The sequence below is a fragment of the Callospermophilus lateralis genome, chromosome 7, assembly GCF_048772815.1.
Source record: "Callospermophilus lateralis isolate mCalLat2 chromosome 7, mCalLat2.hap1, whole genome shotgun sequence".
Classification (NCBI taxonomy): Eukaryota; Metazoa; Chordata; class Mammalia; order Rodentia; family Sciuridae; genus Callospermophilus; species Callospermophilus lateralis.
Genome location: NC_135311.1, coordinates 16030294 through 16102382, shown reverse-complemented (window position 1 = coordinate 16102382; position 72089 = coordinate 16030294). Strand labels below are relative to the sequence as shown.

The following is a 72089-nucleotide window of genomic DNA, read 5'->3' as shown; positions in this document are numbered from 1 at the left end:
CTAACCTTATTGTTGTCTGTGGTTTAGCCTCTTAAGTCCCCTCTTGGTCATTCCATGTTGGTCAGCCCATTACTGTCTCATGGCTGAAGCATGGTACATTTAATGGATGTGTCCATTTTTTGACAAATAATATGTAAACTTGCTTAAGTCTACCTTGGTTGCTTCTTGTTCTTGGTAATTATCAATAAAGAAATTAGATTTTTTTTGTGTGTGTGTGTGTGTGTATGTATTATGCTGGGGATGGAATCTGAGACCTTATTTTCTCTCAACAAGTGCTCTACCACAGAGCTACATTTCCAGTCCAAGAAGTTACATACATTTGCATGCAGGATTTTGTATGGACATCCGCTTTCAACTCGATTAGACAAATACCAAGGATATGGTCATTAGATATATAGTAAGACAAGGGCTGGGTGTGTGGATCACTGGATGAGTGCCCCTGAGTTAATTCTCCAGTCCCCCCTCCCCCCAAGAAAAGATATGGTTAGACTACAGCTTAATAAGGAACTGCTACAGGTGGGCTGCACAGTGTTGTGACATCAGTAGCCATGGATGAGTGCTCCTCTTGTCATTTGGCTTTACCAGCAGTTGACATTGTCAGAATTTTGAATTTTAGCCATGCTTATGGATGTGTTAATTGCAATTTACTATGACCCATAATATTGAGCATCTTTTCCTGTCTTTTTTTCCTGCATCTATGAATCCCCGTTATTTAGTTTATGCTCAGATCTTTCATTAATTAAAAAAAATATTCAGGTAAAACTGATACATTGATACAATGAACTACACATATTGAGTGAACAATGCATTGAGTTTTGATATATTATTGTCTTTATGAAACATCGCCACAATTATGACAGTGAACACTGACATCACACTCAAACAGGTTCCTTGTGCCCCTGTGAAATACCTTTGTTTTGCCTCCTTCATTTAGAAAAAAAAAAAGAACACTAATAGGCCTTTTATTCTCATATGTAAATTATTAATTTAGAGTTCATACAAGTAGTCATATCCCTAGTCTGCATGTTGGGTGACATTGAAACATTCAGTTTGTCTCTTAGTCTTAATTAAATCATATGTAAAATTAGGATTCTGCATGGTGTGGTGGCTCAGATCTGCAATAACAGTGGTCTGGGAGGTTAAGGCAGGAGGATCACAAGTTCAAAGTGAACCTCATCAACTTATTGAGGGTAAAACAACTTAGGAAGACCCTATCTCAAAAATAAAAAATAAAAAGTTCTGCAGACACAGCTCAGTGGCTAAACACCCCTGGATAAATCCCCAATTTAAATAAAAGTAAAATAAAATAAAATAAGGATTCCTCCAAGCATGCTGTAAGACCTTGGAGAAAGGTAAGGATTAAAGTATATAAAGAACCTGGAATAGGCCCTGACACATACTAGGGTCCAAACTCCTGAAAGCCAGAATTACCATTCAAGGTTTGATTGAGGGTCCAGAGGACATGGGGGAGCCCGTAGCTTCCCAGTGGCTGTTTTCTTCAAGAGATGGTATCTCTAGCAACTAGGTAGACTTCTAGTGTCTTTTGTATTTGTTATGTTTTGTTTTGTTTTTTTCAAAGTTAAATTCTTCCAATAGTGATAATTTTATCTTTAAAATTTAGTGACCATCCCAATATTGCTGTGTAATCACCAGCTTTATTTTCTTTCTAAACTTTTATTGACTACAAAAGAAAACCATGAATCCATTAAGAAAACACTCCCCACCACCCTTTCAGCCCTTGTGACCACCACTTTCCTTTCCATCTGTGAGTTTACTAATTAACTGCTGATACTTCACATGAATGGAATTGTACTATATACGATTTGCTCTTTCTGGTTTTGTTTACTTAGTTTAATATTTTTGAGATTGATCTATGTTGTAGGATGTATCAGCATTGGTTGGTTTTTATGGCACACATAAAAACTAATTCTCAAGAAATAAAAATTTCTCAAAGATAGATAATGCAGGAAGAAAGAAAACAACCCCAGAATAAGGGTCTGAGATACAAAATAAGTGGAAATTGAAGAAATTCATGAGCATGCATTGAAGATAATGATGAGGGGATAGGGAGAAAGAACACACAAGCTTTTCGCTAGTCATAGAGGTTTTCTTGTTCAGAAAAAAGATGTTGATGCCCTATTATTATTATTATTATTATTATCTGTACAGGAAAATGAATCTGGAGAGGGTTGAACACTCAAGTGCATCACCAGCCTTTTTTCTTCCTTTTGTTTTTGCCTTGGGACAGGGTCTCACCAAGGTACCCAGAGTGGCCTCAGACCTGAACGCTGTGGCCTCACCTGCTGAGTGGCTTGGCTCACAGCTGTCCTCCACATGCTGCTTGTGACTGTGGAGCAATTATAGCACAGCTACTTAAGAGAAAAAGGAACCATATATCTCAAGTGGAACTTCATTAAGAGAATTTTTAAGAAATAAAATGCAGGACAAAGAAATATACATATTATAAAAGTCTAAGATACAAAACAACAAGAAACTGTAAAAATCCATGGGTGTAAATCAAGACTGTCATGCAGACATAGGGTAGAATTATACACAAGGCCTTAGTAGTGATATATATTACTTTTACTGATCTAAAATTGAATATATTATATTGATTGTTTCTCATTCAGAATGATAATTCTATAAAGTAGAGAAAATTGTCTTAATGAGAGGGGCAAAGTTGTCTTAGGCCAGTTTTGTCAGAAGTTAATTTTATTTCTCCATTTAAATTGCAAAACTTTTATTTCATTATTTATTTATTTATTTATTTATTTATTTATTTTTAACACCAAGAAAACATTTTAATTAAACTACAGAAACAATGGTTATAGTACAGAATATTCATAAGCAAAACGATACACCATGTTTTTAAGTACTTGCAAAGTTACAAACCATTTGCTTCCTTAACATTTTCCATATTTTAAGTTCATACATGAGGATGATCAGATTTACCATGGGGTGGGGGGGCAGGGGAATAAAGGTGTATTTATCATCAGCTAGATGTGCTCACTGTATGCTCCGTTATTTATATGCAAGGCCCGGGTGACTGGAAGTGCAGTTTTCAGGCATTTTAATAAACTGGACAGCCATTTGTTTCTGCACGACAAGGCATCTTTACACAGGAGCAATCAGGAGAAAACAGGAAACAGCCAAGCACTCTGCAGTGCAACACGCCACCTTAACAGCTAAGCAGCATTACTCAACTGCTACACAACTGCGCCTAGTGCACAAAAATACATAAGAGAAGAGATTAGAATTGTGTTTGGTAAACAATCCTTTAAAAAAAAAATCAAGTCTTTTCACCTGAAGTCTTTATACAAATTTGGATTCAGATTACCATTTAGGTCTGAAGGTAAATAACATATAAATAAATTTACACCAACTTTTGTAGGTTTTTAATTTTAAGGAATGAAGGCAATGTTGAGTCAATCTCTTGACAGCTTTAGGCTGTGTGTAATGGCTGCACACGTTTCCTTAAAAGTCAGGAGGCCACAAATTAGGTTACCAATCTGTTTAATTTCAAACAAAAAAAGTCAGCACTATATAAACAAAATGAAGTTTCACCTCAAATATCCAATCCAATAATGAAATCTGAAATCGTTCACCTCACTAAATTACAAGAAATTTGAATAACAGCAACAAAATGGCACATAAAATGAAGTTTGCCACCTGAGGCAAAGATTAAAACAAGTAAAATGTTAGACAAATGTTACACAATAACCTTTTCAACAGCCAGTCGCTTGTTCCCAGGACTCTTCGATGGACGGACGGACTGAGTATGTAGTCCTTTTTCCCCCAAGTCCTCTGTTATGCTGCTTTCGGATACATCGCGTGCTCAGGAGGACACGGGGCCCTCCTCCTCCGGAGACTTGGGCGGGCTCTTGGACCGCGAGCCGGACTTGGACTCCCTCTTGGACACTGGCGGCGGGCTTTGGGAGCGGGACCGGGACACCGACGACGACTTGGACTTGGACCTGCGGCCGAGCGGGACTTGGAGGTGGAGCGGCTGCGGGAGCGCGTGCGGGAGCGCGACTTGGAGCGGCTGTAGCGCTAGCGGCTGCGGGAGCGGAACCTGCGCGATCGGCGGCGGCGGCGGCGAGGGCTGCGGCGGCTGTGGTGCGAGTCGGGCGGGCGGCCGTAGCACGCCATCTGCACCCGCAGCTCGCGCCCGTCCAGCACGACGCCGTCCATGGCGTCCATGGCGTCCTCGGCGTCGCGCTTGTCGTGGAAGCGCACGAAGGTGAAGCCGCGGGACTCCTTGGTGTAGCGGTCCCGCGGGATGTACACGTCGCCCACGCGCCCGTACTTCTCCAAGACGCGCCTCAGCGAGTCGGGCGAGATGCGGTAGGTCAGGTTGTCCACCTTGAGGGAGGTCATGCCCTCCACATCGGGAGGCGGGCGTCCGTAGCTCATGGCTCCGAGGCGGCCCGGGGGCTCGCGAACTGGCGCCGAGACTCTAACGGCCTGGGAGGGCCCACGCGCTGCAGGCAGGCGGCGGTCTTCTCAGGTCCGGGGGCAACGCCGCGCCCTAGCAGCTGCTTTCCGCTTTCCTCCTCCACAGCCTGTCAAGGGGGAAGGAGATCATCTTTACCTATCCTAGACCAGACACCTTTGAGCACATACCCACCACAGGAACCAAGGAATTAGACTTCAGGGATGGCACCAAAAGACCTAAGGAACTGCTGTCTCCCAAATTAAAAAGTGAATTAAATTCCTCTAGAGGGACTTCTTGACAGGCAGCCTTTGAAAGGCTTTTTAAAAAACCTTGCCCTGCTGGGCACAGTGGCTCATGCCTGTAATCCCCTTGTCTCAGGAGGCTGAGGCAGGAGGATCAAGAGTTCAAAGTCAGCCTCAGCCAAAGTGAGGCCCTAAGCAACTCAGTGAGACCCTGTCTCTAAATAAAATATAAAACAAGGCTAGGGATGGGGCTCAGTGGTCAAGGGACCCTGAGTCCAATTCCCAATACCCCCCAAAACAAGACAACAACAACAAAAACAAACTCTGTTCCCTGTGATGAGCAGAATCACATCCTCTGGGACTGGAGCCCCCTGTGCTTCTTCATTGACAGCAAAGCAATAATGTACCTGCTTTTCCTTTTTGTCAAAACCACGTCATTCTTGTTCAATTGGCATGAGGGACAAGGTGCAGCCTTCAGTAACATACACCATTCCTGTGGGCATCAGTTTACAAATAATGTGGGTAAAATTTGGAAGTGTGATTCATGGATCATAAGGCAACTTTATTATGGAAAAAGAAAACCACAGCACTCCTGCCCAGAGACTGTATGTGGCATCCCAGCAACAATCAAGGGTCCTTCCTGTGCTCTGCCACCAAGCAGTATTTGTTACTATTGTTTTGTGTGAGTGTGTGCCATTCTGAGTGCTTATTGGGATCTTGTAGTTTTATTTTATTTTCCAGAGACATGTGTTGTTGAGCATCTTTTTAGACACCTTCCTGCTGTCTCTAGAGCTTATTTTGTGAAGGGTCTTTTCATGTTTCCTTTCTTCTCCATTTGTCATTTTCTGTAACTCCTGTGGCACAGGAGACCATCATTTTAATTTGTTGGATGTGTTTGTTAACTAAGGCATTAGTTATTGTGCATTTTGACTATTTTATTATTTAGGAGATATACATGTGCAGCATTTTCACAAGTTACCTGAACCAGTCCTCAATTTTCAGTTGCTTCTTAGGTCATAATTTTAAAGCCAAAATTACCAGATAGGAGTAATGATAATATGAGACAGTAAAATATAACACTGCAACATTTCCTACAGTTCATCTTTTGAAACATTCAATGGCATAAAATTCATCTATTTAGAAAATCAACTCTGATTTTTTCCTTTTTTCTGATTAAAACAATATTTCAAATCCATAATTTCCATGACACGTTATCAAGGCCAATAATTTTCCCTGTGTTTCTCTACAATTTGTATTTGACATTTTGACTTCATGTAAAACATGTTACTCAGAAAATAAAGAAACTGTTGCCACCCAAGGCAGCATACCCTTGAAAGACTGGAGAGGACAGAGGGCTGCTTAACAGAATTCATAACAAGAGCTCCTCCTCCTTCTTCAGATAAATTTCAAGGTGGTGCACACCTGTCATCCCAGCTACTTGGGAGGTTGAGGCAAGAGAACTACAAGTTTGAGGCCAGTCTAGTTTTGCAAGGTACTAAGCAACTTGTTTCAAGATAAAAAATAAAAAGGCCTGGGGATGTGGCTCCGTGGTTAATCACTGCTGGGTTCAATCCTTGGCCAAAACAAATAAACAAATGAAAAATGATTTGTGGACTGTTGTTATGCCTCAGTGGTAGAGCATTTGCCTAGCACATGTGAGGCGCTGAGTTTGATCCTCAGCACTACATTAAAGTAAATAAATTTGGGGCTGGGGATGCGGTAGCATGTTCACCTGGCATGCGTGCGGCCCAGGTTCGATCCTCAACACCACATACAAACAAAGATGTTGTGTCCACCGAAAACTAAAAAATAAATATTAAAAATTCTCTCTCTCTCTCTCTCTTTAAAAAAATTAAAGTAAATAAATGAAATAAAGAAAATGTCTCCATATACAACTAAAAATATTAAGAAAGGTAAAGTTTTGGATCTGATTCACTAAAATGCCATAAAAGTGTTAGAATATTCTAAAAATTATATTTTGGCATCTTTAGAATCACAGCATGTAAAATTCTTTTTATTTTAGAGAATTTTTTCACAGTAGTTTATAAGGTTACTGGAAACCTCATTTTAAAAACATATTTTTACATATGTATTTTTATGGAGTACCTTATGGTAAGTCAGTACATGTATATAAATTGTAGTAATCAGATCATAGTAATAAGGATTTTCATCTTTTCAGTTGATAATGGTTTTTAATATTGGGAATTTCATTTTAAAACACAATTTAGGTTGTTTTAACTAATAGTTCTGCTACTGGGTCAGAGAAGTACCTAAAGTGATTCCTCCATCCTGTTTTTGGTGCCCCTCATTGAACTCATTCCATGTGTCCTTTGCCTGCTCTTCCCATTCCATGCTGACCACCATTCCATTCTGTTCTACTATATTTACTTACTGCTTTCTACAAAAGAGTGGGAACATGTGCTGCTTGTCCTTCAGAACCAGGCATGTTTCTCTTAACATAAAGAAAGTCAAGGGCCACTTTTTGTTATGGTAAGATGCACATAACAAGAAATTTACCACTTTATCCTTTTTTTTTTATTCCAACTTCTTTGTTTTATTTGTTTGTTTTGCATTTACATGATAGTTGGTAGTATTTTGACATATTATAGATACCTGGGTTGCAACCTAAAACAATTTTGGTCCCATTCTCTGGTTGAATATTTTGATCCTTTCTAAGAGTGCAGATCATATTTATTCCCTCAAGAATTTATTTATTTTTGTTTCCAGCTGAATAATATTCCATGGTATGCCAAGGACATGTTTTGCTTTTACATTCATATGCTTTTGGGCATTGAGGCATTTCTGATGTGGGCCACCATTAATAATGCTACTTTGAGCACTAGTGTACATACGGTAACTTGAGTCCTTACATTCAGTACTTTTTAAAAGATCAATAAGAGGACAATTGATGAATCAGGGATTATTTGTGACAATAAATATGTCAATATTTATTGGGAAGAATACAGCTCACTTAAGCACTTATTAAGACCTGCTGTACACTGTCAATGTATTTTCAATGACTCACCCAGGCCAGGAAGGTCCCACTTCATAACAATCACTTGCTGACACCAAGCAGATATGTTGGGCCCTTGTGTTAACTCAAAAAGTAAAGAATTGACATTTCTATAAATTTGTTATTCATTTGTTTTAAAGTAACAGATTTAACCAAACATGCATATCTCCATATTAACTTCCTCCAGAGGGCATACATTCTAGGCTATAATTTACTGTTCATAAGCCAGTTTATTGGCATATTAGGAAAACTTATCTATCATCACTAGTTAAGTATGTGCTATCTTCACCCACAAAGATTTCAAAAAGTTAATGATTTGTTTTTCAGTGCAGATCAGCAGCATAGGACTGGTTGTGGCATAGCCATTGGCCACCATCATATGGATATAATAATAAACTGGGTCATTGTTCCCCGTAGTTCTTGAGGAGGAGAAGATGTTGTCCAAACAGTACATGAACACAAATAAACTCATGAGCAGCAGGATGGTCCAGGTGGCCCTCTGCACGGGGGATGCCTTTGAAGAAAGCCTGGTGTTGTGGAGGTGCTGGATGTGCCTCCTATGCCTGCACAGGAGGGCCACCATGTACCCACTCGAGAGGGCCATTAACCCTATGAGAAAGACATCCCGGAATACACCTAATACAGAAAATAAATGCCTGAAGAAGTAACTCATTTGAACAATTTTGCAGGGTTCAGTAATAAACACAATGACATTTGAGGTCACATTGGGAATGGCATTAGAGGACAAGGAGAAGTGAGCACTGAAGGACATGTAGAAAGCCCACAGGAAAACAAGGACACACAGGGTCTGCTGTGGGGATTTATGTTTGAACTTGGCCAAGCAGGAGCTTCTGGGGCTGAGGGTGATGGCCTGGAGGACACTCAGCAGGCAGGTGGCACAAATGGAGAAGCCCCTCAGAAACCTGTGCACGTAGATGACCGATTTACACTTGATGTCATCCCAAAAATCCTGAGAAAGAGCAACATCTGTAGCTATGTACCCCAAAATTGTCATCATCCCTATGTGGACTAGGGCCAAGAGACCAATGATCAGGTCAGTGGGCTTGAGCCTGTGCTGGAGGAGGAATGTGGAGATGTGGAAGAGAAGGAGGATGGAGTTGGCTGAGATCCCAAGGCCAACTTCGGAGAAAAATGCATTTCTTATGCCAATATAATCATAGAGTTTGTTGGAGATTTTCATCTTTTGAGCAATGAATCACATAGTATATATCTTAGGAGAAAATGAAGAAAAGACTTTATTTTGAATAGCATAACACCCATTAACCTCAGCCTCTCCTGTTACCATCAGGACATGTGTGGATTCACCCCAACACACTCTTTTCTCACTTCAGCATTCAAGTCTCTCTGACACTCTCCGGGTGCCATTTTCCTGTTATTACCAAATCATGTCTGGATTGTGTAATGATTTGGGGGCTGTCATCTTTCCTGTGCATTCAGAATTATAATGTGCTACTGAAAATATTTCTAGTTTATAATATCATCTTGAAGTTTTTGGCATAGTGCCTTAATTGTTTTCTATCTTTATCTTCTCAATTCAGCCTCAAGTCCATATTGAAAATTGTACAATTATTGATGCATTTAAATGGGAGGCTTGCATAATAATAGAGAATTCCAATTCTCTCAAGAAATGAATCTTGATGGAGTAGTTGTATGCCTGGTTATGTTATTGGAGTTTTATCTTTAGTCTGGTTTATTACCAGACCTAATATCTTTAATACATCAACCAAGCCAACATTAACAACTACACACTGTAAGACATGTTGTTTGAATATGCATTTAAAATCTACCATTTATTTCAAGTGTGATCTTGAGCAGTCTGTGATGCTTAACTCTTATCATCTCACCTATAAATTGGGCAGGCATATTACCTGAATTCAAGAGCTATTTTGTGTGCAAAAGGGTGAAGTACCAAATGTGGAAGTGTTTTTGACATATAATGACATTAAGAAATATTGACCATTATTTTTAATTATGTGATTACTCACAGGTGACTGGAAGGACATTTCAGTTTTTTTTTTTTTTAATAATAACTACCTCTGTTACTGCCTCAAAAGAGTTCCATAATTTTGGAACATTTTATCACTATCTGTAGAAAATTCTTTGATGATATTTTAAGACTGTTTTTGAAACACCAGTGTACCTATATGTCTTATATACATATTATTATTATCACCAGAATAATTGTCCTAAGTGTTCCATGTCCAGTTATCAATTATTATTAGAAATAATTTTTTTTTCTACTCAGTCATCTGGAATCAGGGTGGTAATTAAAGTCACAGTGAAAGTGATTCTGAGTCATTCCATTGTAAAATTTTCATTAAAGTACAAGAAGTTGAACTTAGTCTGAAAGAAGGAACTTCAAAAGAGTCTAATTTGTCATCTCCTAGAATTAAGAAATTTCAGTTCAGAGGCCAAGCATAAACTTGAGACAGAAAATTTGATGTTGATCTGCCAATGGAATATTTCCTATACAAGGCATGTTTGTATTTTATTTCAAGTGTCTGAAATTGTAGGTATATATTTCAAATCATTTCCAGTCATATTTTAAAAAGTAAATATCATTAGAAAATTATGCATGTGAGGCTAAATCATTTCATGACTCTTTAGAACATGTTAATGTATAAGTCAGTATACTAAACATGCGTGCAGTGGGACATGACTCTAAATCCAGCAGCTTGAGAAGCTGAGAAAGGACAATTTTAAGTTCAAAGCCAGCCTAAGCAGTGGTGAGGTGCTAAGCAAATCAGTAAGACCCTATCTCTAAATAAAACAAAAAATATGGCTGGAGATGTTGCTTAGTGGTTAAATTCACCTGAGTTCAATTCCCAGTACTAAGAAAAGAAAAATACTAAGAAACAACAAAAGGTAAACATTCATAAACATAGGATGCCATGTATAAATCCAAGGTTATGTGCATAATTGGTTAAAACTGGCATGCTCTTGTTTATTTTAATTTTTAATTGGAATATACCCTTTGTACTTGCATATGGGGCCCAGTATTATAATTCAACATATGTATATAGTGCTTTGGGATCAAAGTGTGTCAATTTCCATCTCCCCCAAAGTTCTCATTTTTATGTTGGAAACTTGCAAACACTTCTCTGGATACTTTAAGTTTTATATGTGACTATTAAGGACTATAATCACCCTATTGTGCTACAAGTCCTAAGCGACTTTTCTCTCTTAATTCTTTTTGGCTCTCCACAACCACCATCTATCTCATTTTCTAATCATAGATCTAGGAAGCTTTTCTCTTCACGGCTTCTGTGTGATCAACCTTTTCAGGTTCAATGCATGAGTTTCAGCATGCAATATTCGTGGAAAATGAAAACTCTCTACTACAATTAATAAAGGACAATATTTTCCCCAAGTAATGATCAGGTAAAGTGACAAAATTTTCTGCATTCACTCATTCAGTGTTTTGGGGTTGTTCTCATAATAAGTCCAGAAGAAAGATTAGAATATACAAATAAAATGTCCATATGTTTCCAAGCTTTTCTGAATTACATTTGATCATCAGTCCTACATTGTTTTATTTTGTGACATGAATGGATATACAAATGGCATATGCTCATTCTTATAAATTGATTTCATACAAGTCAAATAGTTTTGAGTATTTTTATGGTATAAGTTTAAATATATTTACATTAGCATGTGATAAATAACTTTTAAAATGTTTTAGGCCAGGGAGAGTAGTCTGAGACAGGAGATTTCCAAGTTAAAACCCATCCACAGTAGCTTAGCAAGGCCTTAAGCAACTAAGTGAGACCCTGCCTCAAGATAAAAAAATGATTGGGGTGTGGCTCAGTGTTTAACATTAATGTGAGTTCAATTACTGGTACAGAAAAAAATAAAATTTGCCTTCTTTCAACAACAATAAAAGAGTGTATTATAAAACAAAACAAAAAAATTGCATTATGTGACATACAGGATCTGCTTTAAAATTATTTAAACATTTGAACCTTATAAAAAACAAGAATGAAAACACTCATTGAATAAAATGTTTTAATCACCTGTGTTTCAATGCCATTGACTGACTTTAAGTTCAGTGTTACTGAGAAATCTGCAGTCCTCCAAACAGAAATAATGAAAAGCAGGAGTGTATAGTGCCATGAGTTTGCAATCATACTCAAAAATGCATGGATTTTTTTGTTCATTGCCTTAAAGCCAGTGGAAACTTGTTTTCTGAAAGTGAATTTCTGTATTAGTAACAGGAAAGCTTAGACTCTTTCCTGATGTCTGCATGAATTCAAGGGACACAATTTGCTGTAATCCTAAGCACAATTATTCTCTCTCCATGTAGTGCCCAGAGAAACCCCAGAAAAATGCTTTTCTAGTCATCCTGCTGTCTCCAGTTTTGAACCACAATCATATCAGCAAATGCTGCACATCAAGTCTATATGATTGAAATTATGTAAGTATATCACAGTGGTAATGTAAAGAATGTTCTATAGTATTGTCCACGCTGATGAACCATTGTTGTGGGAAAGCATCCTGGGGAATGAGAACCATTCATAAAGGGGAGCTAAGGAAAATCCTGTGGCACCAACCTTCCCTTCTATGGTCCATCTCAATAACACCTGGCACAGCACACCTTAGGTGATCAGGGGACAGAACACAAGCTTTTTGCCATCATTGGGGTGATTGGAGAACCCCTCATCAATAAGGGTCTTAAGGTTAATGCTGCCAATTTGGTATCTTGATGCCCTCTTGTATCAACACTAATATTGTACTTTATGCATTTGGGAAATCAAGCTGCCCCCAGACTCGACATTCTCTTGGGAAGGATGTATAAATCACAGTGACTATAACTTGAATTTCTGAAATAGGTCACCCTTGATGAATCCACATCTGGTAAGAGGAAGGAAAATCTAAGTAAGTAGATGAGTAGAGCACATTACACATTTTTAAAAAAGAAATGCCTACAAATTACAGAACTTTCACTTGTTAGTGCTCATAGTAAAGACTTGGGGACCCTCATGGTGAAGACTCCCTTTAACATCTAGATCATGAAAGCAGTCCTGTTAGACAATGTGCAGTCAACAATACCATGGGTGGCTCACGATACATACATCATCATACATGGTCCCTCAAACTAGTGAGAAATGCTTAGGTGGTGGATATGAGCTGGAGGTCAGGACAGAAGTGAGAGAATTACAGGAGAATACCCCTCTGCAAAACTCACTGCAAGTTTGCCTTCTTAGGACATTCCAATTCCAGGTGAAAAAGTGAAGGGAGCACACATCTGTTCTCTCCTCTGCAGTGTGAGCATCATCCTGCCTCTCTCTCAGGGGTGAGATGACAGAGGAATCCTTTTACTTACTCACCTCTAAAGATTGCATGAATTTTCATGATCACTCAGCTCCACTTCATTGTTGCAATCTTCCCCATCCTCCCTTCTATTCATTAAGGTAAAAATGGAAAAAAGGGGATGAAGCAGGTGAGATTAGTCCTGCTTCAAGCAATTGGGTTTGGAGCTGAGGTCAATGTAGGCAGCACTTTCTACCTTGTGGCACTTCTTGTGCTGGAAATCTATGAAGAGCACAAGGAGAGATGACTGGCACCTCAGGGAGGGCAAAACCATTGCCCAGCAGATGTTAGTCCTGTGAGCACATCTGCTGTGAGATACAGAGACTCTAGCAACATGATGAGCAAAACCCTGCACAAGGTTTTGGAAAAAGAATGTCAGCTCTTTGTGAGAAATAGATATGAGAACTATCAGTTTACTTGTGAATTGTCAGTGTTGTAAAGGACAGCCTGGGATTCACAATTAGAGCTATGGGGTTTATATTATCCCATTTTAACTTTCACCTGAGAAAAGTCACTAGAAGTGAAAGTGTTCTTTTAAACTAAAGAAACAATAATCCCCAGAGGTGCTTCTTCACAGACCCCAAGCTGTCTGTCACTACTAGAAAACCCAAGCAGTCCTGCAGAAGAGACCTTCTCCCAAATTGATGTAGTGATGGAAGATTCAAGTCCTGCTTTCCTGCTCTACAGCTTTGGTTTCCTGTCTGATTTTACCCTTTGAGTTTTAGTAACAAGAAAATGATATAGGTTGACATTTATCTACTCATGCTACAGATATGAAAAAGTGAGTTTTGGAAAAAAATCTAAAATGTAGGTACTGTTATCATGGTAGGGTGGGATTTGACTGACCTAAATGTTCCTCTAAACAAAATTAGATTCAAATGTTTCCAATCTAACAGAAATTGCAAAAGGTATTCCTCTTTAGTGACCAAATCATAAAGGACTCATGAACACAATTATTCTTCCTCCAAACTATTCTGAATTATATTCCTGGGTGTTTTGGAGCCAGTAATGGGAAACAACCAGCATGTTCATTTGATTTTTTAAAAATATTTAATGTGTATTCAAAACTTATCATCATTGCCCTTTCCTAACTGATAGAGTACAGCATTGAGGAACTTTTAATTTGTGAAATTAAATTGAATGCAAAGACATACTGAAAATGTTTAAGTAGATATTTAATACTAGTGTAAGTTTTCCTTCTACGAAATGAGGTTTTGAACATAATACCTCATTTCCTTCTAAAGATTTTAAAAATTAAAATGATTCAAACTTTGAAAGTCACTTGCTGATGCTCTATTTGTTTATGCACATGACAGAAGCAAAGGTATAGATAATAAAATGTCCAATTAAAACTTATGGCTTTCCTGATAATATATATATATATATACCAGTAAATAATATATAAAGACTCTAGAATAGATAAGTTGTCACTAGATATCACTAAATTACAAAAATAAATGGAAAAATTAAAATTAATTAATATTCTCTATGAGAAATTGAGTAACTTTAGGAGTATCTAAATTGAAGAGGCAAACATTCTTAGAAGAGAATATCCTCATTGCACCATGAGAACACAGTCCTCTGGGCTCAGTAGGGCTGTTGAGCTGATGTCTCCTGCAGCTACCAGACACTTCACTAAAGGCACAGATTCCCTCCTCCCACAGCTTTTCTAGGGCCACCCAAACACTGATTCTGCATCTGAGGACACAGAGACACTTACCCAGATGGCTGAGGCAGGGAAGGACTCAGAGAAGTTGAGAAGCACCGAAAGAGATGTGAGGTTTTAGGAAAGGATGTCTTTAAGTCCTGTCTCTTCGGGGATGTAATTTTAATGTCTGCAAAGGTGACAAGATCCCACTGGAGAACACAGAACTGTGGCTTCCCTAGTGGAACATGTCCCCTGTCTCATAGTTTTACTTTCTTCTCTGGTGGATAACAACAGTCCTGGGAGAGCTGGGCCCCAAACTTTTCTCTACGTTCCCTGGACACTTCAGGAGAGAGATCTTGATTGGGTTCATGTCCCCATCATATTGACAAGCCCAGCTACACTCATTCTGATCCTGAGGTCACATGAGTTCAAACCATTCCACAATTGACCATGCTTCTATTTTGGGGTGATGGATTCCTGGCACCCGTCAGGGTTTCCCAGTGGCTCTGAGGGTCCTCGCCCTACAATGTGTGATGGGCTCTTTTCCCCTTGTTTGTTCCCACATAGAGCACCCTGTTTCTGGGTACTGTTGGTTCTGTGTGCCTTCGTTTTCTGTTAGGAACAGGGTCTCTGTTCTAATGCTTAAGTCCTTGTTCCATCAGTCTGTCATGATATATATTTTTTTTCATCACAACTTTTAGTAATTTGAGTTTTTTCTCTCTTTGTTAGCTTGGCTAAGGGTTTCTCAATTTGGTTAATTTTTTCACAAACATTTTGTTTTTCAATTTGTTGAATTTTTCTTTTGTTTCAATTTTATTGATTTCAACTCTGATTTTAATTATTTTGCCTCCTACTGCTGTTGGTGTATATTTGTTCTTTTTTTTCCCCTAGGGCTTTGAAATACAATCTTATATTTTATTTGGCTATTTTCTATTCTTTTAATGAATGAGCTCAATGCAATAAACTTTTCTTTTAGAACTGCCTTCATAGTGTCCCAGAAATTTTTATATGTTGTATCACTATTCTCATTTCTAAGTATTTTTTGAAATTATATCTCTGATTTCTTTTGTCATCCATTGGTCATTCAATAGTGAATTATTTACTCTCCAGGTGTTAGAGTATGTACTATTTTTATTTTACATTTGATTTCTAATTTTGTTCCATTATTATGATCTGATAAAATGCAGGGTAGAATCTCTAGGTTTTTTTGTTTTTCTTTCTTTTTCTTTTTTGTATTTGCTACTATTTGCTTTGTGGCATAACATATGGTCTATTTTGGGGAAGGATCCATGTGCTGCTGAGAAGAAAGTGTGTGTTTGCTTGTTGATGGAGGGAATATTCTATATATGTCTGTAAGTCAACATATTGATTGAATTATTGACTTCTATAGTTTCTTTGTTTAGTTTTTGTTGGGAAGATCTATCCAGTGGCGAGAGAGATGTATAAAAGTCACCCAGGGTTATTGTGTTGTGGTCTTTTTTGTTCTTGTATTTGAGAAGGGTTTGTTTGACATAGATGCCCCATTTTTTAAAAGCATAGATATTTATGATTGTTATGTCTGGTTGAAGTATGAATTCCTTAATCAGTATGAAATCTCCTTCTTTATCTCTTTTCACTAGCTTTGGTTTGAAGTCCACTTTTCTGATATGAGGATGGAAAAACCCTGCTTATTTACATGGTGCATGCGAGTGGTGTGCTTTTATCAACCCTTTCAGCTTAAATTTGTGGATTTCTTTTCCTGTGTGATGAATATCTTGAAGGTAACATATTGTTGGGATTTTTAAATCCAATCTGTCAGTCTATGTCTTTTTAAATTTTTTTTTAGTTGTGAATAGACCTTTATTTTATTTATTTATATGTGGTGCTGAGAATCCAAACCAGAGCTTCACATATGCTAGGCACTGAGCCAGAACCCCAGACACAGTCTATGTATTTTAATTGATGAGTTTAGACCATTTACATTTAGGGTTATTATTATTATATGATTTGTATTCCTGGACATTTTTTTTTTAACTTGAATTGGTTTCTCTTTGACTTACCTTTACTTTAATGTGTTTCTGCCTTTGCTAATTTTCATTGTTGTTTTTCATTTCCTCCACCTGGAATATTTTACTGAGCATGCTCTTTAGTGTGGGCTTTCTCACTGTGAATTCTTTTAACTTTTGTTCATCATGAAAGGTTTTTTTTTTTAATTTCATCATCAAATCTGAAGCTTAATTTGCTGAGTCTTGGTTGGCATCCTTTTTTTTTACAGAGCTTTGTATATGTTGTTCCACAATCTCCTGGCTTTGAGGGTCTGGGTTGAAAAACCTGTTGAGATCCATATTTATCTCCCTCTATATGTGATCTCTCTCATGGCCTTTAAGAGTTTATTCTTATTCTGTATCCTAGGCATTTTTATTATAATGTACCTTGGTATAGATCTGTTTCAATTTTTTTTACATTTGGTATCCTGTAAGCCTCTTGTATTTGGTTTTTCAATTCATCCTTCATGTTTTAGAAATTTTCTGATATTATCTCATTGAAGAGATTGTGCATTCCTCTGGTTTGAAATTCTGTTCCTTCCTCTATCCCAATAACTCTTATATTTGGTCTTTTGATGCTATCCCATAATTCTTGGATGTTCTGTTCATGATTTATTAAGATCTTCACTGTGTGGTGAAGTATATAATTTTCCAGATTTTATACTTTGCCTTTATTATCTGATGTTCTGTCTTCCAAATGGTCTAGTATGTTGGTGATGCTTTCTATGGAGTTTTTTATTTGGTTTACTGTTTCCTTCATTTCAAGGATTTCTGAGTTTCTTTTTTCTTTACAGAATCTTTATCTCTTTCTTTTTTTGGGGGGGTTTGATCATGTTGGTATATTTATATGTAAATACAAAACTGTATCACTGAAGATACTGAATATGAACATTACAATTATTTTCTGAATCTGACTCAGTTCATTGATGTTAAATACAAAATGAAATGATTGTAAAAAATAAGAATATACACATTCAAAGAGCTTATTACAGTATAAAATTATTGAGGTTTGATCAGCTGCCAACCTCATCTTCTGTAATGGGGGACGAAGGTTTGGAGGTTCCAGGGTGTTCTTGGGAATGTAGAATGTTGGGGGCTCTTGATTCCATCCCTGGCACATCAGGTTGCGTAGGCTAGGAGCAGGCAGGAACAGGTTGGGTAGGAGGATTTGACTGATTGCAAGGGACCATCTCACCCAGCCAGGGGTTAAGATTTTTATTGGCACAGGACCCACCCAGTTTGAGCTCTAGGGTCTGGCAAGCTAGCAGGCATGGAGAGATGAGCATCTCAGTAGATAGGGCCACGTTGTATAAGAAAAGGAACCTTCAAACAAAAGAAAAAGGGACCCAAACTTGTTTTCCCAAGAAGGGATTCTCACAGATTCCTCTCTCACACACTGGGCTCCCTTTTTTTCCTCATAGGCTTCGTACCGATTGCTTTTGGCTCTGAATGCTAAGTGAATTCATTTCTACCTGCGGTCCTCCACTTGGGGGAGTGAAAGAAAAGACAGGGTCTGGAATCACAGTGGAGGTCTGTTCTCAAAATCATCAAAGTAAACAGCAAAACTGTTAGATAAGGACAATTCATGCTGAATTAAATCAGTGTCACCATAAACCAGTATTCTTGGCTCTAACAGGCAGAACCCAAAAGGAAAGAAGTCATTATTTAAGGATTAGGGCCTGTGTAAGGAGAAGGGAGGAGATGTGTGTGTGTCCTCTTCCATCACTCTGATGTCTGACAACAGGAGCCATGATCTCCAACCCCTGATAGTCCAGGATAAACAGCAAGGTCTAAGAAGCAAGGAGTTCTGAACCATAACACAGAGCCCAGAAATGTCTACAAAGAGTATCTGTGTATATATGTATTTATAGGATATGACCATATTATCACATACATATATATTATATACACACATACATATGGACCCATACACATAAGTGCACATATGCACAGGCGCACACACACAGAATGACAGAAAGGACTGGAATATATGCCCTATGTATAAACGTGCTTGGCACTCGGGACAATCTCTAGATTATGTAACTTGGTCAAGCTCTCTGAGCACAAACCTCCCCATCAAATCCTAGCAAAGGGAAGGAGTGGAAGAGAGGAGACCTCCAGAAAAAGAATGGCATTGGGAAAGGGGGAGGGAGTTTCCTTCCCCACTTACCTCAGGGCCCCTGGCAAAAATCAATAGCCACAATTTGGTTTTAATAAGGCACAGTTCGATAGCAGGTGCTAGGAATTAAGAACACATTGTTGGCCCTTTCTAGTGGCAATTTCACCACATCTATCTAGCCAAAGGGAAAGGCTGCCTTGCGTGCAACACGTGCGCCAGGAGACAGGAGAAAGAGGTTGATCCATGGCTTCAGCATAACTGATGGCAACCTATAGGCTCAGCGGTGTCCATGATAGTTTAAGGAAGGCTGGCCAGCAGGAAGAAGACTTGTAGGACAGTCACTGCCCCTCCATGGCCAGTAGACTGTGGCCAGAGGGCACCATTCCCTCCTTCTCTGCAAACTCCAGGATGGCTTTGTAGCAAAAATAGTACTGCTCCGGGGTCTGGATGCTGAAGGCCTCTGGGTCCTCATGCGTGAATCATTAAGGGTGCCAAGCTCCTCCAGCTGTACCAGGCAGATGTCCAGCGAGCAGAAGGTATGTGTCCTGCCAATGCCTGCACTGCAATGTACCACAATGGGTGGCTCAGGACACTGTCCTTTGGAGCGTGCTCCCATACTGCTGACAGAAAGGCTCTGCTGGCTTCTGACCACTCTCAAGAAGTCAATGAGGGAAGCTGCTGAAGAAGGGACACCATAATCTGGCCAGCTCAGAAACTGGAAGTGGGTCACCTGGTGTTTCTGCCGCTCCTCTGTGTTGTGAATTTCTAGTGTTGTTTTCTTATAATGGTTCATGTTCTCCACATCTAGATTGGTCACCGTAAGGAAGCCAAATCGAATCCGAGAGTCTTTTTCTAAAGGCCAGTACTGGCCACACTTTCTTCTGCCGCCTTCCTCAAAGCTGGTGGTCATGACAATCACCAAGACTTTTTGCTCCCAAACCATGAGCAGAAATCACGATAAGTATTCTCCAGAGGGCCTTGTGTACCAATGTAAGCATTCTTCTGCTTGTAACCATCCATGAAACTGGCATTGATGTAATCTGTCTGAGTGTGGCCACTTCGTTTTGTTAGTTTCACTCTAGTTTGGTCGAGACAGGGTACATCTCCGTAGCGGTTCTTTTCTAAGTTTCCTGGAGACATTGAACAGTGGAAAGTGCCAACAGGGTTCTCAGGACGGATGTCTTCATACTCCTCATATATCGCCCGCTTTTGCCTGGTGTTAACATAGTCTACCAACTCTTGGAGAGTCATGGCGTGGGGACCTGGAACATGTACTGAGTCCCAGTCCAGGTTTTCTGGAAGGCACTCCCTGGGCAGATGCTGGGTAACCTCAGAAGTCTTTAAAATCTGAATCCTCTCCCTGACTTTGTCCTTCAGGAGGAGGTTGATGATGGAATAGGGCACTCGGAACCATATTGGTGCTCCCACAATAAGTACCTTCTTCAAACGAGCTGGAAATGCTCCCTTCAACAGGTTTAGGACTTTCTTGCCAAGATCCAGCTCAAAGTTGGCATAATTAGAACCACACATGTCAGAGATAAACACCACTCCATTCCTTTGGGTTTCAAAGCTATCCACAGCTCTAACAAATAAAACAGAGCCTGAAGTACCACATGCTGGACCGACTTGTGGGGGTGATGAAATCTGGCAGTACAGAGGGCAATGGAAGCTCCTGTTGGGTCCCGAACATTTAAAATGGTGAATTTTCCACCGAGGATCTCAGAACGGAGAGTTCCTCATGAGGTCTCAGCTTCACAGTACCTTCCTTCCTTCGGGTTTCTCTGTAGGAGTGGAACAACTCCACAGCTCGGAGCACGGCAAACTTCCTGGCCATGAGGAGCTTGACAGCCACATTCCAAGAGAGTGGGGAAACGCTGTCCTGAACTGTCCACTTGTTAATCTCTTCCAAAAACTGCTTGGTGGCCTGCTCCTCCTCCGGGGTCAGCTCCGGCGCCATGTCGGGCCGGGGCGCGGTCGCGGGCTCCATTCCGCCGCCGCCGCCGTCGCCCCAGGGACAGGAGCCGTCCGGCAGGAGAGCCCCGCAGCTCGACCTCCGCTTCCGTGTCCCCGAGACTCAGCAGCTCGAAGCCGGCTCACGCAGGGTGGGGCCGGCGGGGCCCGGCGCCCGCGGCGGCTGCAAGCGCCGCCTCTGCTCCCTTCAGAAAAATCTCTCCGACTGCCGCTCTCTTCTGGGAGGAAACCCTCTTTTATTTTCTTCGCTCTTTCCTCGACGCTCCAGCTCTTCCAGAACGTGCCGGCGCCTCGAGGCCGCCCAGTCGGGGCGTCCTCCGGGATGCGGGCCCGGCGACCTGTGCAGCGGCCTCTCAGCCCGGTTCCTCCAAAGCCGCGGCGGCGAGAGGGAGGGGAAGAAGGAGGGAGCGAGGGAAACGCGCCCCCTCGCGGCTCAGGGCTGGCGCTGCAGCCGCGCCGCGACCGCCGGAGCCCCCCGCAGCTCCATTGAGAAACTGAGCGTCCTCTATCTCTTTCCTGAAGTAACCTTTTGCTACCTGTATTTGCTCCCTTATCTCTTTGTTGGAGTGATCAAATTTTTCCTGTATTTGCTCTAAAAATTAGGTCATTTTGAAACTCATCCATCACTTTAATTATGTATATTATGAACTCCTTCTCTGTCTCCCTTTCCTGCAGTGAGGATCCTTGAAGATTATCTGTACCTCACCTTGGTGTTGGGCTTCCAGACCCTGGTGGTGTCTCATGATGGATGCTACTACAACTAAAGTTGGTGGTGGCAACAGTGGAGGTAACTCAAGAGAGCAATGGGTGTCCCAAGATGAATTCAAACTCTTACAGAGATGGGGCTGAAAGGGCGGGCTTTAGCCCTTTAACTTTGGATGCTTATTCTGATGCAGCTGCTCTTAGGCCCTGTCTTTCCTCACAGGTGGTGGCTACTGTGTGTTGAGGGCCATGTCCCCAGATGGAGGTAGGTTAGGCCTGGGATCCCAGGTGGATCAAGGTGTGGACCTGTACTTAACCTGGTCCTGGATTCCCCCACAGGTTGGAGGAGGTGGTCCTCGGCTTGGACCTGAGCTCTGGCGTGGTTCTGCCTGTTGGCGGCTGGGTGAATCCAGGCTACCTGGGCCAGGGCTCCCACACAGGTCAGCAAAGGTGGTCCAAGAACCAGGTTTTGGCTCCTTGGTTTTCTCCATTAATATTCTGATTGCAATGTTGTTCAATTTTATTTTAATTTGTATCATTCTTTTTCTGTTGCTTACTTTGGATTTAATTTGCTTTTCATCTTCTGATTTCCTAAAGTAGTTGTTTAGATGATTGAGTTTAGATTTTGTTTTCCAAAATATACATTGAGTTCCAAAAATTTACTCAGTTACTGATTTTACTGCATATCACAATTTTGATAGATTACTCTTCCATTTTCTTTCAGTTAACATTCTTTCTTGATTTGTATTGCTTTGTGACTTATTCAGAAGTGTAAACTCCCCAAGTGTTTGGGGGAGTTGCCCATTATCTCCCTGCTTTCTATCTTAAGTAAATTAGGGTCCTAGAGTGAGTATCACCTTATGATCTGTTTAAAGTTTTGGGTAAGGCACGTTTCATGACCTAGTCTTTTAGGATATGGTCTGTCTTGCTGGATGTTTCATGCAAACTTGAATGTGTGTCCTGACCTTGTTTGAAGAAGTAGTGTGTAAATGTCAATTAGATTCAGTTGATTGGTGGCACTGGTGAATGTAACTGTGTCTTTACTTATTTTCTGCCTGCTGAATCTGTTCATTCTCAATGAAGGGGTGTTGAAATCTCCAGTTATGATATACATCACACTGTTTCTCATTACAGTTTTATCCATTTTTTACTCTTGTATATTTATATCTTTTGAGGAATAACCCCTTTGTTATTATGTGATGAGCCCTAGGTCCCTGATAATTCCCTTGCTCAAAAATATGTTTTCTTGAAATTAATATAGGTACTTCCACTCTTTTGATTAATGTGAACATTTTATGGCCTATCCACCCCTTTACTTTTGATCAAGGTGTTATTATATTTAAAGTAATTTTATCATAAACAACAGATAGTCAGTTTGGTCTCATTTTTCAACACCTTATGGAAGCCTCTAAATTTTAATATTTTTAGGGAAACATTGGTCGGGCTGGGAATGTAGCTCAGTGTTGGAGAACTTACCTAGCATGCATAAAATCAGGGGTCATCAATCCCCAATACCACACACATACACACACATACACACAAAGAAAACATAAACATATATCTCTAAAATTCTTATAAACACTTGAATTAATATTTTCTACATATGCTATTTCCTTTTATTGGTTTGGTATTCCATACTTTCCCTGCCTTATGTAATCTAGATGAGCCATTTACACTATTGCATGTGTCATTTTTCATCAAATATTTTTGGATTATTTTTTGTACCAGAGATTAAACCCTGGGCCACTTTATCACTATACCACATCTCCAGCCGTTTTAAGATTTTTTTTTTTTTAATTTTGACACAGGATCTCAACAAGTTACTTAGGCCCTTACTAAGTTGCTGAGGCTGGCCTCCACATTGTGATCCTTTTGCCTCAGCCTCCAGAGTCATTGGGATTACAGGCATGTGCCATTGCACCTGGTGCAAATACAGTTTTTTCAACTTATTTTACTAGTTGCCCAGGAATTTGAGATATATATTTATAACAAATCCTAGCCCACTTTTAGATAACCACCTATTTTACAAATACTGCCAGTATCTGCAGTGTTGCTATCATTCATCTTACTTACCCATTTAGCATTGCATCAATCAATACCATGTGGCTATTTTATTTTTATTCTGGATAAACTGATTCCTTAGTGTTTTCCCCCAATTTCACAGTAATGCACTAAGACATTGTTTTCTTTGTTCTAAATAGACTTCTTCAGATTCACATCATCAGGTTTGGTAAATTTGTCCATTATTTTCTCCTAGTATTCCCTGATTTTGGTTCCTTCCTGTGGTTTTAATGACAGATATTTTAGAATAATTAATAGGCCACTTATGTACTTTTCACTTTTAAACATTGTATTATCACTCTCTCTGAGTTTTGATACCTTTTAACGTGTTTTGAGGTATCTTGGAGACTTATTCTGCAGTGTCTAGTCTTCCCCCAGGTCCATCATGAATTTTTACATTGCAGAAGTTACATATTTTTGTCATTGTGTTTTCATTAGATTCTGTTGAAAGTTCCATTTCTCTCCAGGAAAAAAGATAATTTTTACATATTATATCTGTATGAAATTTAATTTTTAAAATTTGTTCTTTTTATTTATACATGGCAGTAGAGTTCATTTTGATATGTTCATACAAACATGGAGTATATCTTATTGTAATTAGGATCTCACTTTTGTGGCTGTACATGATGTGGAATTTCACTAGTCATGTATTCGTATATAAACAGAGAAAATATATGTCTTATTCATTCCACTGTCTTTCCTATTTCAATTTTATTTTTCCCCCTCCATTCCCCTTTTTCAAACTCACTGAACTTCTATACCCCGCCCCCCACTGAATTGTGTGTTAGCATCCACATATGGGAGAGAACATTCATTCTTTGGTGTTTTGCATGTTGATGCATATTGATAATAGCTAATTTAAAGGATCATCTTCTAATTCCAGTATTAGGGATATCAGTAGGTCTCCTTATAATGATGGTACTTCATTTTGATTAGAGATCAAAGGGTCCCCCTTGGTCACATATCTAATCATTTTCATATAAATTTTATAAGTTACATTGAAAACAGAATTTTATATTGGTTTTGCCCAAGGACAGTGCATGCTGCCTCTGATAAACTGATTCCTTAGTGTTTTCCCCAATTTCACTGAGACATGGTTTTCTTTGTTCTACATAGACTTCAGATTTCCTTCATCAGGCTTGGTAAGTTTGCATAGCTCTCCCCCGAGTACTGTTATCCAGGAAAGAATGTGCCTCGGCTTACCTCAACCACCATGCACTAGCTCTGCCTCAAATTTTCTATAGTTTGGTTGATTTTAGCATGGAGCTTTTATTAACTTTTAAAATTGAGAGCATAATGTCTATACAGATTAGTTGAGTTTATACCAAGAAACTCATAATGCTGTTTTATTTCTTATTAAATCCTCTTCTCTTTTCTTTCTTTCTTTGCTTTTGGTTCCAAGGATTGAACCAAGGGACACTTCTTAACCACTGAGCCACATTCCCACCCCATTTTTAGTATTTGTTTTTGTTTTTGTTTTGAGACAGGATCTCACTGAGTTGTTCACAGACTCCCTAGTTTGCTGAGGATGGCTTTGAACTCACAATCTTTCTGTCTCAGCCATCCAAGCTGCTAGGATTACAGGTGTGCACCACCATGCCCATCTCATCATTAAAATTTGATTGTCATCTTGAAACCTGAAGTTGAGAACTTGGAAACCATGGAATACATGACCCTGTAGTACTCAGAAACCAGGTGCTGTATGTGACAGTTCTTAAAGAAGAAAATGGCTGTCATACATTGCAGGGAGAGGACCCTCAGAGCCACTGGGAGGGCTCAGGTGCCAGGAATCTCTCCAGAGTACAGGAATTACAAAATCTGAAATAAGTTCACACTAATTTAAAGTTGGTATCAAAGCAATAAAATTGCTGTTGACTACATGATCTGACCCTTCAGGTGTTACCTGCTTTTGTGTCAGGGGAACTTAGGGAAAGTTTTGAGCACAGCTCTCCCCTGAGTACCAGCATCCCAGAAAGAATAAAGGAAAATTAAGAAACATGTAAATGTCCCACATGGCACACCATGGTTCTCTCCTCCCAGGGAGATCTTATCACACTTATAGAGGCACTAAAATTATCTTCCTGTAGAGAAATGAGCTATGCTGGTTTGCTGAGGTCATTGCATCCTCTGCAAACCATCTGGTAAGTGCCTCTCTGTTCCAGATACATATCAGGGGGCAGGCAGGGCCTGAACCAGGGGTCTCCCAGTCAGATTTCAGGTTTGGATCAGCAGCCACCTCCAATCACCATCTGCATCTCCAGGGCTGTTTTCCTTTCACTCTATGGAAGAATTTCTTGCTAGCATTCTTATTGTTTTAATTTAGTGACTCATAAAATTAGTAGTTTTTAATATAAAATGCTATTAATAAATTTAGATATGAAATCCTATAATTGATTTCAATTATACATTCCTTTGCTGGAATGTAATGACTTTTGTTCACTTAATATCATTTCTCAAGGAACATGTTATTCTCCTTTCATTTTACAGAATTTTGCTATGAGTTTTTGCTAAATATACTCAATTTTTCTTTTAGCTTCTTTGTAATCTATTAAAGCTTTTAAAAATAAGTGATCTGTAATTTGAGTTATTAAAAAGAATTTTTAAAATGCATGTGGTAGCTCAGTGGTAGAGCACATTTAAGGAACTGGGTTTGATCATCAGTACCATGTAAAAATAAATAAATAAAATAAAGTTAATTTAAAAAAATTTAGTTTGAATAGAGATTCTTCATTCAAAGTATCACCTTGAAAGAGTTTGAATATGCTCATTCATACAAAATATGAACCAGCATTTTCTCACAAAAACCTTTCTTGCACTCCTTGCACAAAATTTAACAAACATTACATTAGTGGAGACACTACGTCAAATGAGCTCTCTCCACTGGGCCATGTCTTATCAAGTGATATTGAAAGTTGGACTGTAATTACATCATAAATAAAAGAACCAATGATGGTAGAAATTTTCTTTGCCTTGGTAGAAAAGGGCTGAGAATGTAATTTATCAGAATTTGGTGAGGATGAAGGCTGTCCATATATTTTTTGACCATATATTTAAAAACACCTCTTATAATTTTATTAATAGTGGATATGACAAACCCATTCATGAGGGTAAATTTTTAAAACAAAATTTGTATTTATTTTATTCATTGATTATTAATGTATTTAATGGAACTGGGCATAGATATAGTACTTGTTGAGCACATTCAAGGCACTGGGTTTGATCCTCAGTACTGCATAAAAATAAATAAAATAAAGATAATTTTATTCACCTGTGCTACATCCTCAGACCTTTTTATTTTTTAGGCATAATCTCATTAAATTGCCCAGGCTGCCCTAAACCTTGTGATTAAGCTGTTTCAGCCTCCAGAGTTGCTGGAATTACACATGTGCCCAGTTATAACAAAATGTTCTCCTCTTCCCTGAACTCATGTTTTTGTGTTAGATTTTTGCAGGCCTAGTTATTACAAGGAGAAACCTGGCCTTTACAACAAAGGAATCTTTGACCCACAATAAGCTCTCTACAGAGATGCTGGTGACAGTCTTTGTAAAGCTCTTGTTGACTAGAAGAGAAGCTTATAGGTTATAATAATGATGGGGACTTTGGAAACCTCAATTATGGTAAGGAGTTTTTGGTGGGATACCTTGTGGCTGTGTCATCCTTAGCACCAGCTGTTGAGTTGGTGATGATTTTGATTTCCCCCGGTTTCATCAGTCTCCCCCAGTTCCCTTTGATTTTTTTCCAGCTCAAATTCTGCCAAAAGTTGGGGTGTGTTGACCAGTGTACCTCCAGATCTAACTCACTCCAGTGTGCGTGGTCACTCTCATTTCCTGGAAAATTTCCCCTACTTTTACCTTTGTTTATAAAAAAGAACAATATTAATGGCAATCATGGTAAAGTCAGGTACTATGGTGTAGTGATGTCAAGCCAAGCTCTGCTCTCTCAGGTACCTAAGTCACCTGGCTAAAGGCCAGTCATAAATCATCATGCCTCACATTCATCTTGAGAAATATGCAGATTATGTTCATGTCATGGACAAAAATAAAATTTCCTTCCTCCCTTCCTTTCCTTACCCTGTCATCAGGTCGCTGACATAACCGTACATACCCACACTCACAGGGGGTTTTGCTGAGGACTTTCTTTCTTCCATTGTACTCCCAATTTCTCCTGAGTGCTGGCTCAGGAGCACCAACATGAGCATTTTTCACTTATCTCTGGTCAATTTGATGACAGCATATACCTCAGGATTGCCTCTGGTCTTAGTAATTGCAAAATAAAACAATGTCTGAAGTGAATGCTTTGAGGATTCAGGTATTAGTAGGAATGTTAACGGTGTTCTGTCTCTCCTATGGGTTGGCCAGCTTTCACCATGAATGACAAGGTCCTTCAACCTGAGTATAGACAGCTTATGTGCAGACTTTTCTCTGAATTTTGTTATTCCATTTACATCACTGTTTTTTTCACATCACTGCTCATATGGCCTTTCCTTTTTTTTGGTTGTGGGCTTACAACTGTGAGCTATTTTAGAGATTTTTCTCCATGTTACCTTCCCTGTGATTTATCTCCTTATTGATCTTCCTCCAGTCTGTCTGAAAGCAACTGGACTTCTCCCATGTGCAAGACAACATTCTTGTACTTGGATCATTAGGTGAGTCAGCTCCATTTTGGAATTGTCATTTGTAAGAGTCCCTATATTATCCTGCTCTTTGTGGAGAGTATCTGTCCTGTCCCCTGACCCCCTGAACTGTGCAGTCTCCCCCAGTGTGAGTGGGATGAGGCATACATAGGAAAAGACACTGCAGATTTCTTTTAGCTTGTTGTCATAACATATTGATATTCTACAGAAAAAAAGATTATCTAATACAATGTTCAGAATGTCTATCTACCTTTCTTTTAGTAATTACATACAGGTATAACAATGATACCTGGAGCATGGGCTTCACTAACATAGGTGTGGTATATAAATTTGGAGAGAGCAATGCTTGGTGCTAGTTTTCATGGTCTTTTGGGGGGAGGCTCCTTGCAAGCTAACATCAGGGGTGGCTGGTGGATGCACCTGACAGGGTCACTTTTCTGGATTCATGGCATGGTGACAGGAGATCTTCTTTTCTGCCTCAAAGAAGATTTACTGGATTCAGGTAGTGACATCCTTACCTCATGACAGCTTGTGCAGCATCTGCATACATCTGTCTATGCTCATCCATTTATGTTTGTAGGACTCCAATCCCTCAGCAAATCTGAGAATTATGTAGTCCTATCGCCTCAGATTATGGATTTTTCAAACAGGCCACCTCATCTGTTTATAAGGTTATATAGTTTTAAGACTCAATTTTTCAAAATGGTTTTCAAGGGAAGCCTGAATTTCATGGGAATAATTTGAGAATTCAAGTTGACAGCAAGATTTATCTCATATTATTCTTTTAGGATATGATGTGAAAAGTTTTGCTCATTCATTGATCCTACTCCTTTGAAATATTATCTGGATATATTTTGTAACTTAAATGCAATAGATGTGTAGAGAGTGGGTGTATATTGTTTATAAATAAGTGAAAGATTAAGAAGACCATTTACTGCTGTGTGCTTAAAGACAGTCTATAATTTCATGACAGCTTGTGACTTGTAAAACTCAGAATGAGATGATAACATGAGTATTTTTGATGTCTCTACTTGGCATATCAGAGTTATGAAGCTTAATTATCTGAGTGTGTAAATAGATAAATTTACTTGATTAATATGTTAGAAACCAAACTTTTTCTAATTTTTATTATGAAGTATCTATTTTAAAAAACAAAATTTTCAAATTGTTGAGACCTAGTGTCCACCCACCTCTGAAGTTTTACTTGCAGCCACATCTGTAGTGCCTGAACAGTGCAGCTTTCCCTCAGTAATTGAAGAACTGCATCTCTGTGTGTCTGTGAAAACAGTGCATACTCACATGTTTAGTTTCAGAAAATAAATCTGTACTAATACATGAGAGGAACCTATTTTCCCATGTTTTCTCCCTCATCTTATGGATGAATAAAGGCTTCAGTTAAACCAAACAGCTGCATGGTGCAGAACATTATTCAACATGGTGAGCACCCCCAAGTTCTATAATGTGTAGTTTGGATTTGAGGGGTCCTCCAAAAGCTCATGTGTGATGCAAGGCAAGAAGATTTAGAGAAAAAGTATTTGGGTTATGAGAGCCTAAATCCAATCAGTGCATTCACTTTGAATCCTTTTATGGGATTAGTTGAGTATAAACTGAGGGTGGTGAGGTGTGGCTGGAGGAAGTGGGTCATGATTGGGGGTGTATATTTTGTATCTGGCAAATGGAGTCTCTCTTTGCTTCCTGATCATTTTGTGAGCCACTTCTCTCTGCCACGCTCTTCCACCATAATCTCCTGTCTCATCTCAGGCTTTGAAGAATGGAGCTGCCCATCTGTGAACTGAGAACTCTAAAAACTCCCCAGAACCCCATGAACCCCCAAATAATCTTCTCTAAAATTGTTCTTGGCAGGTCTTTTAGTCACAGTAGAACAAAGCTCACTAAATGACTAGTATAACTTTTACACTAGATTTTCATAACTCTGCAGAGATATTGTTTCTTGCTTTTGAAAGACTTGAAAGCTTGGACTCCCATGGGAAACCACTAACTAAATCCTTAGGAAAGAATCATCCCAGTCCATTAAAATATGTCTGTGTTTACCACTATGATTGCATATGCTTCTGACCTGCTGAAAAAAAGCCTACAGTGTGTTTCTGATAATAATTGATAACTGCATTCTGATAAGACTAGGTTTTTCTGTTTTGAGTTTCTAAAATATTTAATACTTAGAGTTACTTATGATAATTCCAGGAAATGACTTTGTAATTTGCATGTGTCCAACATTTAGGGATTATTAAAAGTATGCTACTTTCATATTAATTTTTCTTTGATTTTTCAAGCTATAAAAGAGCTGGAAATATTTTAAAACGCTCAAGTCATATATGGAGGACTATCTGATAATAACAATAATGGTTGGTATTAGTATCCTGGGCATTGTTTGATATTTGATACAATCACACAGACAATAGCTACAAGAAGCAATTATTGTGATCACCCATATTTTCAAATAATATTAATGGTCCAGATGTGTTAGTTGATCCCTCAAGTCCTGAATTTAATAGCATCAGATTGATTATGTAAAGTCACAGTTTGTGACTTCAGATGCTCCTTAGACACATTTGTGCTCTACCAATAAATCATATTCTAGTCATTAACCTGAACAAAGAAGACCCTCACATAATACAAGTGTTTGCATGGCTACCCTCTTGGCAGCCATTGTCCAAGAGGATCTTATTTCCACACTGATACAATTATTTTTGAGAGAGAGAGAGAGAGAGAGAGAGAGAGAGAGAGAGAGAATTTTAATATTTATTTATTTATTTTTAGTTTTCGGCAGATACAACATGTGGTGCTGAGGATTGAACCCGGGCTGCACGCATGCCAGGAGAGCGTGCTACCACTTGAGCCACATCCCCAGCCCCCTCACTGATACAATTTTGTCACTCAAATTCAATCCCATATTTAGAGCTATTACTTTGAACTGAGGACTTTATCAGGTTTGTAGAGAGGAAGAGTCATTCTGCTTACATTTGAAAAGTCTAACATGGTGGTGTGGAGATGCTGTGGGGTCCGGCAGTGTGTGTGTCTATCCAGCTGTGAGTCTGTCCTGGAGGGCAGGGGAGAGAGAGTTCTGAAGCCTCAGGAGGATGTGGGATTGACTTGGGTTCTGCAGGGAGAAAGACTGCCTCAGGATGAACCCACACATTTTGCTGATGACCATAGTGTAGGAAGGATTGATGAGGATGGTGACACTCATGGTAAATATGTTTCTCTCAGATTCTCACCAACTGCTGCTTCTTCATGAGGATGACTAGGAAGAGTGAAGCTCCCAGCTTTCCTCACCTGAGCACCGTGTTTTTCTGTGAAATCAGCGTTGGGATCATAGCCAACACTGCTCTGCTTCTCTCCCGCATCCCCACATTTCCTCTCCAGCACAGGCCCAAGCCCACTGACCTGACCATTGGTCACTTAGCTCTTGTCCACCTAGTGATGCTGCTGACCGTGGGGTTCATAACTGCAGACACTTTGGGGTCTCAGGTTTAAGGGATGACATAATATGTAAGTCAGTTATTTACTTGTACAGGCTGATGAGGGGCCTGTCCTTTTGTACCACCTGCCTGCTGAGTGTCCTCCAGGCTGTCACCCTCAGCCCCAGAAGCTGCTGCTTGACAAAGTTCAAGTGTAACTCCTCACCTCAGAGCCTCTGCTGCTTTTCCTTCTTGTGGGTCTTTAATATGCTCAGCAGTGGTCGCTTCTTGATCTCTATTGTTGCCACTCACAATGTCACCACACACAGTCTCATGTTTGTTACTAAGTCTTGCTCTCTTTTGTCTACAAATTACTTGTTCAGGTATATGTATTTCTCCCTTGTGACCTTCCAGGATGTCTTCCTTATAGGACTCATGGCCCTCTCCAGTGGGTACATGGTGACCCTCTTGTGCAGGCATAAGAGGCAGTGCCAGCACCTTCACAATACCAGCCTGTCTCCAAAAGCATCCCCAGAACAGAGGGCCACCAGGACCATCCTGCTGCTCATGGGTCTTTTTGTGGTCATGTACTTTTTGGACTTTGCTGTCTCCTCCTCTTCTGCAATGTCATGGAACAATGATCCGGTTCGTTATTGTGTCCAGATGCTGGCGGGCAACGGCTATGCCACACTGAGTCCTTTGGTGCTAATCAGCACCAAGAAACAAATGATGATGCTCTTAACATCCCTGTGGGGTAAGGATGGCAGATGCTTAATTATTCAGTAATGGCTTTTTTTGTTTCAATATAAGTAAATATTTTCACTTTCTGTTAAGTCACTGAAATTTATGATGTTCTCATATGTCTCTTATGCATGTATTTTTATGTAAGTAGCTGACAAGTGAATCAGAGTTTTAAAACACTATCACTCTCTGAAAAAAATGCAATCGTGTAATTCGAATCATACCCATAAGAACTGATGTTCTCACCCAGTATCAGACTGTAAAGAATAAGCACACCTCTGTATTTTCTTGGATGCCCATATTGAAAAAATAGGAAGACATTAAAACACCATGTCCCCCAAAGGGACATCCCCAAGTCAAGGGAATGATGAAAATGAACCTGTTGTGAAATATCCAGATATATCATCTTGAAAGACACTGGCTGGCTCCCATGCATACTGGAAGGCAGAGAAAACTAGTGTTACCTGCAGAAACAACTTTCTTGTACATATGACCAGAATTACTGATCCCAGAATTACTTGTCCCAGTGGAACAGACCAACTGATCCCAGAAGAAGTAGCAGATACAAGCTCAATTTTTCTTGAGTAGTTTCTTAATGCTCCTGTTATCATCAGAGGATATGAAACTCTCCCTTCTTCACTCTTTCAAAGCAAATTCTCCAGAAGCCTCCAGTCTCAGAGAAGCCCCCTACTATCTCAGATCAATAGTAGCACTATTGATCCCTCTTGTTCTGAAGCTTCAGCTTCTTAGACTACACAGCTACTGGTTCCTCTAGCTCTCCAGCCTGCAGACAGCCATTGTGGACTACTTATAGTTTTTGGTTGCATGAGCCAACCTAATAAGCCCCACTTTTATAAGTATACTTCCTGTTGATTCTGTTCCTCTAGAGAACACTGACTAATGCACCGACCTATAAAATACTTATTTTTTCTAGTGTGGAGTGTAAATTCTGCTCATGAGGTGCTCACCAGTTGACTTGCAGGTGAAGTACCCTGACAGATAGAAGCACTGCTTATCCAGCCCTTCAGCCATGAACATCCCCATGAGCATATTTCAGTAGACACATGTCTTACATTTTCTTTAGTTTCTCAGCAACCTGTCCTACTACCCTAGCAAAACTGGGATGTGGACCAGTCCTGGGGATAGCTCAAGAGGCCAAGAAGAGCAGGGAGAATGCACTGGAAGGATTCACCAAAAATATTTGGAGGATTATTGTGATTATACTTTTACATGTTTTATATATTTGTTAATTTGTATGTCATAATAGGCACAGTTTATTTGAGTTATACCTCAAGAAACCTATTCAAAACAAATTGAAATGGAGAGATCCTAATACCTTGACAAATAACTTGGTGACTATAATAATTAATTAAATACTTATACAGTATGTCTATAGGTGTTCATAGAATGTAAGTAACATTGTAATAATTGATGTTCAAACTGTGGTAATGTATAAAGTTTGAAAAAACTTAAAAGTTTCATAAAGTAAAATTATGACTATCTTTTTACTCTAGATATAATTTAATAATAATGGTAGCATAAAATGATACAGGATAAGAAATTTAATTATCTATATTCTTGCAAAATCTATAAGCTGCTATAAAAAGCTATAGATCATATGGGTGCTTAATCATTGAGCCACATCCCCAAACCTTGTTCAAATTATTTTCTTTATAGAGATAAGATCTTACTGAGTTTCTTAGGGCCTCACTAATTTGTTGAGGCTTCCTTTCAACTTGTGAGCCTCATGCCTGAGCCTGATGAGTTACTGGAATTACAGGTAGATCATATTAAAGAAAAAAGTTAAGCTATCCAGGTGTAGGGATGCATACCTGCAATCCAAGTGACTCAGGAACCTGAGGCAGGAGGATTGTGTGTTCAAAGCCAGCCTCAGCAAAAGCAAGGTGCTAAGCAACTTACCAAGACCTTGTCTCTACATAAAAAATAACAATGTCTGGGGATGTGGCTCAGTGGTTGAGTGCCCCTGTGTTCAATTCCCAGTATGCCCCCAAATCATTTTTTAACTATTTTATATATTCTTTGAATACCAGAATATTATAGTTCCAATCATTGCTAAACCTTTTTAATAGCATGCTATATCTTTTTAACAGATTTCAATGCTGAATATTGGTATTTACATCTAAAAATAATAAAATAATTTTTGAATTCTTATTTTTATAGCAGAATATTAATAGTAACATAGAATGCACACAGACAAAAATCAGAATTTCTCAAAAACACTTTTTTAACAATCTATTATCTATGTCACATGTGTCTGAGAATCTTATTTCTTAACATGAGTGATGTGAATATTTTTTTCTGCATATTGTAGGGCAGGATAGTTAGTATGAAGGACTCGTGTTCTAACTTCTGGATAAATTAAGGTAAATATTAATTTAAATATTTAGAAATATTTACAAGAATAGGTATAATCTGAAAGTCAAAATATAAAGAATTATTTAAAACTACATTATAAAGCAAATGGAAATCTGTGTTCCCCTATGATAGCCCAGATACCAGATATTCACATTTTGGTTGGGACAGATATCTGGTGGAGTGGGACAGTTCACATAATTTTCTACAGCTGATTAGATAAACAGCAGATGGGCCATAGGAAGTGGCAGGCAAGTTTAAGTAGGAGATTAAAGACGAGAGTAGGGTGAGTGACAGGTGACAGAGGATATAGCTTGGATACAATGTCAATAAAAGTTTTCCTTAAAGCTCACTGGGATTTCAAGTTTAACTTACACATGACTCAAATATCTGATGTTACTGATTCAAAGCAGGAAAAAAGGAAATGAAAATTTAGTCTCAAGAATTACCTGGATTTTAATTAGCTATTTATGGGTGGAGAATTTTACATTATAGAACACTCAAAGCCTATGTTCTGTAGATGTTGTTGAGAAGAAAACATGATCAATACCATTTCAAATATTTTATAACCACATGTGTAATAAACATAGATATTAAATATTTAGATATTGGATATTTAGACTTTTTTAAAGACTCTCTGGTGTCAAAATCTGAGAGAGTTATCCTGAGTGGGTTTATTTCCCATTTATTTCCTGTTATGCACTTTTATCTTTCCCATGAAGTGGCCTGACAGTGGTAATAGAAACCATTTCCTCCTGACCAGACAAAACAGGTGTTAGGACCTTTGACACCAGAAACTATAGAAGGGAATCCAGAGGAGAGAGGATCCTAGAAGTGGAACTCTAGCCTGGGTGGGTGGTTATCCCAGCGCAAGTCTCTGTCTGACTCCAGGCACATCTGGACCTGACTTAAGCCAACCTCGATGATCAACACAGATACAAATAGAAGATGAGCGAGAAGTTACAAACTAACCTGGCATAACGGAGTGCCTTTTAAGACAACAAATAATTATCCTCTAGATTTCCTTCACTATACATAACAAATGACATACCATGTCTTCCTTAACTATCTGAAAGTCCAAATATAAAGAGTTATTTAACCACTGTCTGTCTGTGGACATAAGGTATTTGGGTATTTTGGCTCTTGTTAATCTGTCTTAAATAGGGAATTCTAATGTCCCATAGGGATACTGATTTTAGTTTACTTGTACATACGCTGAGCAGGTGGATTGCAGGAACATGTTAATTCTACTTTTAATGTTTTTTTAGTACCAAGGATTGAAACCAGGGGCACTTAACCACTGAGCCACATTTCTAGCCCCGTTTAGTTTTTATTTTGAAATGGCATCTCATTAAGATGCTTAGGGTCTCTCTAAGTTACTGAGGCTGGCCTCCAACTTGCAATCATTCTGCCTCATTCTCCTTAGTTGCTAGTATTACAAGTGTGTACCACCATGCTGGGGCCCACTTTATTTTTTAATGCCAGTTTCATACTGATTTTTGTACATGCTGTACCATTTTATATCCCTGCCAATAATATAAAAAGATCACAATTTATCTACCATTTTCTCAACAGTCATCATCTTTAGTTTTTTTCTTTGTTTTCTGTTCATAGTTAGCATAACAAGTATGAAATGATGTCACATAGTGGGTTTTATTTATTGGTTTATTGACAAATTACAATTGTATTTATTGGGTAGAAGATAAGTTTGAAATTTGTGAAGATGATATGCAATGATTAAATAAGGGTTATGATATATTACTTTTAGTTTTGTTTTACATTTCCTTGATGAGTAATTGATAGCATTTTATTACTATTTGGGCCATTTATATGCCTTCTTTGTGATAAATATCTAATCAGGTTTTTTGCCCACATTTTTACGGAAAAAAGCTAATTTATTCATGTGTTCATTCCTTCATTACTTATTTCTGAGATCCCCAGTCAGGGGAAAGCAAAGGAAAATATAAAAAAAAATGTAGACAAGAACAAATTCTTATTTAAGGCACAAAAGTAAACACTAAGGTAAAAAAGGAGTGGATTACAAGAGCACCTTTCTCAACACTGGATCTACTGATAAACCATGAGCTTTTCTCTTGAGAAGAAGAGCATAGCCAAAGCTAGTGTGTGTGTGTGTGTGTGTGTGTGTGTGTGTGTGTGTGTATGTTTTTGTTTGGTACTGGGGATTGAACCCAGGGACACTTAACCATTGAATTACATTCCCAACCAATTACTTTTCATTTTAAACAGAGTCTCAAAAAGTTGCTCAGTGTGGCTTCTAACTGGGAATCCTCCTGTCTTAGCCTCCAGAAGTGATGGATTTACAGGTGTGCACTACCCCATGTGGCTGAATCCACTACCTTAGGGTTGTGATTTGGCTCTGTCTGTGATCTCTTCAGCTGACCCTGACATACAAGGTAGGCTTTTGAGAATTTGAGAATCAACAGGAGAATAATTAGTATTTAAAAAGCACTTAGCTTTTTTTTTTTTTTTTTTTAGCATTTTACACATATGAATGCATTTAATCTAGATGTTAACACAATAAATTTATTACATAGGTACTTACTTTTTTAGCATTTTACACATATGAATGCATTTAATCTAGATAATAACAATAAATATATAACAATAGGTAATACTTAGGTTAATTACTCTGGTTACATCATAAAAATGAGAAAACTGAGAATAGGGAAATGAAGTACTTTTCTCAAGGTCACATGCCTAATGATTGCCATGGATCATCTGCTATCTGTCTTTGCCCATTTTCAAATAAGTTATTAGGTTACTGTCATTAAGTTCTAGGAACTTCCTATGTATTCTGAATGTATTATTATTGTTATTTTTTATATATATATATATATATATATATATATATATATATAAAATTATTATCATTTGCAGTACCAGGATTTATCCCAGGATTACTGTATCACTGAGCCACATCTCCAGTCTTATTAAAAAAAAACAACTAGGGTTTTTTTTAGTTGTATTTATACACAATACATTTATTTCACTTTTATGTGGTAATGAGGATTGAACCCAGCACCCTACATATGCTAGGTGAGCACTGTACCATACCACTGAGCCACAACCCCAGTCCCACACCCCAGTCTTTTTTAATCCTTATTTTGAGGCAGGGTCTTGCTAAGTTGCTGAGGCTGGTCTTGAACATCCTGCCACAGATTCCGAAGTCACTGGGATTATAAGTATACCATCATAGTTCTTTTGTTTATTTTAAAACTTTTTCTTAGATTAAAAAAAAATTAGATTGAGTTGAGGGTGTATCAGTGATATAGGGATTGCCTAGGATGTGCATAACCCTTGGTTTGAGCCCCAGGACTAAATAAACAAATATATGAATGTAATATTAAAAATAAATAAATTTTGGATTGACAGATAATATTGACAACTATTTATGGTGTGCAGTGTAATATTTTGATACATGGATATATTCTGTGATTATAAAATCAGAGTAATTGGTATATCTAACACATTGGGGGTAAAAGGATAAAGAGAGATTGGTAAATATATCTACTATATTTTCTTCTAGGAGTGTTGTAGATTCAGGTGCCACATTTCAATCTTTAATCTGTTCTGAATTTGTTGCTTAGAATGATGCTAGATAAAATTTTAATTTCTTCTGTATGTGGATATAAAGTTTCCCCGGTACTGTCTGTTGAGTAGACTAAAGGAAGTGTAAAGGGCTTAACTTTCCCATTATACATTCTTGCATCATGTGAAAGAGTGGTTGTGTATGTATGAACACATTTCTGCATTTTTCCTTCTGTTTCATTAGTCTTAACGTTTATTCTTATTCCAGAATCACAATGTTTTATTTAATATATGCATGGAATACATGTTGCAGCCAGGAAGTGCAATGCCTTCTGCTTTGTTCTATTGAAGCCTGCATGGCCTGATCACTTCTTAGAAGACTCACCTCCTAATACTATTATATTGGCAATGCCTTAAATGTGGAGAGGACACATTCAAATACTAGTTGGGTGATTTTAGCTTTATATAGAGATAAGTATTGTTTTTCTATTTCTGTAAATTATCCTACTGGAATTCTGATGAGAATTTTATTGAATCTGTAGACTGCTGTGAGTAATATGGATATTTTAACTTACTGTTTCTATCAATCCATAAACATGAGATGTTTTCCCAATTATTTGTAACTGCTTTAATTTATCTCAACATAATATAATATAGTTTTCAGTGTTTGTCTTCCACTTCCTTTGTTAAGTTTATTTCTATGCATTTGACTATTTTTCATGCTTAATATATTTTTTGACATTTTGAAAATTTAGTACTTGGAATTGAATACGAGGATGCTTTACCACTGAGCAACATCTGAAGTCTCTTTCTTAATTTATATTTTATTATGGAAAGTAGATATGACATATGAGTAATATTTTTTAAAAAAATATTTATTTTTTAGGTTTAGGCAGACACAATATCTTTATTTTATTTTTATGTGGTGCTGAGGATTGAACCAAGTGCCTCACACATGCCAGGTGAGAGTGCTACTCACTTGAGCCATATCCCCAGCCCCTACATATGAGTAATACTTTCAACAATTAGTGCATTCATTTTATTATGGAATTGTAACCATCAGCCATTCCCAGTGCCTTTTTTTCTTTCAAAATCTAACTCTATCTAATAAAACAAATTCACCATTGTCTTTTTTTCTGAATCCTTGAAACCTGCCAGTCTGTCTTCTGACACTATAAATGAGAAGAATCTAACTCTACCTTCTCAAAGTAGATTATGACAATATTTTTTCTTTTGCAACACATTTTACTTGATACAGGGTCTTGAAGTTTCTTCGGTAGTGAATGGTGTGCCATGATTTTTTTTGCTATTGAAAGCCAATAAATTCCAGGCCAGATTTTGATTCTAGATTCATCTACTTATGCACATTGTGTTGTTTTTAACATTGGCTATTGTAAATGATGCTACTATGAGCATAGGTATACAAATCATATTTTCATTTTTTTTCTGCTGTACGCGGAGAAGTACAGTTAATGGATCATATGTTAATTTATGGTGATAAATGTTACCATATTTTATTAGGCAAGATATGGATCACTGAGACTATTAACTTATAAAAGTATTGTACACTTTTATGCATATACCAGAATGGGTTAACCCAAGCTATGAATTTGAGAACAACCTCTCAGGTGTCCCTTGCTGAAATCAAGCAGAAATGTAGCAATTTTGTGCCATCTTATAGGTAAATGACTAAATTATCTATTACATATTTTCCATCTTTGTGTATCAAAGTAAATCAATTTATTTTAAAAAACTATAAAACCAAGTATTAATTTCTTTAACCTAGAATGCACATACAATTTTTCATAATTATAAATCTGTTCAAAGTCTCATTAACACAACCAGTCCATCACTCAAAGTTAAACACTTAGTATACTCCTCCATAATGATTTCAAAGAGTTCATAAATTGTTTCTCAGTACTGATCACCAATATAGGACTGATTGTGGCATAGCCACATGGCCACAATGACCTGGATACCATGACCAATTGGGTCATTGTTATGTAGAATTCTTGAGGAGGAGACCATGCAGTCCAAACAGTACATGAACAAAAAGAAACCCATGAGCAGCAGAATGGTCAGGGTGGCTCTTTGTTCAGGGGATGCAGCTGAAGACAGATTATTATGCTGAAGGTGTTGGTACTGCCTTTTATGCCTGCACAAGAGGGTCACCATGTATCCACACTTGAGAGTCATGATCCCTATAAAAGACATGTCACTGAATATGCCCAATGTAAAAAATATAAATGCCTGAGCAAGCAACTCATGAGTAAAATTGTACAGGTTGAATAATAAATATAAGACCATGCATGTTTACTGTGGAGTTGTCAACAGTAGAGATTGAGAAGTGAGCACTCAAGACATGCAGAAAACCCACAGGAAAACCAGGGAACATAGGCTCTGATGTGGGGACTTATGTTGGAAATTTGCAAAGCAGGAACTTCTGGGGCTGAGGGTAATGGCTTGGAGGAGGCTCAGCAATTGGCCACAGATGCATGGGTTTATGTTTGGGTTATGTCCCATTTCCATTGGTGTGTCTGTGTGTCCTTCTGCAAGTACCATATTGTTTTGATTACTATAACTTTATAGTAAGTTTCGAGATCAGGAAGTATGAGTTCTCTGACTTTCTTTCAAAAACATTTTATTTGTGGTATTTGTGGCCCTTTGCCATTTGTTTTGAATTTAATGATCAGCTTTGTCATTTCTGAAAAAAAGAAAAAAAGTACAATTGGGATTTTGATAGAGATCACATTGGATCTGTAAATTATTATATATATATATATATATATATATATATATATATATATATAAACACATACATAATTAGTTGTATATATCTATGTATATATATGCATACATATATATGTATATATACATATATATATATATTTTGTTGATAGACTTTATTTTATTTATTTATATGTGGTGCTGATAATTGAACCCAGTGCCTCACACATGCCAGACAAGTGCACTACCACTGAGCCCCAGACCCAGACCGAGCCCTCTGCAGATTATTTTGTTTAGCATTCCCCTCTTGGCAAAATTAACTACTTCAACTTATGAACATGGGATATCTTCTTATATATGTTGAAATGTTTTAATTTTTAATCAATGATTTATATTTTTTGAAGTCTAAGACTTTCTATTTGGTTAAATTTTTATGCATTTTATTTTTATATGCAAATATAAGTGAAATTATTTTTATATTAAATTCTTCATTAGTGGCAGATAAAGCAGATCATTTTTTGAGTATTAATCTCATAATCTGTAATTTTGCTAAATTCATTATATTGGGTTTGGCAGTGATATATTTTTTTGGGGGGAAGTACCAGGGATTCAACTCAGGGGCACTCAATTACTGAGCCACATCCCTATTTTGTATTTTTCATTACAGACAGGATCTCACTGAGTTTCTCAGTTGCTCACTAAATTGCTGAGGCTGGCTTTGAACTTGTGATCCTCCTGACTCAGCCTCATGAGCTGCTGGGATTACAGTCACGTGCTGCCGCACCTGGCCTTTGGCACTGGTATTTTTTATCTCAGATTCTTTGGCATTTTCTATCTATGGAATCATATTATTGCAAACAGGGATAGTTTTACTTCTCCCTATCTGACTTCAATGTCTCCTTTTTCTTTCTTTATTTTTTGCCTAATTGATCTATCTAAAATTATCAGTACACTGTTGAACAGCAGAGGTAAAAAAGGGAATACCTCTCCTGTTCTGGATATGAGAGCAAACAGTTTTAGTATTTCCCTATTTAGAATAATGTTAGCTGTAGGTTTTTCATAAACCTGCTTTATCTTTTTGAGAAAGTTCCCTTCGTTACCTAGTTTTTGTAATTCTTAAGAAAAAAAAATAACGAGTCTTCCATTTTGTCAAATGCCTTTTTCATATCAACTGAAATTATCATTGAAATTTTTATTTTCTGTGTTAATATGATGTATTACATTTACTGATTTTTTTTTATGTTGTACCACCTTGCATTCATAAGACAAATTCTTTTTGGCACATTTTTATCCCTCAAAGTCAATAGTTTATCTTAGTCTTGGTTTTGAATATTCTATGGGTTTTGACAAATATATAATAATGTTACCAATGTCTTTGGTATCAGAAAAATATAGATTTATGGAATAAATCAGGAAATATGCCCTACTCTTTTATGTTTTGGAAAAGATTGATAAGCATTTGTATTAATTTTTCAAAAGTTTAATAGGCTTCACCAGTAAGCCCACAAAATAATGGACTCTCTTGGGAACTTTTTGAAAATTTATTTGATCTCTTCAATTCTTACATATTCAAAGTTTTCATATCTTTTTATATTTTAGAAATTAATGGGGATTAATCCCAGAGGTACTTCATCACTGAGTTACATCCACAGGAAATTAATCAAGGAATATCAAAGAGATAATCTATCATTCTTTATCTTCACCCTCCTGAGTGGCTGGAATTACAAATGTGCACTCCATTTTATGACTCATTTTTTCGTATCTTCTAAAAATCAGCCTTGCCCTTTATCTCAGACATAAAGCTCCTAGGAATACAGAAACTCTCTTGTTAGACAACCACAATGATTTACAAAGCTCCACTATGCCTGAACTGTCCACATAACAGTAACTTTAAACAATGGTCTTTCTTTAGAGCTACACAAAACTCCTGACATAGCACATTGCAACTATAGTATATATCTGAGGAATAGGCTGCATGGTGTTGCTAACTCTTTAACCTGCCTAATGACACAGGAAGAATACTGTACTACAGATGCCAATGACCTAATAAAATCTATTGATATAAACAAAGATGGCAGATTGGACAAGGATCAATTCTGCCATTCAACCTCTGCACCTCAAATCATCTCCTTTTGATTTTTTCCCAGTTAACTAATTTGTTGCATGCAATATTTCTCAGTCTTCCCTCATTGATTACGCTTTTTATTTCTGTAAACCTGGTGGTGATGTCTTAATTTTTATTTCTGATTTCAGTTGATTTGCATCTCTCTTTTTGTTCCAGTGTGGTTAGGTAAAATTTCATCAAGTTTTTTTCTATTTTGCTGACATTTTCTTAGAGGAAAGAGAACTCAGTCCTCATTGGTTCTAATCACAGGAATCAGAAATATTTTCTGGTTTGTGTTCTTCCATGGTATGGAAACTTAACTGGATTCTGGATTTCTCATGAAAGAATCTTAGTCTATAAGTTATAATGTCATTGTTTTTTGTGGGGTGTGGACCTACACTTCCTCTTCTTCCTACTGACACCATTCACTAGTTCTGTTTTGTAACAGAAACAAAGACCTGGACACTATGTGTCACTACTCTGGACTACCTTAACAAGAACTGGGTGCCATGTCTGTGTATATACTAACTGTAACATTTAGACACTTGCTTCATTGTTTCTGGATTTATTCACATGTATCATTATCAAGCTACACAAGTTCATGTTGATGTCTCTGACCATGATGCAGGGCAGCAGGTCTCAGTCTAGACTTAAGAGTACACAGCCCCATGTCCACTAACCACTGTATACATATTTGTTTTATTCTAAGAGCTGTTTATGAATTCTTAATCAATGCTTCTGTAACAAGCTTCCTATTAGAGCACAGTGTTGGTATACATTATCTCAGATGTTATCTATGGTCTTATAGTTTCCAGCTCAAACAGCACTTATCAGAGTTCCTCAGATCAATTCCATTTTAAAATTTTTATTTTTCTTTTCCCACATTAGAGGTCAGGTTTTTTTTTTTTTTTTTTTTTTTTGTAAAATGAATTCCATTATTTTAAAAAATGGCAGGCATCCATTTATGTGTAATTCCAGCATAGTGCAAAAAAGTTCTTTCACCTTGAAAGTGGCCTCAGTACTTTGTTGTTGTTATTGCTGCTGGTTGTTCTTATTGTCTCTGGGTTTTTTTTTTTAACACAGAATCTTGGCTGTGATTCCCACCCTGGTCTCACTCTTGTGGTCTTATGCTGTCCTGCCTCAGGCTCCTGAGAAGCTGGCTGCAGGCACAGGATGCCAGGCCACATCCACTTTTTATTAAAGGGCTACACTTTTGTCTACCCCTGAAAATCAGTAGCCCCAAGTCTATTCTATATTTTCTCCTTCTCAGGAGGTTCATTTAAATGGCATAAAAGAAGTACCCTTTGCATCCTGGCTTATTTTACTCAGTAAACTGCATTTAAGTTTCATTTTTATTGTTGAGCTATCAATAGGCTACTCTTTTTTTGTTGAATAAATATTTCTTGGAAAATACATTTGCTTCTCCACTAATCTGCAAAAGAATGTCTGTATTCCTTCCAATTTTTGGTGTTAGTGAATAAAGCTGCTGTCAATAGTTACATATATAGTAGTGGTCTGCCTCAGGCTTGAATAGAGCCCTTACTGATCTGCCACTAAGCCTTTTTTAAATGGAAATGTTTTCTTTTCCTCATCTCCCTTTCCCCCTCCTTATTTTAGGGGCTCGGAACAAAGTTTTCTTTTCCCCTCCTAGACCCAGACAGCCTTGAGCTCACACCCACCACAGGAACCAAGTCACTCAGCCTTCAGGAATGGCACCTGAAGATCTAAGGAATGGCTGTCTCCCAAATTACCAAGGAGATCGCTGTCCTCCTACAGGGAATATCTGGCAGGCAGTTTTTGAATAGCTTCTACAAAAACAAACAAACAACAACAACAAACTTGCCTGTTCTACCAGGCACTGTGGCTCATGCCTATAATCCCAGGGTCTTGGAGGCTGAGGCATGAGTATCTTGAGTTCAAATCCAGACTCAGAAAAAGCAAGGTGCTGTGCAACTCAGTGAGACTTTGTCTCTAAATAAAAACACAAAATTGGTTTGGGATGGGGCTCAGTGTTGAGAGGCCCTGAGTGCAATCACCAGTATAAAAAACAACAAAGCAAAACAAAACAAAATAAAATAACAACAACAAAAACTTGTTCCCGGTAATGAGCAGAATTACAGCCTCTGGAACTGTAGTACACTGTGAATCTTCTTGTTTACAAAAGCAATAATATACCTGCTTTTCCTTTTCCTCAAAACCATGTCTTCTTAATTCAATTGTCATTAGGAACAAAGACCAAGTCATCAGCAACATACCCCATTTCTGTGGGCATAAGTTTACAAATAATGTGGGTACAATCTGTAAGTGTGATTGCTGGATCAGATGGCAAATTTATTAAGGATAAAAAACTGCTTTTCCCCCAGAAGATGCATTAAAAAATTTTCTGTTAGAAAATTATACAAATCATATTTTGGCATCTTTAGAATCATGAGATATAAAATTATTTATATTTCAGTGAGTTTTTTATAGCTGTAATAAAGTTACCAAAAACTATTTTTAAAGATATATATTTATGCATTTTTATGTGGGACAATGTGGTAATTCAGTACATGTACATAAGTTGTAATAATCAAATCATAGTAATAAATGTTTTCACCTCTTCAGCTGTTAATTGTCTTTACGTATTGTGAATTTTATTTTGAAACAGACATAAGGTTGTTTTAATGAACCCTACTGTTCAATAGAAGTACTCCAACTGATTTTGTATTCTGTTCTTGGTGTCTTTCACTGAAATCTTTCCATCCGTCCCTTCCCTGCTATCAAATAAGAAATCCTCAATGACACCTTTCCTCAGGTCCTGGTAACTGCGAATCTATTTTCTGTCTGTATGTGTTTCTAAGCTCAGTTCTACCTTCCACATTAAAGGTTTGTGAATTACTGTCTCATGCAATTTTCGTTGTTCTTGCTCAAGAAGAATAATATCCCATAATATGCTGAGGCCATGTTTTGCTTATACTTTCATATGCTTTTGGACACTGAGTTGCTTCCATCATGGGTTATTGTTAATAATGCTATTATGAAAACCGGTTTATATATATCTTAAATCCCTACATTAAATTCTTTTTAGCACATTAGTAAAAGAACAATTGGTGGTTCTGGTGGTGATTCATGGCAGTGAATATTGACATATTTAGTTGGGAAAAATACAGCTCATTTAAAGCACTTACTAAAACATGATATACATTCTCCATGTGTTTATAGTGGCTAATGAACACCTTCCTTATAAGAATTTTTTGCTGACACCAGGCAGATATGTTGGACCCTTGTGTTATCTCAAAGAGGTAAAGCATTGACATTTCTGTGACACATTTGTTATTCACATGTCTGTAACAGATTTAACAAAAAAATGCATATCTCCATATTCACATAATCCAGAGAGTATCTGTTGTATGACATGATTTATTGTTTGGAAGCCAGTGTATTGGCACATTTGGAAAACTTATCTATCATCGGTACTTAAATTTTTGCTATCTTAACCAAAATGATTTTAAGAAGTTAATAATTCATTTTTCAGTGCAGATTAGCATCAAAGGACTGGCTGTGGCATAGCCATTGGCCACCACCATCTGGACATAAAAGCAAACATGGTCATCTTTCCACATAGATCTTGAGGAGGAGAAAATGCTATCCAAACAGTACATGAGCACAAAGAAACTCATGAGTAACAGGATGGTCCAGGCGGCCCTCTGTACAGGGGATGCTTTTGGAGAAAGGCTGGTGCTTTGAAGGTGCTGGAAGTTCCTCTGGTGTCTACACAAGAGAGCCAACATGTATGAACTTGAGAGGGCCATGGGTCCTATAAGAAAGACATCCCGGAATACACCTAATACAGAAAATAAATGCCTGATGAAGTAACTCATGGGTAAAATTGTGCAGGATTGAGTAATAAATACATGGCCATGTGCGGTCACATTGGGAATGGCAGTAGAAGACAATGAGAAGTGAGCACTGAAGGACATGCAGAAAGCCCATAGGAAAACAAGGACACACAGGGTCTGCTGTGGGATTTATGTTTGAGCTTGGGCAAGCAGGAGCTTCTGGGGCTGAGGATGATGGCCTGGAGGACACTCAGCAGGCAGGTGGCACAAATGGAGAAGCCCCTCAGAAACCTGTGCAAGTAGATAACTGATTGACACTTGATGTAATACCCAAAATCCTGAGACACAAAGACACTTGTAACTACGTACCCTAAAATTATCATCATCCCTATGTGGATTAGGGCCAAGAAACCTATGATCAGGTCAGTGGTCTTGAGCCTGTGCTAGAGGAGGAATGTGGAGATGTGGAAGAGAAGGAGGATGGAGTTGACCAAGATCCCAAATTGTTTTTCAGAGAAAAATGCATTTCTTATGGTAAAAACAAAAATCATATCGTTGGTTGGTCTTTTTCATCTTTTAGGCAAGGAATCACAGAGTATATATCTTCAGAGGCAATGAAGAAAAAGTCTTTATTTAAATAATATCACCATCATGAATCTCAGCCTCTCCTATTACCATCAGAAAATGTGTGGATTCACCCTAACACACCCTTTTCCCAACTCAACACTCAAAAGTTTTCTGACACCTGCCAAGTGTAATTTTTCTATTATTACCAAATCAGGTCTGAATTGCATAACAATTGTTGAGTTCCCACTGTACATCAGCTTTCCTACCCATTCAGAACTACTATATATTATTTAAAAAATTCTCCATTATAATCTTATCTTGAAGTCTTCTGGAGTAGTGTCTTATTGGTTTTTCATCTTTCTCTCCTCAATGAAGTCCCAAGTGCATATTGAAAATGCCTAATTTTGGTGAATTCAAATGGGAGGATTGCATAATTGCAGAGAATGCCATCTCTCTCAAGAAATTAATCTCAATGGAGTAGTTTTAAACTATAATATATTATTTTGGTGAAATCTTTATACTGGTTTATTACCAGACCTAACATCTTTAATATATCAACTGAGCCAACATTGAGAATTACCCACTTTATGACAATTTGTTTGAATTTCTGTTATCTTCCATTGATTTCAAGTGTTACCTTGAGTCATCCTTGATGGTGAATTGTGATAATCTCATCTATGAAATATGGGCAGTCCTATTCTGTGAATTCTAGAGGTATTGTGTGTGCAAGAAGATGAAGTACCAAATATGGAAGTGTTTCTGACATATAATGACTTCTAGATATATTGGCCAATGTGTTTTAATTAATACAGTTCCTCATTTATATGACTTGGGATATGTAATTCATTATTAATTTTAATAAGGTCTATCTCTGTGGCTACCTCAAGATTTTTCCATAATGGTAGAACATTTTAAAAATGTATGTAGAAAGATCTTTGGTGGCACTTTAGGACTGTGTTTGAATTCCCAGTATAGCTATACCTCTTACATACCCATTTTTATCACCACCAGAATAACTATCATAAGTGAGCCAATTCCAGCTACCAAATATTAGTAGGAATATATTCTAAGGTTTTCTACTAAGGCAACTGTAATCAGTATGGTAACTAAAGTCACAGTTAAAATGGATTCCAAGTTATTTCATTGTAAGGTTCTCATTAAAGAAATCATCGGCGCAAAGCCTGAATGAAGGACCTTCAAAAAAGTCTCAATTATCATCTCAAAGAAGGAAGCAATTTTTCAGTTCAGATACCTAAGCATAAATTTGATACAGAAAATTTGATGTTGATCTACCAATGGAAGTTTTTCTATACAAGGCATGTTTGTGCTTTAACTTGAGTGTCTGAAATGGTAGTAAATATGTATTTTAAATCATTTCCAGCCATATATTGAAAAATAACAGTTATCACAAAATTATGCATGTGTGACCAAATGGTTTTGTAGTACATATAGATCTCTATATATAACCCAAGATAAAAGAGAAAGCAGAAATATAAAATATTTATGAACATGAGATATCATTTAAAAATCTGTAGAAACTAAGTTAAAACATCAAAGTGTTGATTCTTTATTTTGATTTTTAATTGGAATCTGCTCTTTGTACTTAGATATGAGACCTAGCATTATAATCCAAGATGTGTGTAGATTGTGCTTTGATCAAATCAGGGGAATTTCCATCTTCTCAATTTGTTATCATTTTTATGTTGGAAACCTGCAAACTCTTCTCTGGTTATTTTGAATTTTATAAGTCATCATTATAGCCTCATCACACTATTTGCTATAAAACTTTGCTCTGTTAAAAGTTTGTTTGCACTACTTACCCACCATCTATCTAATTCCCTTTCTTATTATTGATATAGAAAGTCTTTGTGTTCTTGGCTTCTGTGTGATAAACTTTTTTTTTTTTTTTAAAGAGAGAGTGAGGAGAGAGAGAGAGAATTTTTCAATATTTATTTTTTAGTTTTCGGCAGACACAACATCTTTATTTGTATGTGGTGCTGAGGTTCAAACCCGGGCCGCACGCATGCCAGGCGAGCGCGCTACCGCTTGAGCTACATCCCCAGCCCGTGTGTGATAAACTTTTTCAGCTTCAAGGCATGAGTGCCGGCTGGCTGCGGCCGGAGGCGGCGGGATGGAGACCGGGGCCGAGGACTCGGGAATGACCGGCCGCTGGACGCTGGCCTCTTCCTGGGATGCCGCGAACGGGGTCCTGTCCCGGAGCCTCCTCCTCACCCGGGCTGGCGTAGGCGCCCAGGACTTCGACTGGGAGGAGCTGCTGGCGCCGCCTGCCAGCCTCTGGTGAGCCTGAGCGCGGTGCTGGGCCCCCGGGGCAGGACGCCCTGCTTCCTCGACCTGCGGTGCGACCCCGGGGCCGGGGAAGAGATCCTCGCGGTGGGCGTCCTGAGCTCGGCGAGGAACATGGAGGTGTACGTGGGAGAGGAGTATTGTGGCACCGGCCGGGGCCAGGGCGCCCGCACCGTCCCGGAGGGCAGTGAACAGGAAAATGTTATTTTCTACAAAAAACATCTAAAATTGGAAACTTCCACATATGCTTGTAAAATAAAGTTGCTGTCCTTTGGTGAAAAACAGTGTGTGTTCATCAGTAAGGTTGTGGTACACATGAAACCAGTTTCAGGAAATTCTTCGCCAAGCTCTCCTGCTCTAGGATCAAGGATACACCTTGACAAGGTCCAAACCATAATGGAGTCCACGGGGTCAAAGTTATCACCCGGAGCTCAGCAGCTAATGAACATGGTTAGGTTTCAACAGCAGAATTGTATTCCCATTGGAGAGCAGCTTCAGTCAGTTTGGGGAACTACCGGGCACAAGCATATGATTGCACTCCAGCCATCGTCCACTTCAGGAGCCTTGGACAAGTCATCCTCCACACCTTTCCCTTTTAGAACTGGATTGACATCTGCAAACAGGACTGAACCCTTACAGGCTTTCATCGATAAAAGCACCAGGCCACCTGGGGAAGGAAATACCACCAGCCTCGACAGGTGTAAAACTGTGCCACAAAACCATTCCCTCATTCTTCTTAAAACTGCAGTATCTTCTTTCTTACCAAAGAAAGCGAGTGACGGCTCACTGCCCAACTCTGAGTTGCTGCCCTTTCTCCAAAATCTGTGCACTCAAGTTAACCATCTTCTCGTGGGACATAACACCAAGTGGCAGGAAAACATCTCCAAGCCCCGTGAGGGCATTGTTGGTGTTGCAGTGGAAGAACTGCCTATTTGCTCCTACTTGGAAAAGATTCTTTCTAAAAATATGGAACTGATGGAAAAGAAACTTGTGGACTACATTGATCGGCGAATACTCCAACTCCAGGAGCACATAGATGATAAGATTACCTTGTTAATGGATGCCAGGGACCAAAAGGGAGTTCTCCTTCAAAGAATAGCCTGACAGTGCCAGGGACCAAAAGGGAGTTCTCCTTCAAAGAATAGCCTGACAGTTACAAGAAGCAGCCCCTGGGAGACATCTTGCCTGAGACACCCCTGCAGCCATCTATCTCTATGAGACAGCCTATGGCCATTTGTCTTCCTGAAGCATCCTGCGTTATCTCACCGTATGAAGACTTCTAGCAACTGCCGATAAGACAGCTTCCCCATCCCCAGCCCATAAATACCCCTGTGTGAACAATAAAAGTTTGCAGCTTGATCAGAACTACTGTCTTGCTGTCTCCTTTTGTGTCTCTTGTCCCTTCATTCCTCCCCATCTAGGTTCGCTGCCCACATTGATGTGTCCTGCTGGTCGGGACAAATGGACTTCCTGCAGAATCCCAACTCCCCGCCCAATGGGCTGCCTTTGAGACATTATGACTCTGGAGAAAGACTTTCCAATGGAGAAAGATAAGCTCTCAGTGTACGATGGCCTGCAGATATTTATTACCTATTTATTACAAAGCCCAAACCTAAAAACGTTTATGAAAAGCAGTATCTGATGTCCTCCGAAGGATCATCGGCTTACATAAAGTGACCTCAGTGTCCATTTTTACTGCCCTTGTTATTGTAAATCCAGTACTGTACACCAAGAGGTGACCCCATTGTCCTAAGTTATTCTTATTTGCAGTGTTTTTCACTTACAGATTTTTAATGTATTCTTGTGTGTTAAATGTTTAAATGCTTATGGATTTCTAATGCAGTTCATTGGTTTGTATTATATGTGTTTGAAGTGAATTTTTTATGTATATGGACACCTTATTTTATAGTCTTAGGAATGTGAAAAATAGTGTTCAGAATATTTGATATTCTTTATCTAAGTTGTTCTTGGAAAATTGGATAATTGGAACTTTTAATTCAGGTTACCAATTTACATTTTGTATTGTTTATCTGAGATAATGAACCAATCACCAGGTTTGATTAGGTGGAAAATTCCTTTACACAAGGCTGTTAGTACTATTTGTTTTATTACAATGTAACTATAGATACAAAAAAACAAAAATCCAAACCAGCCTATTCCTTTTTAAAATTACTACTTTGGCTTTGGTGTTTGATGTAAAATGGGAGCATTCATCTCATTTGATCTCAGTAACCCCGGTCAATATAAGGAAGTCTTTCCTTTCTCAAGCTGATACAGGTTCTTCTCCCTAAAGTCCTTCCGGGCATATTTAATTTGTGACATCCTGAGAATCTGCATTGAATTGTAAGACATATGAATCAAAGAGGTTGCAAGACTCTAGTATATTTAGTCTTCAGAATTTTTAACTGTTGTGTTAAAATACAGTTAATACATCATCGAAGGGTGATGTATTTGCAGCTAAAAATAAATGCATCCACTCTGGAAGCTGCTTGTCTTAAGTAAATGGGAGTCTCATCTTGAACTCAGCTTATATTAAAATGTTTCATTTGTTAGAAAAAGGATTAATCATATTCATTTATTGTTTTGTAAAATTTGTTCTCTAAAATGAGAGCTAATTTATATATGGCTTGTTCATTTTTATTTTACTATCAAGGTGACACAGTATACTAACTCACAGACCTCAGTCTCTTGAGGATTTGCATAACATTTTTCCTAGTCCTTTATGGGCCATTATTTATGGGATAAGCATAACAAGTAGTTGTAAGATAGCATTTCTTGTCATTGAGAATAATCTGTCTCAAGGCTAAACTCAGGAGTGCAGACTTACAGCTTCTGGTAGTTTGGGTCTGTTCAATTAGGTGCCCCATTGTGGCCAACGGTCAGAATGCCTTATAGAATGTGGCCACAATTGCTGCATTCAAAGCAAGGACCATGAATGAAGAGAGACACAGTTGAAAGACCAATACTAAATTCTTTCTGCATGTAGTTGATGATAAAATACTGTAACAGAGAAGGGAGATTTTAAAAAGCAGTTATTGGCAATATCAAATCTCACAAATTCATGAAATTCTGGTGGTTTTATGTATTTATTAATATATAAAAACCAGTACAATCATGGAACTGTTATTGAATTGGTTCAGTATGTTAAAAATCAAAGATAAAATGCCCATAAAAGAATTTCTATTTCAAATGACTGATTGAGTTGTATTTTCCAATGTGTAGTAGTAACTTTGTCAAATTTAAAGTATTATAGTCAAACAGCTTATGCAGCATTATTTATTAACAGTATTTTCCATAGTTCTCAAAATATATTTGATCAACAAGGAAATTATTTCCTCCTGCAATTAAAAAAATTCTTTTCTGCCATGTATGTCATTTCTGTAATAAGTTCATTCACAGATTTTCAGATCTAAAGATGTATTATGCAATGCAAGACTTTGTCAATATAGTTTTACAAGTTACTGAATTTTTTTTTTTTTTTTTTTTTTTTTGGTGCTGAGGATTAAACCTAAGGGTGCTTAACCACTGAGCCACATTCCCAACCCTTTTTTAATTTTTATTTTGAGTTGTGAGGGGCCTGGCTAAATTACTGAGACTCACTTTGAACTTTCAATGCTCCTGCCTCAGCCTCCGGAATTGCTAAAATTTCAGGTGTGTACCACCATGCCTGGCTAAACTTGTTACTGTCTCCATAGTTTTGCCTTCTCTAGAATGTTACAGAGTTGGAATCATTCATGCAGCTTGTTGCCTCTTCAGATTGGTTTCTTTCAATTAGCAATGTGCACTTGCATTTCCTCCCTGTCTTTTCATGGCTTAATAGTTCTTTTCGTTGTTTCACTATAGAAATGTTTTTTTAATAAACCAAAAATAATCATCTTTTGTAGTGCAGGCAAATAATACAAGGATTGCAGGACTTTTATAGTTTTATCATTTTCAATTAATAAATAAGTTATTATAACTTAAAAAAAAGGCATGAGTGCCAACATGCACTATTTGTGGAAAATGAAAACTCTTGACCACCACTAGAAAAAGACAATTTTTCTACCAAGTAATGATCAGGTAAAATAAAAAGTTTTCCATTCACTCATTCAAGGTTTGGGAATTGTCTCCCATCATAAGTCCAGAAAAAATAAAGTTGGGAATCTAATATCTATATGTGTTCCAGCTTTTATGGATCATATTGGATCACTAGAATAGAGCTGTCTTATTTTGTGACATCTATGTACATATAAATGGCATTTGCCCATCCTTACAAATTTGTTTTACATAAGTATCTATGGGCACTTTATAGTATAAGTTTAAATGGATCCATAACATGTGATATATAACTTCTAAAAATTGTTCTAGGCCAGGCACAGGAGTCTAAGACAGTAGGATCACCCGTTAAAGCCAGTCTCAGTAATGTAGCATAGTTCTAAGCAAATTTGTGAGACCCTGCCTCAAAATAAAAAATAAAAATAAAAAATAAAAATAGTTGGTTATGTTTCTCAGTTGTTAACCCTAGCCCTGGCTTTAATCCCTTATACCAAAAAGAAAAATACAAAAAAAATGTTTTTAAATTGTCTTCTTTCAAAAACAACAAAAATTGTATTATGAAACAAAACCAAAAAAAAATTATTCTATCACATCATTCCTGTAACATACAGGATCTGCTTTAATTCATTTCAGACATTTGATCCTTATAAAACCCAAGTAATATAACACTCATTAAATGAAATATTTTAATCACCTGTGTCTCAAGACCTTCGGATGACATTAAGTTCAGTGTGATCAAGTATTTGCAGTTCTGCAAACAAGAGTAATGAAAATCAGGAGTGTCCTGTGCCATGTGTTTGCAATCATATTCAGAAATTCATAGGTTTGTTTGTTCATTACCTTAAAATCAGTGGAAAATTCTTTTTTTACAAGTGAATTTCTGTGTTAGGAAAAGGAAAATCTTAGATTGTTTCCTGATGTATGCATTTAATATACAATTTTTAAAAAATATTTTTGGTTTTTATTTGTAGTTGGACACAATACCTTTATTTTATTTTTATGTGGTGGTGAGGACGGAACCCAGCACCCCATATATGCTAAGCAAGTGCTCTACCACTGAGCCTCTATCCCAGTCCCAACAATTTGATATATTCTTAAACAAAACAATTCTTTCTCCACGTAGTGCCTGCAGAAAACCCAGAAAATACTTTTCTAATTATCCTATTATTTCCAGTTTTGAACCACAAACAATCATATCAGTAAATGCTGCACATGGAGTATATATGATTAAAATTATGTAAATATATCTTATTGGAATTGTAAAGCAAGTTCTATAGTATTGTCCATGCTGATGTACAATGGTTGTTAGAAAGCATCACAGCATCCTGGGGAATGCGAACAATTCATAAAGATGACCTAAGAGAAATCCCATGGCATGTCCCTCCCCAGCTGTGATCCATCACCCTCAAGCCTGGCACAGCACACCCTAGGAGATTAGGGGACAGAGCGTGAGCTGTCTGCTATTAGTCAGGCTATCTGAGAAACAGTACTCAAATGAGGGTCTTAGAGGTGATACCAAATTGTCCCCCTTGTACTGCTCCCAGACTTGATATTCTGTGTTTCAGGATATGTAAATCACAGTGAATCTAAAATGAATTTCTGAAATAAGTCACATCTGAAGAACCCACATCTGGTAAGAGGAAGGAAAGGCTAAGTGAGTTAAATGAGAAAAACAGATCACGCATGAAAAAAAAAAAAAAAAAGAAATACCAAAATTTTCAGAACTTTCATTTGTTAGAGCTCATAGTGAAGACTGGGGACCCCTCAGGGTTAAAACTTCCTTTAATATTCGGATCAGGTAAGCAGTCATGTTAGACAGTATGCCAACCTGCAATCACCAAATCCTGGGTAGCTGTATGATGCATGCAGCATCATGCATGTTCCCTCATACTAGTGAGAACTGCTCAGGAAGAAGTGGCCATGAGGTGGAGGTCAGGACAGAAGGAGAGAGAATTAAAGGAGGAGGACACCCTGCTGAAGACTGCACTGCACGTTTGGGGTCTTAGGACCTTTATGGTGGGCAGATTTCAGGGTGAAGGTGTGAAGGGAGCACACATCTGTTCTCTCCTCTGCAGTGTGAGCATCATCTTGCTTCTCTCTTTGAAATGAGATGGCAGATAAATAATATTTACTCACCACTTATTTATATGTGTGCAGACTCATATGCTTTGGACTGTCATCACAAACCTCAGCTTCACCACTGATGCCAAATCCTCCCATTCTCCCCTTCTATTCACTAAGGTAAAAATTGACAAAAGTATCTAGGAGATGTGACCAGTCCTGCTTCCTGCAAGTGGGTTTGGAGCTGAGTTCCATGTAGGCAGCACTTTCTACCTTGTGGCACTACTTGTGCTGGAAATCTATGATGAGCACAAGGATAGATGACCAGCTCCTTAGGGAAGGCAAAACCATCGCCCCGCAGAAGTCAATCCTGTGGGCATATCTGCTGTGAGATACACAAACTCCAGTAACATGATGAGCAAAATCCTGAACAAGCCTTCAGCAATGAGTGGCAGCTATCTTTGAGAAATAGAGGTGAGAATTATCAGTTGCTTTTTGTAAATTGTCAGGATTGTAGAGTACAGCTCAGGATTCACACTTAGAGCAATGATATTGACATTATCACTATTTTAAGTGTCTCTTGAGAAAAGCCACTAGAACAGAAAGTGTTCTTTTAATGTCAAGAAACAGGAAGCCCTAGAGGTGCTTCTTTAAGGACCCCAAGCTGTCACTACTAGAAAACTCAATCAATCCTGCAGGAGAGTCCTTCTCCCTCATTGATGTAGGGATGAAAGATTCAAGTCCTGCTTTCCTGATCAACAGCTTTTGTTTTTCTGTCTCATCTTATTCTTTGTGTCTTAGTGACAAAAAAGAAGATAGGTTCACATTTATTTTTTTTCATGTTAAAGACATGAAAAGCTAAGTTTGCGAAAAAAATCTAAATGTTAGGTACTCTTACCAGGGCAGAATGGGATTCGACTGAGCTAAGATGTTCCTCTAAACAAAATCAGATTTAGACATTTCCAATATGATAGCAATTGAAAAGGTATTTTTTAGTAACTAAAACAAAAAGGACTAATGAACACAAATATTCTTTCACCAAATATTGTGAATTCTGTTCTTGGGTGTTTTGGAGCCATGGGTGGAAAACTACCAGCATGTTCATTTGATTTTTTAAAATGCTTAATGTATTTTCAAACCTTATCATCATGGTCCTCTCATTTGATGTTTTTCCTGTGAAATTAAATTGGATTCAAAGACTACATGGGAAATTACATGTGAAAAGTTTATAGTAATATTAGATTCCCCTTATGAAATGAGGTTTGGAACATAGAACCCCATTTCCTTCTAAAGATTTTTAAATGTATAATTATTTTTATTATAGAAGTTGCTTACATCAATAATGGTTCTATTTGAATTATGAAGATGACAGTAGAAAAAATTATGTCATAAAATGTTAATTTGAAACATGTTTTCCCTGATACTATATATACAAATAAATATTATTTAAAGTATCTAGATGACATACTGCATGCAAGTCATGTTACTAGAACTCATTAAATTAAAATAAATTAAAAACCTAAAATCTCTTGATATTTCTTATGAAAAAATTTGTGAACTTTAGGAAAATATAATTTAAAGAATCAAACATTGTTAGAAGAAAATATTCTCATTGCAGCATACAGAGCACAGTCCTCTGGGCTCAATACAACTGTTATAGCTGATATCTCCTCTGCAGCTACTAGAAATCTCACTACTAGGCTCAAATTCCCTCCTTCCACAGCCTTTTTTGGACCCACCTGCACTCTGATTATGCACCTGAAGACACAGAGGCACTTACCCAGATGGCTGAGGTAAGGAGGACTCTTTGCAGCTGAGAAGAGCTCAAAACTGTTTGAAATCCTTGAGTTTTAAAGAACAGACATCTTTAAGTTCTGTCTCTGCAGGAGTGTAATTTTAATGTCTGTAGAACAGCGCCAAGATCCCACTGAAGAACACAGAAGTGTGGCTTCCCCAGCAGAATATGTCCCCTGTGTGTAAATTTTACTTTATTTCCTGTTGGAATAAAGGGAGAGCAATCTAGGAAGATCTGATGTCTAAACTTTTCTCTATGTTCCCTGGACACATCTGGAGGGGGATCTTGATTGGAATCATGTCCCCATATTTTTGACAACTCCAGTTACTCTTATTCTGATTCTAATTAGTCCACACTCATTCCATAATATACAATGCCTCCACTTTGGGCAGGGAGATTCCTGGAACCTCCTATGGTTTCCCAGTGGCTCTGGGGGTCCTCTCCCCACAGGGTGTGACAGGTGTCTCCTCCCTAGTTTGTTCTTACATGGAGCACCTGGTTTTGGGGTAGTGTTGGTTCTGTACATCATCACTTCCAAACTGGCAGTATTGAGTTTCAAGCTCTAAGTAAAATATTAAAATCCATTTGAAATGAAATGGAAAATAAAAAAGTAGTGGCAGAGCTAAAGATCAGAGGTCGAGGAGATCACAGGCTGATTGAACATAGAAGTGAGGCAGAGCCCAAGCTGGGAGTTTTCTCTAGGGAACCTACCTGATCAGCCTCATTAATGGAGGTAGAGGAAAGGCCTACACTTTCTCTATGAGAATCATGTGAAATTAGGCTCCATTTCCTGTGTATTTTGTATGAAGTCGTATAAAGCATTGAAGACAAATTGGAGCCCTGTGACTCGGAGTCAAAAGAGAGTACAATCATTTCAAGTAGATCCACTGATGCACCAGGTATTGGAATCAGAAGAAACTTTCTTTATCATAACCATTATCAATATATGAAGAGTTAATGCAGGTATTAAAACAAATGGAAAATTAAGTTATTTCTAAAGAGAATTGGAAAGCTGAACTAAGTGGAAATCTGTAAAATGAACACTGTAGCCTGTACAGGCTCAAATTCCACATGGTTGACCCTGGGCTAGTTTGGAAACTGCAGAAGAAATTTACAACAAATGCCAAAGCATGAGACTTCCAAAACCATGTGAGAGGGAGATATAAAATAGGAGAAGATCCTAAATAGTTGAGCAAGCATTTTAGCCTCTGTGCAATTAGGCAAGACATATCTGGGAAGAAGGAGGTTCAGGGCTTCATGTGCTGTGCAAAGGTATATCCCCACATGCAGCCGCCATTCTTTCCTAGGCTCTGCCCTACTTCCTGATATGGCGTGACCCACTGATCACTAAGGTGCCTCCTGGAATCCTGTCTCTCTCTCTCTCTGAGAAGCTTCTGGAGTAAGCCATGGGAAAGAATTGGCCAGTGTACTTCCAACATTTTTTGTGTGTGTGTGTGTTTAGACATGATGAGCTCTTTGGAGAGGTATTGAGGTGGAGACACTCCCCCTGTACTGTTGTAGACTTGATGTATGCCTTTGGACAAGTGAGTTAAATCTTTTTGTCTACGTTTCCCTGATTTTTAATAGAAAAGTGACTCTAATTGTCAGAATTAGGCACAAAAACACTGTTATGTGGGCTGTAGTGCTGACCAGTTTAATAAGAAACTGTGGAGAGTAGGTCTCAAACATGGGATTTATAAAATCTTTCAAGGATATTCTCATATGTAGTGAGTAGAAGTAATAAATGTTAGTGGAACAAGGTCTGGAGTGAATCAGGATGCATTTGAATTATGGCTTTGTATATATTTATAGAGCCTTGATTAGACTTTAACCTCTCAGAGCCTCTATTTACTCATCTGTAATATATGGCTGATGCCACTTTCTTCCCAAGGTTATGAGGAAAACTAAATGAAGTCATAGATAGCAGGCACTTGGTTCACAGTGGGTGCTCCCTAAGCCAGGGAAGAACTGGTCTTTCTGTTTTTGCTTTACTGGTGGACACCCAGCTGTAGATACATGCCTGCCCCAGAGTTGGCACTTTAAAGAGATATAAGTAAATATTATCAAAAGGACTATACTACCAAAAGAAGTAAAAGATATGTAAGTAAATAAGTGTAGCTGTTATTTTCATAAATATTTTCATCACATAAATATGATGATTTAACATCAGTTACTGTGAAGAGAGTTACTTACTTTTTTATGGCTCTACATTTTCCATTAAAAAAAAAAAAACCTAGAAGAAGAGGCAGCACTTCCAAACTCATACTATGAGGCCATTATCACCCTGATCCCAAAACCAGAAAAAGACACATCAAAGAAAGAAAACTTCAGACCAATAACTCTAATGAACATAGATGCAAAAATTCTCAATATAATTCTGGCAAATTGAATACAAAAACACATCAAATAGATCGTGCACCATGATCAAGGGGGATTCATCCCAAGGATGCAAGTTTGGCTCAACTTACGGAAATCAATAAATGCAATTCATTACATCAATAGACTCAAAGATAGGAATCATATTATCATCTCAATAGATGCAGAAAAAGCATTTGACAAAAGAAAGCACCCATTTATATTCAAAACACTAGAAAAATTAGGGATGATAGGAACATGTCTCAATATTGTAAAAGCTATCTATCCTAAACCCCGGGCCAACATAATTCTAAATGGGGAAAACTTGAAGGCATTCTCTGTAAAAACTGAAACAAGACAGGGATGCCCTCTTTCACCACTTCTGTTCAACATAGTTCTTGAAACACTAGCCAAAGTAATTAGACAGATGAAAGAAATTAAAAAGGTATGTATAGGAAAATAAGAACTCAAATTAGCACTAATTGCTTATGATATGATTCTATTATCTAGAAGACCCAAAAAGTTTCAGCAAAAAAAACCCTTCTAGAACTAATAAATAAATTCAACAAAGTAGCAGGATATAAAATCAACCCCAATAAATCAGAGGCATTTCTGTATATTACTGACAAATCCTGTGAAAAGAAAACAAGGAAAACTAATGCATTTATAATAGGTTCAAAAAATACTTGCAAATAAACTTAACAAAAGAGTTGAAAGACCTATACAATGAAAACTACAGAACCCTAAAGAAAGAAATCAAAGATGACCTTAGAAGATGGAAAGGTCTACCTTGCTCTTGGAGAGGCAGAATTAATATTATCAAAATGACTATACTACCAAAAGAACTACACAGATTGAATGCAATTCCAATCAAAATCCTGATGATGTTACTCAGAAATAGAAAAAGCGGTCATGAAAATCATCTGGAAAAATAAGAGACCCAGAATAGCTAAAGCAATCCTCAGCAAGAAGAGTGAAGCAGGTAGCATCACTATACCAGAACTTAAACTATACTACAGAGCAATAATAACAAAAACAGCATGGTATTGGCACCAAAATAGACCAGCAGTCCAATGGTAGAGAATAGAGAACACAGAGATCAACCCACAAAATTCCAACTATCTTATATTAGACAAAGGTGCCAAAACATACATTGGAGAAAAGACAGCCTCTTCAACAAATGGTGCTGGGGAAACTGGAAATCCATATACAACAAAATGAAATTAAACCCCTATCTCTCCCCACACACAAAACGCAAGCAGGTTTTATTTATTTTTTATTTATTCTTTAATATTTCTTTTTAGTTGGACACAATACCTTTCATTTTATTTATTTATTTTTATGTGGTGCTGAGGATAGAACCCAGGACCTCACACATACTTAGGCAAACTCCCTACCCACAGAGCCACAACCCCAGCCCCCATTTTTATTTTTTTTATTTTGAGACAGGGTTTCACTAAGTTGCTTAGGTGCTTGGTAAGTTGCTAAGGTTGACCTTGAATTTGTAATCCTTCTGTCTGAGAATGTTATGTCTGACATGTTATATGCATGTGACACCATGCCAGACTGGTTGTGTAAATTTTTGGATTCAAAACTCTAAAGCCTCTCTGTCTTAGGTGGTGTTCATTGACACATAGGTACACAAAGGCTAGAGAGTGCACACAACCTTGGGAAGAAGTAAAAAGGGCACCACACACAAGCTTTAGGGAACATCAGAGAAGTCAGGAAGCTGGGTACTGGGCTCACAAGAGAACTTGGGTCCATTGGAATGTTGTTTGAGACTCTGATCGGGACGTGGGTGCAAGGACATGGTGCATGAAGAGGGTACCCAAGACCTAGCCTAAGGCATTCTCCCTGAACAAGTGGGAAAGTGTTTCTGAGTGGCAGGTGGGTGAGGCCGGCCACAGGCAGAACTGCTGCACGTAGTTGTGGTAGGAGATGAAAGAATCTGCCTCTTAATCAGATGTGGCACTGAGTCTTACACACCTTAGGGTCTTGGTATTCACTGAGGGGGGGGAAATGCACCACCCCGCCCTTGAGGCCCTACACTAAGCTGCTTCTAAGCCACCTTCCCTGAGGGACACCTCACCTTCTTTTGGCACTGTGTGACCCAAAGGACTGTGCTGCCCAGAGGACCCAGTGGTAGATCTGTCCTAATGGACAGCTAGCAGGTGGGATGTTCATAACAAGTGATGGTGGTCTGAGTCACATGGCAGTACTGATGGAACAGACAAGCATCTCCTTGTGGCCAGAAGGTGGGGAGGCCAAGCTGGGGGTGACAACATCTTGGGTATAGACACTGAGGCTGCTGATTCTGGGAAGGGCCCACTGGGTCCTCTGCAGTTAATAACCACAGGCTGAGCACTGGACTTGTCCCAGCCATGGCTGCCCATCACCAGCCCTTGCCATATCCACACGGAAGGAGCTTCCCAGTATTCTAGATCTTTCCTTTGCTCATGCTGCATCCCTGCCTGAAACACCTTCCCCACCAAACCATCACCTTCAACACACACTGGAAATTGGGAAGACTCACCCTGTTTTCCAGTTGGCAGAGGCCCAGAGAAGTCAATCAAGTGAGGAGTCTAAGGTCACACAGCCTTTTGGGAGTCTTTCAGGATCTTTTTGGGGCTCTAATGGGTATGTGGTCAGGCCCTTCGGGGAACCAACTGCGAGGGACCAAGAGTGAGGTTTGTCAGCCACTGGTGACTTGCAACCCCAGTCAGGACTCAGGCCACCTTGTCACCATGAAGGGAGCAAAAATCGACAGTACACAAGAGTGACATCTATACCGAGAAAGGCAGATATATAAAGAGAGATTTCTGGTAGGCACGATATAATCCCTGGATCTAATTATGAGTGAATGTCTCCTTCTTGGTAGGGAAGGCAGTCAATTTCCATGGATGCTGAAACCTAGTGGAGCTGGGGTTTTGTGACTTATGGCTTGCACATGGGTAGGCTGGACATGAGTCACATGACAGTACTGATGGAACAGACAAGCATCTCCTTGTGGCCAGAAGGTGGGGGAGGCCGGTCTGGGGGTGCCAACATCTTGGTTTGCAATGCCTCTCACCAGTCTGGGATGTGCACTGAGTCACAGAGGAGGCGTTCATGGACCCTCGAAGACCCACGTGTACCAATAACACCTCAGTACTCACATGCTCAGAGATTTAGTATGGCCAACACTTGTATCCCAGCCACAGGCCTCTGGGCTATCCCTCTACTCCCAAATGCTCTCACCCTTTGCACCTCCTCACCTGGTACCTGCATCCCCCCACCCCAACACACATGAAAGAACAATAGCTCAACTTGACCATCCGTGCCCATCCCTTCAACAGCCCATCAGGGGTCATTCAGATCCACAGTCCATCCTTACTAGCAGAGCAGCCTACACTGCCAGCCCTCGAGACCTTGCATTGGCTCTGCTATACAGCCATCCCATCATAGCTGGTTGCTTGGGCTCAGCTCCAGACAACCCTCTTTTATTCCATGGGGCCTGGACTATTCCTGGGAGTCATTCAGGATCTTTCTTGGGCTCTCATGGGTGAATGGTCAGGCCCTTTGAGAAACCAACTGCCAGTGACCAAGAGTGAGGTTTGTTAGCTACTGGTGACTTGCAACTCCACATTTTAAAAAAATGTGTTGCCAGAATTTCAAAATGACAGTGTTAAGACTGGAGGTGCAGTTCAGTGATAGAGCATGTGCTTAACATGTGTGTGGCTCCAGATTCCATCCCCAGCACCTAAATAAATAAAACACTAAGTAGCCAGGTGCAATGGCACATCCCTGTAATCCCAGCTGCTGCTGAGGCTGAAGCAGGAAGACCCCATGTTAGAGGCCAGCATCAGCAACTTAGGCCCTAAGCAACATAGTGAGTCCCTGTCTCTAATAAATTAAAAGATCTGGAGATGTTGCTCAGTTGTTAAGCACACCTGGGTTCAGTCCCTGGAACCAAAAATAGAACAAAACCAATAAACAAAAAGCCCCCAAACAAACTACATTCTCCAATATCCTTTGCAGACAGGAGTAGCTACAATTATGCACTGGACAATAAGATGTCAGTAAAAGCCACTGGGCCTCTAGCTCTTAGTTTTTTCTTTCTTCCCCTTCCCCTGTTACCTTCTTGAGAAGACAAAATAGGAATGCAAAATAGGCCTCTTGGCATGCTTGGATAACCACAGAAGCCCAGACTACTCAGTTCAGAGCTTTTCTCTTTTCAAGTGAAAGGAAGAAATTTCAGTATTTGGCCAGGGGTTTTTTTTTTTTTTTCCTAGTAGAGAGAAAAGAGATGCATTGGATTTCCTTATTGTTGACTCTCTTATTCAGAGTCCCTAGGTTCAGGAACCATCTAGGCCAACAGAACCAGGAACCTGTGTCACCAGTTCCTTTCTCAGGTCTCTTGGAATGAAGCTGTACAGGAAACCTGTACAGTCCCTAATCTGAACCCCTGGGCAGCCTGAACCCTGAGTCCTGTCCAGAATACTTCACCCTTCCCAGAGGGAGATTCTCTTTACTCTTGATGTCAACACTCAAGTCCCAAATCTCAAGGCCCCAATGACTCTCCTGAGCACTGTCTCCACAATAGGCAGACGCTGGTCCAAATCTCAATTCCTGCCCTGATTGACCACGTGGAAAGTGGCTTTGAGCAAGCTTTGTTCCCATGTATAAAGTGGGGCTGTGCCAACTGAAGACTTGAATCCAAATGAACAATAGGAAGGAGGAAGAAAGGAAGTAGGCAGGGTCCCAGGATGGGAGGTGTGCATAATCATGTATATTCAAGACTGCTTTTCTCAATGCTTCACCAGCTGTACAGATGTTCACAATGCTGTACCCACCTTGGGAACATTGTGTTGGTTTTGTGATTCTAACAAATGCACCACAGTGAAGAAAGATGTAAATAGACACTTACTCTTAGGTCAGTCATGAATTCCTTTCCTTTCTTTCACATTTTCTATCCTTTTACCTTGAGAGATCCTCAGTCCTCATAAGTGATACAGATGCCTCTGTACTGAGAATTAATACCACAGCACTAAAGCCCTTTCTTCTGTTTGCCATGTTTCTTTTGAAATTTTCATGGTCTTTTCCTACCATCAGGTCAATCAAATCCACTCTTACAATACTCACCTTCTTTGTGAAGACCAGTGGAAAAAAGACCTTAGACAGGAAATGAGTACCTTGAATGCCCAAGGAAGCTCACACACCCTTACATCCCTACACCAAGAATCTGTCTCTCTCTGTTTCCTAACAAGTGACTCCTTCATATTAAAACAAAAATTGATCTAGTGGTATTTTACTCCATCTGTGCTTCAGGAAATAGTGATCTAAAATGGGTTTTTCATTGTCCATCTCACTTCTCTCTTGTTACCCATTAAATGAGAACACTTTACCTGTCAAGCTTTGGTGGGAATTCAGCAAGGGAACTCATGCAAAGTGGAAAAGGGTGTACATTGTATGATAAATACACAATGCTCATATGGTTGTGAGATAGAGTTCTCAGTGAGCACAGCAGTAGGCATTTGGCTTGTCCCATGTATCAGGAAAACCATTCTCTTTTTTTATTTCTGAAACTGGGAAGGAGCAAGTCCTAATCCAAATTTCTCACACCGACCTGCTCATGGCTAAGCTTCAATTTACACTGGCTGGAGAAATGACTTTCCAGCTCAGGTGGGACCAGAAATGTTCCATGAGGACTGTGTATTTAAACCTGAGAATAAATCCAGTCCATATCCAAGCATGACTCAGGTGATAGGTATATATTTTCTTCTCTCAACAAAGGGATTTATTTATTTTGGTACCAGGGATTGAACCCAGGGGTGCTTAACCACAGAGATACATTCCCAAGCCTTTTTAAGAATTTTAATTATTATTATTATTTTTTTATTTTGAGAAAAGGTCTTTCTTAGTTGCTTAGGGTCCTGCTAAGTTGCCTTGGCTGGCTCAAAACTTGTGATATTCCTGACTCAGTTTCCCAGCTCACTGGGTTTACTGGCTCAAAGTATGTAGAAATCAAATTTGAGAGGCAAATTTATTGATATCTGAATGTCATGGCTATGAGTTTTTTTTTCCAACACACAGACCTGAGAAATCCATCTTCCTAATTTATATTTCTTCATATCTAACACTCTATTTTTCATAATTTGTTCTTTTCTGCCAGGCTGTACCCCATTTGGATCCATGTTAGTGAGCTAAGATATGTTTTCTATGATTGGTACCCATTAAAACCCAAGGTCACTTTGGAAGATGAGAGATATACACGCAAAAAGTTTTCATCCAGATGGGGCTTGTTTACCACTGTCTGAGAATGAAAGTAGTAGTTTTCTTTTCCTTTGAGGATGCCTTGTCTAATTCTGCAAGACAGATGCTGTCAGACTTCAGATGCAACAAGATTAATAGTCTATTGAGAGATGAGCTTAAGATATCTGCTCCATATAACATCATCTTGGAAGCCACAGCTCAAAATCTGAGTGGAAGAGAATGAAGGAGAAGCTCCTAGGTAGGAACTGGAAGAATGCATTGTTACATCTGACTCTTGCCACACCATAACCAGGACAGAGGTACTTTTCCTAATGTGCTATAGGACCTCTTTAAATTTAAATCAGGTAGTAATTTTCATGTAATAGATAGGATTTTATTTTGTTTTATTATAATACATATAAGATATTAGATGTATTATCTTACATGAGTGATTTTAAAGTATAAGGACTCATGAGAAATAATAATTCAAAGTCCAAAAATTTCTATCTTTACATAAATTTATAGAACTTAAAATGTTTCAAATCTTCATATATTTGTTGACAATTCGTGTTTCTTCTTATGTGAAGTGCCTGTTCACTTCCTTTGCCTATTTATTAATTAGAATATCTGGTTTTTTAAAATATTTTTATTTCTTTATATGTCCTGATGATTATGCTCTCTCTCTGAGGTGTAGGTTGAAAAGATTTTCTCCAATTCTCTAGGCTCTCTCTTCACATTTTGCTTGTTTTCTTTTCTGTAAATAAACTTTCTAATTTGATACCATCCCATGAATTTACTCTTTTTTTGGTGGGAGGGGTAGGGGTTAATATGGATTAAACTGAGGAACACACAACCACTTATTCACATGCACAACACCATTTTGTATTTAATTTGAGAGAGGGTTATAATTCTTTTGTTTTAAAAGTATTGTTGAAGAAGTCAGTGGGAGATTTGAGCCTACATTTTTGTGTAGTGTGTGCAATTTCTCGGGTCTAATGCTTAGATCCTTGATCCACATTGAATTAAATTTTGAGCAGCATGGGAGATAGGAGTTTAATTTTATTTTATTACACATTGATTTGCAGTTTTCCCAGCACCTCTTTTTGAAAAGACTATCTTTTCTTCAATGTAAGTTTATGGTGCCTTTGACTCATATGAGATCACTGCATTCATGTGGTTTTCTTCTCTTTATCTTCTATTCTGTACCATTTGTCTTTAAGCCTGTTTGGTGCCAATATCATGCTGTTCTGTTACTATAGCTCTGTAATATAAATTAAGGTCTGGTATGGTGATGCCTCCTGTTTTACTTTTCTTGCCGAGGATTGCTTTGTCTATTCTGGGTCTCTTATTATTCCAAGTGAATTTCATGACTGCTTTTCCTGTTTCTATAAGAACAACATTAGAACCTTAATGGGAATTACACTGAATATGTGCAGTGCTTTTGGTCATATGACCATTTTGACCATATTAATTCTGCCTATCCAACAACATGGGAGACATTGCCATCTTCAAAGGTCTTTTTCAATTTATCTCTTTAGTGTGATGTAGATTTCATGGTGGAGGACATTCTCCTCTTTTGTTCAATTCATTCACAAATATTTTACTTTCTTTGAGGCTATTGTGACTGAAATAGTTTTCCTAATTTTTCTTTTAGTTTATTCATTCCTGATGTATAAGAACACAATGAATTTGTGGGTATTAATTTCATATCCTGGTACTGTGCAGGATATGTGTTCAATAAGTTTTCTGGTGGAATTTTTGGATCTTCTGATTATACCAACATGTCATCAGTAAATGGTGATAGTTTGTGTTTTTATTTTCCTATTTGTATCCCTTAATATTTCTTTTGTGTAACTGCTCTGGCTAGTTTTCAGGACTATGTTGAATAGAAGTGGTGAAAGGGGACATCATTCTCTTGTTTCCACCTTTAGAGGGCATGCTTTTAATTTTTCATTTAATTGATGTTGATCTTGGGTTTACCATGTAGCTTTTATAAAGTTCATGTATGTTCCTACTGTCCCTAGTTTTTCTAGTATTTTGAATAGGAATGGGTGCTGTAATTAGTCAAGTGTGTGTGTATGTGTGTGTGTGGTGTTTTTTAATCTATTGATATAATCAGTGGTTCTTGACTGTAAGTGAATTAACATGCTGAATTATGTTTATTGATTTCTGTATGTTGAACCAACCTCGCATCCCTGAGAGGAACCCCATATGAACCTGGTGCACTATGTTTTAATATATTTTTGAAGGTGATTTTCCAGTAATTTAGAAATAATTTTTTCATGTATGTTTATTAGAAATATTAATCACAATTTTTTCCTTGGTGTGTCTTTGTCTGCTTTTGCTATCAGGGTGATTCTAGATTTTAAGACTGAGTTTGAAAAGGTTACCTCCTTTTCTATTTTATGGGATGATTTGAGGAGGACTGGTGGTATTTATTTCTCAAGGTCTGGTTGACTCCACCAAGAATCCATCGTCCTGGTCTTTTATTCTTGGTAGGCTTTTGGTGGTGTGTTGTATTACATTGCTTGAGTTTGATCTCTTTTAAATTTCTGTGTCCTCCTGATTCTATTTGGGTAGGTCATGTGTCCCTAGAAATTTGTTGATGTTGTCAAGATTTTATGTTTTGTTAGAGTGTGAATTTTCAAAATAGGATCTGAGCATAATCTGTATTTCATAGTGTTCATTGTGATCTTTCCATTTTCATCACTGATACAAAACACCTAACAAAAATGAAAGCATATACTGTGGCATTTCTAAGCAGAGATAAAAATTGAGAAGGAGACCCTACCATCTCTCTACATGTTCCCCTGGAAGAAAATTGGAATGTGGAAACATCTATGTGTATTGCATGTAGAAATTTTAAAATGAGAAGAAAATAATGTCCAATATTACAGGTCTTAAGAATCAAATTTTTGCCAAAGGAGACCAATCTTACATGGTCATTTTTTACCTATACTAAGAAATCTTTAACATATTGCACATACTCCCCCACACCAAGATTAGAGACAAATGACAAAACAATAATGAATGATTTTATTGTGCTTTATATATGTCAAGCACATATTTAATTACTCACTCCAACAATACCAGAAGGAAAGCACTAACCTGACCCACACTAACGGATGACATACACTGAGGCACAAATCATTAGGTATGATGACAGTTTCCTCACAGTAAATTGTGGGACCTGAATTAAGTGAAGGCCAAGTCTGAGGAGAAAAAAAAACATAACTAAACTCTTTACAATTCTACACTTGAATAAAGAAACCATGGGAATGGGCATATTGATATTATTTTCCTGGAGATATATATATAATTTAGTTGTAGATGGACACAATACTTTTATTTATTTATTTTTGTTTGGGGGCCATGACTGACCCCAGTGGCTAGGCAATCACTATACCACAGAGCTACACCCCAGGCCAAGACTCCTATTTCTGCTTATCTTAACTTTACATCAACAGGTTGTGGAATATATTTTTTATATAAGCAGCAGTATTTTAGATACTTCAGATCAAAGCCAAATACAATAGAATCTTCATCTTTAAGAAATCTGCAGGGAAGATAGAAAGTCTGACCACTAAATCACATAATTTTTGCTGTTAAGGAAAACCTGAGGTTTACAGGCTCAATGACAAGAGTAAGATCTGAGTACTTCCATGAAACAAGTGGGAGTGTACAAAATCATTCCTCAGAAGAATTACAAATGCTTGAGATAAAATTTATTTTTCATTTATATTTTATTTACTTTTTCCTGTTTTAGAGTTTGGGATAAAGCTAGGTCTCCATTCATGGTAGGCCAGTGCTCTACCTTGGAACCACAAACCAGCCCTTAACTTGAAATTAAGGTGAAGAATAAGACCCTGTCCTCTTTACAAAGATATTTGTTGTTAATCATGATTCTAGACATTGTAAAGGTGGCAGATGGACTGGAAGCATGGCAATGAAAAGATGTTTCTGTCAAATGCTCCTGTTTTTCTTCCCAGGATACTGATGAAGATGGACCAACATTTCAGTTATGTTGTCATAAGAAATGCCTTCTATCCTCAGGCTGGCATTGGGATCTCAGCAAACACCTTTCTGCTTTGTCTCCACACTGCTGCTGTCTTTGTGGGCATCAAGTCCAGGCTCACCGACCTCCCTGTCACCCACCTGGCCCTAACACACATCCTCATGCTCCTCACCATGGGCCTTTTGGTATCTGCAGACATTTGGGAAACACAGGACATTTCAGGTGACTTCAAATGCAAAGTGCTTGCCTTCCTAAACAGGGTCATGAGGGGACTCTCCATCTGTTCCACCTGTGTCCTGAGTGTGTGTCAGGCCATCACCATCAGCCCCAGTGGCTCCTGGTTGGCCCACTTCAAACTGAAATCCACAAATCCCATTGTGGGGCTATTTGTCTTCTTATGGGTCCTCACCATGTCCCTCTCCAGCAACCTGCTCCTCTGCACTGTGGCGACTCCCAATAAAACCCAACCTGGCCTTCTGTTTCTCACTGAGCGCTGTTCCTTTCTGCTCATGAGCTACGGGAGCAGGACCTTCTTTCTTGCTTTCATGGCATTCAGAGATCTCCTATTTCTGGGTCTTATGATTCTTTCCAGTGCATACATGATACTTTTCTTGCATAGATATAAACAAAGATCCAAGTATCTCCATAGCCCTCATTTTTCTCCAAGAAGTTCCCCAGAACAAAGGGCCACTCACACCATCCTGTTGCTCATCAGCAGCTTTGAGATCCTGTACTGTGTGGACTGCATCCTCTCCCTCTTCACAGGTGCAGTGTGTACGTGACCCCATCCTGCTTGGTCTCCAAATGCTCTTAGCCAATGGTTATGGCACAATCAGTCCTTTGGTGCTGATCAGTGGTGACACTCAAATAATTAAAAGTCTAAAAACTAAATGGAGAAACAAAGGTCAGTTTCTGCCTAAACTAATCTAAAGCAAAGTTGACACATTCCTTAATTTTTTTTCTCTAATTCATAACATTTGTCCTCTGACCAAAAAAAAAAAAAAAGTAGTTTTTAATAGTATTAAGATACTATTTAAAACATTAAATAGTATCTTAAAACCAATTAAATACTTATCAAGTACTTTGTGGATTTTTTTTCTGTATAGGCATCTGGGTTTTGTTCAATAGTTTTATTAATTTTCACTATATCTGGTTTCATTTGATACTATAAATTTTTAGTTGACATTGCATCTCAGACCTTAATACTGGGTCAGTTTTCTTTGTTCCAGCTTTACACTTCTTAAAATTTTTTCAATGAAATTCTATTAGAGGAACATTGATGTCTTTCTCTTTTTTTCCCAAAAATAGATACATGCTTATATTCAAGAGACTCAGGAGACTAAGGCAAAAGGATTGCAATTTTGAGGGCACCCTGGGAAATTTAGTGAGACTCTGGCCCTACATAAAAAAAAAAAATGGCTGAAGATCAGTAGTGAACCACCTTGGAGTTTATTTCCCTGTACCAAAACCATTACAACAATAACAACTAAACCCACCAAATACCTTGTAATAGCACTTCACCAATAGAATGGCTTCATTTATAAAAGAGGGGGACAATAACTGTTGGTAATTATGTGAGAAAATTAGAACCCCCACAGAGTTTTGGTAAGAATATAAAATGATATAGAAGGTATAGAAAATAATTGGATGTTTGGTAAATATTTAAACATAGAATTACCCTATTATCTACTAATTCCATTCCTAGTTATAGTGCCCCAAGAATTGAAAACAGATACTTAAACAATTTTTCATGAATGTTAATGGCATCACTATTCACACAAGGACAGAGATGAAAACTCAAATATCCATCAAGGGA

General features: G+C 38.2%; 1 protein-coding gene and 6 pseudogenes across 1 annotated transcript; 3 read left to right on the top strand and 4 right to left on the bottom strand.

The window, feature by feature from the left end:
- Nucleotides 1-3835: 3835 nt before the first annotated feature.
- On the bottom strand, nucleotides 3836-4413 carry LOC143404627 (serine/arginine-rich splicing factor 2 pseudogene; annotated as a pseudogene).
- Nucleotides 4414-7958: 3545 nt separating this feature from the next.
- On the bottom strand, nucleotides 7959-8891 carry LOC143404066 (vomeronasal type-1 receptor 90-like). The gene has a single exon (XM_076862417.1). It carries the CDS (start codon nucleotides 8889-8891, stop codon nucleotides 7959-7961), a length of 933 nt encoding a protein of 310 aa, XP_076718532.1.
- Nucleotides 8892-19125: 10234 nt separating this feature from the next.
- On the bottom strand, nucleotides 19126-20802 carry LOC143404625 (tyrosine-protein phosphatase non-receptor type 9 pseudogene; annotated as a pseudogene).
- Nucleotides 20803-31437: 10635 nt separating this feature from the next.
- Nucleotides 31438-32384, top strand: LOC143404065 (vomeronasal type-1 receptor 90-like; annotated as a pseudogene).
- A 14175-nt stretch (nucleotides 32385-46559) lies between these two features.
- Nucleotides 46560-47461, bottom strand: LOC143404064 (vomeronasal type-1 receptor 90-like; annotated as a pseudogene).
- A 2147-nt stretch (nucleotides 47462-49608) lies between these two features.
- LOC143404629 (ATPase PAAT-like) lies at nucleotides 49609-51544 on the top strand (annotated as a pseudogene).
- An 18641-nt stretch (nucleotides 51545-70185) lies between these two features.
- On the top strand, nucleotides 70186-71203 carry LOC143404063 (putative vomeronasal receptor-like protein 4; annotated as a pseudogene).
- The last annotated feature ends 886 nt before the right edge of the window (nucleotides 71204-72089 follow it).

Bases quoted from the DNA above. Each gene is read 5' to 3' on its own strand.
- LOC143404066 (XM_076862417.1), bottom strand. From the start codon at position 8,891: ATGAAAATCTCCAACAAACTCTATGATTATATTGGCATAAGAAATGCA.